Below are 72,089 nucleotides of genomic sequence, written 5' to 3' on the forward strand. Positions count from 1 at the left end.
AAACATCTAGGATTATTGTAGTTATTTTCTATGAGTTTGCTAAAATATGCTGACCTGGCAGCTTTTATTGCCTGTCTGTAGCTACACACACTATCCTTCCATGCACCGTGAGCATGAGTGTGATCATTCATTGGACTTGGGACTTGGGCCCCAATTAGTCAAACACTATCACTAATAAGACTATGAGGCAAATTGCTAGAGAGGAGAGCGGCACCTTCCATGGAGGGATGGAGTCCGTCTCTCTTTAGCAGGTCAGGTCTACCCCAAAAACTCTTCCAATTGTCTATAAATCCTATGCTATTCTCCAGACACCACTCAGACATCCAACCATTCACTGACACTAATCTACTATAAACCTCGTCACCACGACAAGTATGGAGGTGGCCAGAGCATATTACAGTGTCTGACATAGTTTTTGCAAGTTCACACACCTCTTTAACATCATTAGTGCTGACATGAATAACAATTTTAGAAAATCTACATTTAACATTAGCCAGCACTTGCAAATTTGATCTGATGGCAGACGCCCGAGCCCCCAAAATATTATTAAGGCTCTTTCAATATGATTCTCAGTGGGTGCATCACTGAGTGAGGAGAATCGATTGGAAACCCTAACAGGAACGGGAGAGTGATGTCGCTTTGCTGAGGGAGTATGCAGCTGAGACACACTGCTACAGGGGCTCTTCAGCTGGAACACCAAGTGTTTTGTTGTTCGCTGTACTACCCACATCCGAAACAGTATCTACCAGCTTCTCTTTCTCACTGACCTCCACTAGCATTCGGATGTGTGTCTCTAACTCATTAACCTTCTCCATCAGCCTGACTAATTCCTTACATTTATCACATTTGAATCCCTCACTGCTGACGGAAGAAGCTATAGTAAACGTGGTATGCAATGCAGGAAGAAATAATATGAGTGGATGCCATGACTTACCGCAATTGTTTGTTGTTGTTTTTGTTATGGTTGTTCTTGAGTGCAAGGTTTTGAGATCGATGTGGTTCCTAATCAGTAGAAGTTTGAGACTGATGCAATAATCCATGTAAATCACAGTGGAGAAAACTAATGCACGCAGTCGAGACGTGAGATATAGTCAAGCGGGAAAAGAAAAAAGAGAGAAAACGGATGTGCGTATAAAAGTGGAAAAACCCGAAGCACGCGGCAAAATGGCAAAGGATAAAATGATGAACATATAAGAATAAGAAGACAAGCACAGGAGAAGACAAGCCGCAGTTGCAGTGCCTGGATGGCACATTTGCGCTGCCAGCAATGTTTTTATCCCAGTAAAGTCATACAAATACCTTACTTACATGCTACTACATGTTACTGCCCTGACCATGAGCACATGTAGTGAACACATATGTTGATGAACTAATGTAGACAGCATAAGTGGGGAGCTTATGTTTTGACCAGAAGATGCAGAAATGAACTGTATGCAGAAACTTGGAATTAGCGTAGAAAGTGTAGTACTGTAGAAAGGCCCCTTATTTAGAAACCTTCATGGTCCTATACTAATAAAATAATAAATCGTTTCAGTGATCTATGGTAATACGAATATCTCCACTTTAATGACAACAGATAACTCTCATAAAATTAAACATTACATAGCTAGATGATATGGAAATAATACCTTGATTTGATTATATAATTTCTTGTATTAGAGCACAATCTGCAGTGTGCTGTTAATGAAATACAGAAATGTAATGAGCAATATCTATTGCTAGGTGTCAGAGGACACATAGCAATGGTGAAGCTTTTCCTTTGAGGAAACGTGGATGTGGATATATGAGAAAAGAAAACACAGCATGATTTGATGTGCGATAGGATCGAAAACGCAAGAAGCATCATCTTGATGGATGATCGGACCTTATGCATAGAAGTACTTGTGCGTAAGGATGTGCATGAATATTGAAACCTGCTTCCCCAATAGGAGAATGCTCAGGCATGCAAACGCTGTGGTAATGTTTGAAAAATATGCACCCACCAGAGTGGCGCAGGTGCCAGAGTGGTGCGGCTGCCGCGCAGCGAAACGGCCAGTCACCTAACATGGTCCGTGAGAACCGAATGTTACAGTAAAATGAATATTGCTGCTTGAAGCGATATTGATGCATTATAAAACTTAACATGAACAGAGGATTGAGAACTTTGGAAACAGAAAACCTGAAACCCCATCTACCACCAGATATTTGCATTGATGATTGTTTCCCAAAAGAATAATAGACTGAGAACTTAGCGTATTTTCCTAATGGTGACCAGCTGGTGTAGAGCATGAACATCAAGGTGAGTGATCGTCCAACCTGAAGCGACTGTATCTTGGAGAAGCGAGGCATAGCCTGTAAAATGATGTGTGTTTCATTCACATGCGCGTGAGTGAAAACATGGAAGTATGCGAACAATGAGAGGCACCTGGCAGGCTTATAAACTGGAGGCTGTATTGTGATGCCTGATGAATGAATCCTGAGATCTTCCTGCTAGAACTATGCTTATGCTTACATATCCATTTGAATGTGTTCGAACAGCAGCGAATTGCTGCCTACTCACTTATCAAGCAACTGTTGCACTAAAACAAGGTTTAAACTTGACCTTGCATGTGCAGCTTTGAAATAACCATCAGATCTAAATATTTTAAAGAGTGCATACATTAACGTGCGCTTCTCAGAACTTCTTCAGAGTGTCTGATACATACATGCAGTGACATAATTGAGAAGTACACATATCTGAAGCTCAGTTAATACAGGTACTCCTCTTAAAATAACACAAAATTCTGCTTTGAACATAATTTTTGCATTTAGATTAAATGGCAGAATTGATAGGTAGAAACAATGCTGTAATGATGAGTCAACAGAGTTGAGATCCAAGTGCAGCTTTTAATAAAAATAAACATAGTTATTCAGACAGGCGGGGGTTAATCACCAGCAGCAGTAATATCAAAGGCAGTCCAGAGGGGTATTCAATAAACAGGAAAGAAATCGGGGCAGGCGGCAGAAAATCGCAGGTTATATCCAGATAAAACAAGGCAGTAATAGTAGGCAGGCAGCAATGGATCAAAGACAGGGTAAACAGTCCAGGATAATACACAGGTAATTCAACAAACTAAGAAAAAGCTCAGAAATGTCAGCCTGGGCAAAACAAGACTTTGCAATGATAGAGAGTGAGAGTTAGACTTAAATAGCTGAGTAAATGAGAAACAGCTGTGCAGGTAATCAGTGACAGGTACGGGGATTATGGGAAATGGAGTCCAGAGAGTTTAAGTCAAACCCCAGGTGATGGAGCCCTCTGGTGGTGAGCAGGAGGAACAACAAAGGCAGGATTCATGACAGAGCCACCCCCCAGCGAGCGGCTCCTGAAGCGAGGAGGCAGGCGACGCTGGGGTCAAAGGAAACCAGGGCAGATTAGGAAGATGACCAGGGAACCAAGGGAGCCAGAGCAGACCAGGCGGATGGCCATGAGACCAGGGATATCAGAGCAGGTCAGGTGGACGGCCAGGAGACCAAGGGAGCCAGAGCAGACCAGGGGGACGGCCATGAGACCAGGGATACCAGAGGAGGTCAGGTGGACGACCAGGAGAGCAAGGGAGCCAGAGCAGACCAGGTGGATGGCCATGAGACCAGGGATACCAGAGCAGGTCAGGTGGACGGCCAGGAGACCAAGGGAGCCAGAGCAGACCAGGCAGATGGCCATGAGACCAGGGATACCAGAGCAGGTCAGGCGGACGGCCAGGAGTCCCAGGAGACCAGAGCAGATCAGGCAGATGGTCAGGAGACCCAGAAGACCAGAACAGATCAGGTGGATGACCAGGAAACCCAGAAGACCAGAGCGGATCAGGCGGACGGCCATGAGACCAAGGGGACCAGAACAGATCCAGCAGACTGCCAGGAGATCCAAAAGACCAGAGCAGATCAGGCAGATGGCCAGAAAACCCAGAGGACCAGAGCAGATCAGGTGGTTGGCCAGGAGACCCAGAAGGCTACCTCAGGGTAGGGACTGGATCAGGTGGCCTGGTTGATGGCCCCTGAGCTGAAACAGGGTCAGGAGAGCTGGGTGGTGACCACAGACTAGAGACTGGAGCCATTGAAGGCAGAGCCATGGGAGACTCGAGGGATGAAGCCATGGAAGGCGGAGCCATGACAGGATCGAGGGGTGGAGCCGTGAAAGGCAGAGCCATGGTAGGCTTGAGCGGGGGGAAGCCATAAAAGGCGGAGCTGTGACAGGCTCGAGTGGCAAAGCTGTAGAAGGTGGAGCCGTGTCAGGCTCGAAGGGTTAAGCCATAGAAGGCAGATCCGTCGGAAGTTCGAGGAGTGAAGCCATAGAAGGCGGAGCTGTGACAGGCTCGAGGGGTGAAGCCGTAGAAGGCGGAGCCATGACAGGCTCGAGGGGCAAAGCCATAGAAGGTGGAGCCGTGGGAAGTTCGAGGAGCAGTGCCATGTAAGGCAGAGCCGTTGCAAGCTTGGGGGGCAAAGTTGTAGAAGGCAGAGCCATGGCAGGCTCGAGGCTGAGTCCAAGATGACTGGGAAATGACCTCAATGGTTGTGAACATGAACAGAGTCTCGGGAGCGACATCTGTGGTCGTGGGCATGGACTCAGACTCGGGAATGACCTCTGTGGTCGTGGGCATAAGCAGAGACTTGGTGACGACCTCTATGGTTGTGAACATGGGCATAGTCTCGGGAATGACCTCTGTGGTCGTGGGCATAGACAGAGTATCGGGAACGACCTCTGTAGTCATGAACACTGGTAGAGACTTGGAAATGACCTCTGTGTTCGTGGACATGAGCAGAGACTTGGAAATGACCTCTGTGGTCGTGAACACTGGCAGAGACTTGGAAACGGAAGCCTTTCCTCTCCTCCGGATGGCCGATGTAGGCAACGCAGGCTCTGGGGCGGACAAGGCTGGCAACACTGGCTCTGGGGCAGATGAGGCTGGCACGCTGGCTCTGGGACGGACGAGGCTGGCAATGCTGTCTCTGGGGCGGACAAGGCTTCCACCTCGTTGACTGAGGCAGGCGTAGTCATTGGCTCATTGGCCGTGGCAGGCAAGGGCACTGACAATTTGTGGGAAAGAGTCTTTGTGGCCCTACACACCAATATCAGTGGCAGATAATTCAACTTGGAGACAAGGGCCATGAAGGTTTTCGAGCAATGAGTGGCGGAAGTCTGGACTGTGGCATGGCGTGGAGCAGACTCAGACATGGCTGTGACATGGCATGGAGTAGGCTAAGGTTTGGCTGTGACATGGTATGGAGCAGGCTGAGGTGTTGCTGTGACATGGCATGGAACAGGCTGAGGTGTTGCTGTGACATGGCATGGAGCAGGCTGAGGTGTGGCTGTGACATAGCATGGAGCAGACTGAGACGTGGCTGTGACATGGTATGGAGCAGGCTGAGGCATTGCTGTGACATGGCATGGAGCAGGCTGAGGCATTGCTGTGACATGGCATGGAGCAGACTGAGACGTGGCTGTGACATGGCATGGAGCAGACTGAGACGTGGCTGTGACATGGCATGGAGCAGGCTGAGGTTTGACTGTGACATGGTATGGAGCAGGCTGAGGCATTGCTGTGACATGGCATGGAGCAGGCTGAGGTTTGGCTGTGACATGGCATGGAGCAGGCTGATGCGTGGCTGTGACATGGCATGGAGCAGGGTGAGGCATTGCTGTGACATGGCATGGAGCAGGCTGAGGTGTGGCTGTGACATGGTATGGAGCAGGCTGAGGCACGGCTGTGACATGGTATGGAGCAGGTTGAGGCATTGCTGTGACATGGTATGGAGCAGGTTGAGGCATTGCTGTGACATGGCATGGAGCAGGCTGAGGCAGTGCTGTGACATGGCATGGAGCAGGCTGAGGTTTGACTGTGACATGGTATGGAGCAGGCTGAGGCGTTGCTGTGACATGGCATGGAGCAGGCTGAGGCGTTGCTGTGACATGGCATGGAGCAGGTTGAGGTTTGGCTGTGACATGGCATGGAGCAGGCTGAGGCATGGCTGTGACATGGCATGGAGCAGGCTGAGGTGTGGCTGTGACATGGCATGGAGCAGGCTGAGGTGTGGCTGTGACATGGCATGGAGCAGGCTGAGGCATGGCTGTGATATGGCATGGTGCAGGCTGACGTTTTACTGTGACATGGTATGGAGCAGGCTGAAGCGTGGCTGTGACATGGCATGGAGCAGGCTAAGGTTTGACTGTGACATGGTATGGAGCAGGCTGAAGCGTGGCTGTGATATGGCATGGAGCAGACTCAGGCTTGGCTGTGACATGGCATGGAGCAGACACAGACATGACTGGGACAAGGCGTGGAGCAGACTCAGATCTGACTGTGACATGGCGTGGAGCAGACTCAGACATGGCTGTGACATGGTGTGGAGCAAACTCAGATGTGGCTGTGACATGGCGTGGGAAGGCTTCAGACATAGAAGACTTAGAATCCAGGATCAGGATTGAGAGAGGAGGCTCCCCCAAAGCGAGTGTTTTGAGTACTAGCCTCACATATACCTCCCACCTGTAGTCTCCGGAGTCTGGCAGTTCCCTCCACTGGCGTGCTGTGAGTCCGATCCGGTATATGGATTTCAAAGCAGCATCATCAAAACCAGTGTGGGCGGCAATGGTGGAAAAGAAATGGGAGTACTCCATTATTGATAAGTCTGCCTGGCTTAATTGAACGAAGAATGCTGCTATATCCATGGTGTGGTGTATTGTTCTAGCTGAGGCCAGGTGTGCCACTGGGTTTGATGGAGCTGAGAACTCGGTGGTTAGTTGAAAAAAGCTGCTGGATCGGTTTTTGGCGAAGTCTTCAGTAATGATGAGTCAACAGAGTTGAGATCCAAGTGCAGCTTTTAATAACAATAAACATAGTAATTCAGACAGGCAGGGGTTAATCACCAGCAGCAGTAATATCAAAGGCAGTCAAGAGGGGTATTCAATAAACAGGCAAGAGATCAGGGCAGGCAACAGACAATCGGTTATATCCAGGTAAAACAAGGCAGTAATAGTAGGCAGGCAGCAACGGATCAAAGACAGGGTAAACAGTCCAGGATAATACACAGGTAATTCAACAAACAGAAAATGCTCAGAAATGTCAGCCTGGGCAAAACAAGACTTTGCAATGATAGAGAGTGAGACTTAAATAAGTGAGTAAATGAGAAACAGCTGAGCAGGTAATCAGTGACAGGTATGGGGATTGTGGGAAATGGAGTCCAGAGAGTTAAAGTCAAACCCCAGCGATGGAGACCTCTGGTGTCGAGCGGGAGGAACAACAAAGGCGGGATTCATGACAAATGCATTTTCTGTGCTTTCTTCTTTTTCTAATTTTTTGTGCTTTATTATAATTATGTGAAACACTGACAAAGTAATTGATGTATGTCGTCATGAATTCAGACACCTACCCCTAAAATCTGAACACAAGTGGTAAAATAGATGCACTGAAATGCATATTATAATGAGGTGTAAACTGGGTGACAGCATTTCAACATTGTACCTCCACAAAATTATTTTTAAAGCTCACTATGGTCCAAGACAATCTGTGGCTTGACTAAACAATGGAAGGTTATCTCTCAATCAGATACAGATTATATTGTGGAGAGCCCACTTTTTTTTTGCAAATTTGCAAACACTTTTAGGCATCATACTAGGTATAACTTACAAAATAAGCAGGGATTCTAATGAGACATAAAATGGCTACTGCATTATGCAATAAACTGCATTATGGTGGCAACATGAAATATCTGCTGAATACAAAACTTCCTGCTCAATAATGCACTGCTGTTAAATAAAATGTCTGAAAAACTTCAGATATTTTGATATTCAGATATTTTCCAGCTAAGTGTCACTTAGGCCTAATTAAAATGAGACATTAAAAAGACTTTGAACAAGGTGAAGCTTCTTTTTAAGTGTACACAGTTATCTTGATTGTCTCAGGTAGTATGAAAGAACTTTATGGGTACCTAGAGCTCAAAGTATCTCACCTTGTTTAAAAATATATGGAATATCACGACTGGCTTGATAAACAAAGAACATAGGCCTCATAGAAAAATGTCTGTGGTTAGTTGTTCGCTGGAGGTCTGGTCAAAGACAGAGTGACATCCTTGGATCCCAATCAAGGATGGAGAATTAAATGATGAGTACACCTAGTGGGTGTCATATGCGAATTGCAGGAAAATGCTTGGGTGCAGAAGAGCATTTTGTTACAGGAGAATGTTCACGGCAGAGCCAAGACTATAGCCAGAAAACAAAGACTTTTTGGAATCCGCATGTGAATCATCCCTTTTGTTCTAAATCATGAGTTTTAATGGGTGATCCACCAGTCTCCTCACCAGCCATTTTTTTGTTGTAACTTGCTTAAATGAACAAAACCAAAGGGGGTTTCACTTCTGGGAGGAGGTCAATCTCCATTCAAGGCTACCTTTCTAATCTTCCTTTTGTGTGGTAACAGTTATAGGTTATACAGACATGTATTGGCAAAAGTTAGCTCAGACCTGCGAGCACCAGTTTCAAGGATCTCTCGTTGTTTATAGCTTAAGTGCGTAGAACCCAAGGTTTTCAGCAGAGTGTTTATTGCTTTGTCCATTGTATTGTTGAACTTTGACACTGCCTGAACACTTAGAATCCAACAATACAATATATTTCTGTTTGCTTCTCACCAAACTTTATCGTTTGACATCAGAACAAGGCATGCGTTGCATGAAAAAAATGTACTTATGAATTATACTTTTGCTTCCCTTTGAAATTTTAAGAGGTGCTCACCATAAACTGCTATTGTTATTATTATTATTATTATTATTTTAATATCTCCCTTTGAGAAAAAGTTAATTATATGGGTTTATACAGTATACACTTGTCCACGAAAATGTCAAGTCATTATTTGTATAGCGCTTTTCACAACACACATCGTTTCAAAGCAGCTTTACAGAAAATCATGCATTAACAAAAAATGTAAATAAAAAAATGAAACTGAAATATCTGTAATGTCTTACAGTGATCATTGTGTAGTTTGATTAAATATGATTGTAAAATGTATATAGAAATTAAATAATTAAATAATAATTGTATTTAGAACCCCTGTGAGCAAGCTGAAGGCAACTGTGGCAAGGAACACAAAACTCCATAAGATGTTGGTTAATGGAGAAAAATAGCCTTGGGAGAAACCAGGCTCACAGTGGGGGCCAGTTTCCCTCTGGCTAGACAACATGAATATCATGCCAGTATTAGTTATAATGTGTCTCTGCCAAACGCATATAAATCTGATCTTCAATTGCAGCACTAAATGCAAATAAAACAGAGTTCACTTCAGTGATTATGCTAATGGTGGGCAGCAAATTCAAAAGATGTGATTTAGTATTTGATTCCAAATGACTTTGCCCAGTGCGTGTGTGTGTCTGTCTGAGCAAACTATGTAGTTTTCCCCTCTGAGCTTGTCGTAGTTAAGAAATGTCAATGTGCATCAGCAATGCTAATTGTCTGTGTTTAGTTTCAGTTTCATCTGCATCAAATTTATAAAGAAAAAGTATATTTTTCTAAAGAGTAAAAGTTTATGCAATTTATAAATTGGAACAAATCTTTTAGAAATGCCTGAGCTCTGAACATTGTTTAACTGCTGTAAAAAAGTTCCAGCTGTGGTCTGTGAAATGTGATAGATTTAAAATTCACTGCGATAAACCACCATCCACCCTTGCTCTCTCTCTCTCTCTCTCTCTCTCTCTCTCTCTCTCTCTCTCTCTCTCTCTCTCTCTCTCTCCTCTCAGTGTGTCTGTGATAATATCTCCAGCTCTCATCAGGGACTGTTGGCTTTAGCAGCCTACAATGAGCCACTAGGGGCCATTCAGCTTAATGTGTGATACGCATGAAGATAGTCAAAACACTTTTAACAGCACAGCACATACAGGAAAGAACAAGAGTGTTGATGGAAGTTGATGCTGGATTTTCGGCAAAGCAGGGAACCCTTGAGACCATTCATTAAATAGACACGTGTATCAACATCTGCCTGGGGTGATCCAGTCACATTTACCACCGCTAAATTCAGGTGTAAAAAAGTCCACAACATCTTGTAAACTAAAGCTACTTTCAGAGATGGTTAAGGACACATATGGCAACTTCACATTTGTAGTGTAAATGCTAATGCATCCTGATGTGTCCCACAAAACTCACTATAATTGTGGAAAAACAAGGGTTATAAAGCTGACGTGCATAATTTCTGCACCACTAGCATTCCCAAACAGAAATTGCAAAAATAATTACAGTTTTAAAATAGATTCCAGAAACCTCCCCCCGTCTTGCATTGGTTGTACAAACAGATGTTCACGCCCCAAATACACACAATGTTTCTACAAACAGATGACTATTTTAATAGTGTGACAGTTTTACACTTTTAAGTGAAATCAACCTAAGAATGGCTTACGTAGGGTCTGTTTCAAAACTTAGTGAGCTGCCTTGCTGTCTCCTGCCTAAATAGGCAGCTGTCTCCTAAGGCAGCATCCTACCTGATATGATGCCTCATAAGAGAGCGATTTGGAATGCTCTACATAGGTGGCAGCTCCGTGCATCTTTCAACTAGTGCTCCTCACTCACAGCGCACTTACTTCCGATGTTACCTTAAAATTTGGGCAAAACTAGCTAAGGAGGCAGCATAATTAAGATACCTACCTCTTGGAACAGCCTTCGCATTGGGAGCACACCTATGATATTTAAAATTATGCCTCCGGAGGACACTCACTAGGTTTTGGAACAGAACTTACTGTTGACTGAATACAAACCAGGATACAAAAAAGAATATTACCATAAATATTAATAATAATAATAATAATAATAACAATAATAATAAAGTAAGAAACAAAGAAAGAAAGAAAGAAAAAAGTGGTGGAATCAGATGGCATTATGATGGTACTTTGATATATGCCACGGGAATGAAAAAAAGACACCAGTCAGAAGGGTTCGACACAGTTACACATCAACACCATGTTGCTTGTGTTGATCTACACATACCTGCACATGATACAACACACTTCAAATTGGCTCAAATCCAGCAGGGGACTTTAATATAATTAACTAGATTTACTTCATGTCTCCATAACAGTCATGCACTGTGCATGAAATGAGAAAATCAATTTGTGGCTTGAATTGTTATTACGTTGTTTATATTCTCTATAACATCCCCTCAGCACAATCTATGCTGTGAAAAAGATGGAAGTCAGGTAAGAAACTATAGTAAAGGTGTTAATGAATGGTTTACAGTTGATATGAGCACCAGACTGGTTGTGCTGGTGAAATAAAAAAGTGTGTTGAAATTGTAGAGGCTCATTCCAGCTGAGTATAAAAATGTATTCTCTGTTGTCAACACTTATGAATGCTCTCAGTAGATTCATGAGCTCTTACTAACTCACAATACAGAGGTTTTCAGCCTGGTCTCATGAAATGTATGTGGGTATTGCTACATTTTTGCAAAATGTAATTTATGTGGTGTATTACACATTTGGCTGCAGTTTGAATGTGAAATGTCCAGCTGGGGTGCCAAAACCCAGTGAAATTAGGTTGTATTCAGATGAGCTTTTGAAGATGTATTTGGAGTAAAACGTACATCCCTTAACAAAACTTTTACCCTAAACCTAATGAATAGTGTTTTAAAATATGAGACAATAAAAAGACAACATAATGTGGAATATTTTTTATCAAGTTAAATATAAATTAATCAAGTATAATCAATGTAAATATAGGCATTTTATTCTACAATTATTTCTGATGGTCAAGCATGAATTTTACTGTGTAGGTTTGTGTGTAGAGGCCTGTGAAAATGAGGCCCTCTTAAAAGGGAATGTGTGCTCACATATGGTACTCATATATAGTAAACTTGAGTCTCGTGTTTTGATACTAGAGAAAATATTGGATAAGCCCTTAAAGAGTTTCCAGATGGCGAGGCCTCCTTCAAATAGTTTCCTGTTCCTTTGTTAAAAATAACAGACTGAAGACACAGAACAAAATGTTTGGAGTGCATTGGTCATGCCCTGGTGGATTATGTGTATATAGGCATGTTTAAACACTGACAGTGCAGACTGACTCAGCTTTGTTTATCTCTGATAATAAAGTCTATCTTCTGGCATCAAAACCTCAAGACTTCGGGTGGTTTTGCACTGAGGTGGCAGAAGCCACAACAAATTGGCACCCCAGATGGGACACTGGAAATGAGCAGAGTGGAACACCATGACGGGCAAGCTGGACGAGCAACTCAAACAGTGGCCATGTAAAGAGGTAAGCATTTTTTGCTTATATAATTAGTTTGTGTTGCTTGCCAGAATCTGCCCGTGGTGGTAAGGACATTCAAAAACTTCAAAAAGAATAAAGGGTTCTGATTCCAGAAGAAATAATTGCATGCAATTATCTGTTTTTACTGTTAAGAGGGCCTTGATGGATATCAGTAAATAAAAGCAAATAAAGTTTAAAGAAGCTGGGTAGGCAAGAAATCCTGCAGGTCACATAAGAGAGGTGGTAGAATAGTTGCGTTTTAGAATTGTATTGTATTCTTTGAGAGCTCTGTGTTTATAAGGCCTTGTGTTTGTGTGAAAGTTTCTGTGTCTGTAAGAGTGTTGGTGTGACTGTGGATGTATTAGAAAATGAGTTCTGTATCTTGTGGACAATTTATTGTCACACTTGAGAGGAGAGTATGAGAGAATGAGCCCTGAATAAAAAATAAAAAAGGGACAAAGAACGTCTGTATAAGCCCATACAACTGGGACAAGTATATATAAGAATACATATCTATGAGAAATAATGAGCCCAAACAAATGGGACAAGTATATATGAGAATATATATGTATGAGAAATAATGAGCCCAAACAAATGAGACAAGTATATATGAGAATATATATGTATGAGCTAACGCTGTTCAAAAAGGAAGGAGAAAATTCTCTGAAAAAATATAAGACAAGCAAGAAAAATACTGAAGGATACAGAAAAAGAGATAAGTAAAAAAGGATGGGTCTTTGATAAACAGCATAAATGTCAGAGCAATTTCAAAGTGGGTTTCCAAACTTCACAAATAGGAGTGTGAACAGACACCAGAATCCTCCTCATATTTGTCACCCCCCCCCTGATCGAAAGCGTAAGTCTCGTCAGACATGCTCTGAGGCCTAGCTCAGCGGCTATTTTCTGTTGAACAACATGTGCGAGAACCTCCCCATTCGAAGCGCTGCTCGCAGCAGAGGGGATCCTGCATGGACCAATGAGCCTGACCGCAGAATGAAGGGGCTGGAATAGGAGAATATTCCCCAACTGAATAATGGCGAACTAACGTGCTGAGTGATTCATCAGTACCATTATTCTCTCAGGATTCTATCAGGAGATGCAAGGTATTTTAACTCGTTTTTTTCTTTCACCTGTTTCATGGATCATGTGGGCATTCTGGACACGCACAGCTATCTCTTCTCAATTTTTCGATGGCGGCATGCATGTCGCTCTTTTCAGACAGTTGTTGAATCTACACACAATGGTTTTGCAGTCCAACCAAGCGTAGTGCGTTATGGAGTGCCTTTGAGTTCACTGGCTCCGTTTGGACTTTCCCTCGATTTCCCCTGTGGCTCGCACTGGGGAATGATTTGGTCAGGACGATGCTTTTATTTGCGAGGGTGATAGACAACAGACTCTGCACCGCCTCCTACAAATCGAGGAAAGCAAACACCCCCCCCCCCCTCCCCCCCACATGTATCGCGTCTCACGGATGAGCGCTTGGGGTTCAGATCGGTGCTGTTTAGAGGACCGCAGTCTTCTGACCAGCTGAAGCCCACAATGGGATTTATTGAGTCTATTGTCGAGTCAAGTTTGTGTTCTTCACACCTCAAATGCTTGAAATTGTGTCTGTCTCCCCCATGAATAACGCTGTGAATTAATGTTGAGCATTGTCAACTAAATTCTTTATCCAGTGTGCAAAAGCACTTTATCTCAAGCAAGGTTATTATCGTAAACTAAAACTAAAATGTAAACTAAATGTAAAAAACTAAAATGTAAACTAAAATAAAAATAAAAATCAACATAATTGGAAAAACTGAAACTAAACTAAAATAAATTTTCATTGCTCTGAAAAAACTAAAATAAAATTAAAATAATCCTAAAAAAATATTTAGTTTTCATTTTTGTTGTGATATGTTTTTAAACCTTTGAACCTGCTATCACCTCAAAATGAAGATGCCATTAGGTGGCGATAGCACTAGAAGATGGCTTTGGCATGGGGGGCGTGGTCATGTGTCTGTCTGCTGGAGAGGGAAAGTGGTAAGGTTCATCACATGGGCTGTAATTACTCTAACACCTGTCTCTCATTATAGTGATGGCGGAGTGAGACCTGATAAGGCTCATCAGAGTGTCAGAGAATAAGAGAGAGTGGCTCAGAGCAGTGGTGCATGAAGGACCAGCAGCAAATGCCAGAGACTGCATGTATTGAAAGCCCTATTTGAGATGGCCACTAAGAGCCATTTCTTTGTTTTTTATGAATCTGAAGTGTGTGAATAAATACTCAACTGTTCGCTGTCTCCTGACTCCTCCATTGCCCATGAACTTGGATCTTTCACAGTAGGGCCGGAAACCCGGCAGTGGAGGAGTCAGGAGACTCAATTAGGGCTTTCAATATATGCAGTCTCTGACATAAATGTGTAGCTGATAAGAAATTATTACACATGCAATATGACATTATATGGACAGAATAGGCTATATGGAATTTGTACATTTTTCAAATATCTAAAATGTGGTTAAAAACAAATATAAAACAATATATAAAAAAATTAAATAACATTTGACATACTAAATGATGTTATATTGAATTCAGCTACATATTTTAATACTATGTATATTTATAGTCCCATTTTGAGAATTTCAAAATCTGGTCACCATATAGAAAACGCACTAGCCTTGTCTGGGACTTCAATTATGACACATTTGAACCTTTATTGGAATGACTGTTCATTGTGTTGCCAATGCATGATGTTAAAACAAAGAGAACAGAAACAATATAATAGCCAGTAATTTATTCTGACTTTCGCTCTGACACACACACACACACACACACACACACACACACGCACACGTGAACACGTACACACACACACTCACACATGCATGCGTGCACACGTACACACACACACACACACACACACACACACACACTGTCTTTTCACTCATTCTGTCTTACACTGTCAATCAGCGATGTGTTTTACATTTAATTTGGAATTGGTATAGAGTTTTGTTTGATGTTCAGTTTTCAGAGTTGTGACAAGACTTACTTTCTCATGTCAGATAATCAGTAATGCAATTCAGTTGGTCTTAATAAAATGAAGATTTTTAATATTATAAGTATTAATTACAAACTGTACATTTGGGTGTCCAGCTATACGATCCATATTGCATAAATGCTTGTTTCCCCATTCCCCATGTATCACTTGATATAAAAATTAAAATAAAAACTAAATGTAATGAAAAACTAAAACTAACAAAGAACAAACAAACAAAATGGAAACTAAACTGAATTGGAGCGAAAGATTTAAAACGAAATAGAAATACAAACTAAATTAAAAATGTAAAACTATTATAACCTTGGTCTCAAGTACTACAGGTTGTTCCCCCATTGTATATGCTTGTACCGGTTTAGTGTCTAACCCGTTTTTCAATATACCAATTTAGCTCAGTTTCCCCTGTAATTTGCACTGGCAAACGAGCATTGCATATTTTCAGCTTGAGTTTTGCCTCTGCCTCCATGACCAAGGGTCTCGGGGCACGCATAATATTACTCAATGTACAATAAACATAGGTCTACACACAAGCCTTACGGGATTGCTGTGTAATGAAGGGTGAGCCCCCTCATTCAGTGAATGAAATTGGACTGTATAAATGTATCCGTTTCTCACGTTTGACCTTCGGTCAGTATCGGGATGAGTTTGCCATAGTACACATCTTGAAAGCCCGACAACCAGAATATAGCTTGGGCTGGGGTGCGGACATTGAGAGATTGCATCCCGAATTCAGCCTCTGTCTCCATGACCTAGGGTCTCGAGACATGCATAACAGAATTTGATGTTCAACAAGCACAAGTGTACACAAAACACAGTACAGCTGGGGGTTTGGTTTGTGACAATAGATTTGAAAGATGCTTATTTCCATATTCAGATTGTGCCGAAGCACAGCCACTTTCTCAGATTCGCTTTGGGGGCAAAGTGGACTAATTTTGCATCCTTCCGTTCGGATAGAGGATGGTTATGTCCACATAGATTAATTCTCAAACTCTGGGGGGCAGTTCATTCCCTGCTGTATACACACTTTGGGGAGACATTTTATATATTCCTAGACATAATAAAGGCAATTCTCCCTACATTCTTCCCTGTTCAACATGCCAGGGAAAATGTTTTATTCCATGAGCATCCCTGCTGTATACACACTTCAGGGTGATATTTATACATTCCTAGATATATTAAAGGCAATTCTCCCTACATTCTTCCCCTTTCAGCATGCCAGGGAAGATGTTTTATTCCATGAGCATCCCAGCTGTTGACACTTCAGGATGTTTTTTTATACATGCCTGGATATAATACAGGCAAAACATAATTTACTTTCATTCAATCTGCCGTAGTAGCAAAGGCACAGGGGTCTCCTTCTGCTGTGCCGCTGATTGTAGAACAGTAGACAAAAGTAAGCCAAGAGCACCATCTAGTGGTTACACATTGCGCTACAGGAGAGAGCCATGCATTAATTCCTCTGTCTGCCCATCTGGCAGCTTGGTGGCAGTTTCAAAATGTTTAAAAATGGGTAATTCGAAAGATAGAGCATGGTTATAACATGGCGGCTTGCATCTCATTCTGGATTTGAGACATTTGAATTTCACTCTAATGAAATGTCAGTTCAGAATGTTGATGAGGAAAAACAAATAATGTTACAAGTACAGACGGGGTTTTGGTTTATGACAATAATTTTGAAAGACGCTTATTTCCATATTCAGATTGCACACTCTAGGGGGCAGTTCCTTCCAAATTCGTCCCTGCAATGTAAAAGTTATATGCAGCACCACAAGAGCATAACGCAGGTGTCAAACGCATCTAAAACTTACTCTAGCACCACGCACTTTCATGAAATGCATGGATGCAGCTCTGATACCTTTGAGGCTTCAAGGCGTCTGCATTTTGAATTATCTCGATGATTGGTTGGTGTTAGCTCACTCAGAGAGTCTGGCTGCTAAACACAGAGATGTTGTTCTCTGAACATTTGAGCAAAAAATTTCGGGCTGCAAGTGATCCTAGACAAGAGCGTCCTGTTGCCAAGGCAACAGACTATGTTTCTAGGTATGGAGCTAGACTCGCAGGTGATACAGGCGCTTGTCTCCAGCTCATGTTCTGTCATTTTGCCAGTATCTAGCGATGTTCAGACTGGGATGTGTTCTCCCTGCAAGAACATTTCACAGACTTTTGGGACTCATGATGGTGGCATCCACTGTAATTCCCCTGGGCTTGCTGTGTGCAAGACTTTTTTCAGTGCTGAATGAACTTCACAAAGGGACTTCAACCATTGGGGCATGCGCTTCGTCCCTTCAGAGTGACGTGTGGGTGCTACCAGGCTCTGTTGCCATGGAAACGGTCCCGCTTTGTGATATCGGGCATTCTGTTGGGACAGGTGTGTCACCGCTAAGTGGTAACAACAGACATCTCCTCCGTGGGTTGGGGCACTGTATATGCCAGCAGCTGGGCTGACACCTACACTGCCTGGAGATGTTCACGGTGCTGCTTGTGCCATGCTGAGACTGGTACATCGCATACTTTTGTGGGCACAGAATATGGTACTGTCTACAAGCCGTACATGTTCCGGTCTAATTGAATTTAGGGGCGGATCTCCTGTCCAGACTGGGTCTAATACCTGGAGAATGGACATCTGATCCGCAGATTGTGAAACAAATCTGAGGAGGTTCGGCAAGTGAGTGGAAGAGGACCTGTTCGCTTCGAGCGAGACGTCGCACTGTCCCCTCTGGTTTTCTCTCTCGCCCCTGGCACTACTGGGCATTGAAGCGCATTTATAGAAGTTGTAGGTGTGGCCCCTCAATGGTGTGCTCTTTTGAATGATGGTTTATCCCCCGATGTGGTTGATACCATTCTAAATGCTAGAGCTCAATAAACAAGAAGGCTCTATACATTTAAGTGGCGTTTTTATTTATTTATTTATTTTTATTTTTTTCGCTTCTTGGTGTACAGTGTGAAGTGAAAATCCAGTTCACTACCCTGTCGGCACAGTGCTGGAATTTTTTGCAGCGGCGTTTCAGGACCGGGATTACCCCAACAAAGCTTAAAATCTATGTTGCCTCTATAGCAGCTGAACATGCATTTATCAATGAAGTCTCTGTTGTTAGACATTCTCTTGTCTCTTGTTTTATGAGCGGGGTATGCAGGTTAGAGCTTTTCGTCCCATCCACATCCCTTTATGGAATTTATCTGTTATATTGGGAGCACTCTCGGGTGCCCTGTTTAAGCCCTTGACAACAGTTATTGTTATGTTTTTAACTCTTAAAATGGCCCTGTTAGTGGCATTGGCATAGTTTAAGAGAGTCTGTGATTTGCTTGCCCTGTCGATCAATCCCTTGTGTATGGATTTTGCACCAGGGTGTTCGAAGGTTGTGTTAATACCTTGTTTGGTCTATTTGCCCAAGTTTATTTCTATGTCATTTTGCTCGCAGACCATTAATTTACAGTCCTTCTCTCCTCCCCCATTTGAGTCGGAGGAGCATAAATGTTTACATATGCTTTGCCCAGTTTGGGCGCTGCAAGTTAATGTTGACCGTACTAACCAATGGCATAAGTCAGAGCAGTTGTTTGTGTGCTTTGGTGGCCACAACAGAGGTGTTTCGGTGTCCAAGAAAAGACTATCTCATTGGTTTATTGATGCAATTTCGAGTGCTTATTAAGCACACAGTTTACCTTCGCTTTCAGGTATTCTAGCCCATTCTACGAGGGGCATGGCATCCTCATGGACTTTGGCTAGAGGTGCATCCTTGGAGGACATTTGTATTGCTGCAAGATGGTCCTCTCCACATACATTTGTTAGATTTTATAATCTAGACAATGGTTTGACTCATGCTTCCCAGGTTCTCTCTGATGGAACAGGAATAAATCCATAATTTATTTTTATTCAGATGCTTTAGCTCGCTTGTGCGCCGCTGTATGCTTGCAGGGTTGGGAGGATTACTTTTTAAATGTATTCCACTACAGATTACAGAATACATGCTGTAAAATGTCATTTGTAACATATTCCATTAGATTACTCAAGGTCAGTAACGTATTCTAAATACTTTGGATTACTTTTTCAGCACTGGTAGATTTTTTCACTTGTTTTGACTATAAAAACTCTGCCAGTACAGTAAGACAAAATACACGTTAAAAATACATTCTCTGAAATTCCCAAATATCTTACGCAGTGTTGTTTCTAAAACAAGATAAATCTAATTGATCTTTTTTTAATCCCCTTTTCTCCCAATTTGGAATGCCCAATTCCCACTACTTAGTAGGTCCTTGTGGTGGCACGGTTGCTCACCTCAATCCGGGTGGGGAGGACAAGTCTCAGTTGCCTCCGCTTCTGAGACCATCAATCAACGCATTTTATCACGTGGCACGTTGTGCATGACAACACGGAGACTCCTTTCCATCTGAAAGGACTAAATATTAAATGAAACATGACAATAAAATGCAAAGTAATCTCTTCAGTAATCAAAATACTTTTTGAATGTAACTCTATTCTAATTACCAATGATTTAAATTGTAACTGTAGTGGAATACTGCTACTTACATTTTGTATTTTAAATACATAATCCCGTTACATGTATTCTGTTACTCCCCAACACTGTATGCTTGCCACACAGGCTTAGATAGTTGCCAGCTACTGTTCGCATGATGTGAATATATATCTTTCCTATAGCGTTCATACACAGCATAGAGTTCCTACGAGATGGAATGTCTCGGTTACATACGTAACCTTGGTTCCCTAGGTGGGATCGAGATGCTGTGTAGCTGGCCATACTCTCTAGTAACTGCATAGGCTTGTGCTTCTTGCAGAAAATCTGACTCAATGCTGTGAAAGCGAGTGCCTTTATGGAGCCCATGACATAGCTCCCAAGGGGCCTAATAAATTGGCATGATTGTATAAGGGCTTCAGACCATATGACACTCAGACGGTGTCCCATAGCTTTTATATGCAGCGTCACATACGTAACCGAGACGTTCTCCCTTCATTCGTTTTCTTAGCTGCCTTTCCAGTGCATTGATGCAAGCTGCACTTAGGCTGTCAAATGTCAGTTTGTTCAAGAATTTTGCTGTGCTCTATACTGCTCAAGAAAGCCATTTCCATCCCAGATGGCTGATTTGATGTATCTATGCGGTATATGTTTTTTGTCAAACAAAAACGTATAAATTAGTCACTTGAGTCTCTATTCCATCCATCACTCATTCTCACGTGCCCGGCGCAGTAGAAGGGCTAGGTAGAACCATTATGCTTGACAAACTCTGAATCCCATGCTGTTTCGCAATGTAAACAAAATTGCGGCACCCATACTGGCAATCGCCTATTGTATATCAATTCAATCATTTTAAACTTATTATAATCACATCATAAGATTTATTATTTTCAGTCCAACCTCCAGTTCATCTGCTGTGAAGTGTAAGGTGATTTTGTTTTTTTCAGTTCACCGTGCTTGTGCTGCACTCCATGTGCATCTTTTTATAATGATCAATTAAGACTATTATTCAGAGGAGTCATGCATCTATTTTGTTTTTTTGAGGGGGTACCAAGGTTAGCCACCACAACCACTGATATGGTCCTAAATATGGCCACACAATGCACTATACTCCTCAGCATGGAGGGAAAAATATTTTTCAGTGTTGTCACTCGATGCTTGATGGAGTTCTTCCTTAGGAAGTCTTTGGAATTCTTACAGACACCTCTGGGAGAATGGTGGAGTCCCAAAGGTGCCGGAATGCATCGAGCACTTGGGAGCTGTTACCCAGCTGATCCACAAGGCATAGGAAAGAAAAGGAAACCTGGCAATCCTCTGGTTGGACCTCAACAACACCTATGGGTCCACCCCACACAAGCTGGTGGAGACTTCACTGGTTCGGCATCATTTTCCAGGCAATATCAGGGACCTCATTCTGGACTATTACAACTTTTTCAGTCAGAGAATCACTTCTAGGACATCAACATCTGCATGGCATCGTTTGGAGAAAGGAATCATCACCGGATGTATCATTTCTGTGATACTATTCTCTTTGGCAATGAAAATGCTGGTCACGTCAGCAGAAGTACAATGTAGAGGCCTCCTAGCTAAGTCTGGCATGAGGCAGCCCCCCATCAGGGCGTTCATGGATGATCTGACCATGACAACTACATCAGTCCCTGGATGCAAATGGATCCTCCATCCTCCAAGGCCTTGAAGTGCTCATCACCTGGGCTTGGATTAACTTTAATCTGGATAAATCCAGGTCTTTGGTGGTGAAGAAGGGTAAGGTAACGGACGGGTTTAGATACTCCCTAGGAGTTATACAGATCCCGTCGGTCTCAGAAAAACCGGTAAAGGTGTTTGACAGCACCCTGAAGGACACTGCATAACTCCAGACGACCAGACAAGAGTTGGAAGCTTGGCTGAAAGCATGACACAAATCAGGACTGCCTGGTAAATTCAAAGCCTGGATATCCCAGCATGGCATTTTAGCATGACTCCTCTGGCCCCTACTAGGTCCCACTTACCACCGTTGAAGGCTTAGAGAGAAGAATAAGCAGCTTCCCATGCAGGTGGCTAGGCCTACATAAAAGCCTATCCAGCATTGCCCTGTATGGGAGGAAGAACAAACTCCAGCTCCCCTTCAGCAGTCTGACAGAGGAGTTCATGGTCTCCCGTGCAAGAGAGGTGTTGCTCTACAGGAACTCTAGCAACACCAAGGGGTCCAGGGCAAGCATTGAGGTGAGGACCAGGAGGAAGCGGAGGGCACAGCAGGCAGTCAACCAGACTGAAGCATGGTTAAGGCACTCAGACCTGGTGGGATCTGTAGCAGTGGGATGAGCCGGGCTGGGTTGCTTTACCAGACCTTGCTACATTAATGCCCGGGGAAAGGTGCAGGAGGAGGTGCAAGCAGGGGTGGAGGAAGTTCGCTTGGGTAGGATGTGTGGATGGCGCATGGACCAGATGGGAGAAAACACTGGACCGGAAGATGTCTTGGTCAAAGCTCTGGAGGGCTGAGCCATCTCAGATTAATTCCTGATCCAATCAGTCCACGATGTCCTGCCCAGCCCATCAAACATCTTCTGCTGGGGCTTGGCAGAAACACCTGCATGCCCACTGTGCCAAAATAACCATCCCTGGAGCACATATTGAGCTGCTGCCCAAAGGCCCTGGGAGAGTGAGAGGGGCGACCAGGTCCTGAGGGCATTAGGGCATGAATCTGGAAGGATCTTAAGAAGTAAGCAACCCCCACCCCACCCCACATCCCTGAATCCCTGGAGCACATATTGAGTTGCCCAAACGCCCTGGGAGAGGGTCCTGAGGGCATTATGACCAGGTCCTGAGGGCATTAGGGCATTAATCTAATCTCGAAGGATCTCAAGAAGTAAGCAATGACTCCCGGTTTGTTTAGCATGTGAATACAGATGAAGGGGCTGATTATGCAGTTAATGTTTCAACATTTTGAGTCTTTTTCTGTAGGACGGCTTTCACGAAGCTGCTATATATTTGACCTGGCAGAAATAATTATAGGAAGTGAAGGCCAGTCCAGTAATGAGTCGTGAGCTTGACAAAGGGCTTTGTGGACGTTAGGCACTGGCAGATTATTGCAGCAAATTGGATTTCATGAATAGCTAATGGACACAGTACATATCAGTATTCATTAGATGATGGGCTGTCACACACTGTTAATGTTTATAATTTATAATTATATAATAATAATAATAATAATAATAATATAATATATATATATATATATATATATATTTTTTTTTTTTTTTTTTTTTTTTTTACATTTGTGAACCTAAACAAAAAAATATTAGACTTCTGTTTTGTTTACCCTTACAAAAATTAACTATGGTTTTACTACAGTAACTATAGTTTAACCATGGTATTTAGTTTAACCATAGTTACCACACAATTAACCATGGTTACTACTAAAATATTACTGTAGTAAAACCATGGTTTCAGGCCAAAAAAAAAAACAACAAAAAAACATAACAAACATGGTTACTACAATATTACTTTGGTAAAACCATGTTTAACTATTTTTTTTAAATTACTTATTAACAACAATTACACACAAACTCATTATAAGAAATATCACCTTTTTATATGTTGTTATTCTAGCATGAATTTACTCCAGAAGCTGTTTCTTCTGATTTGAACAAGTCTTGTGATGGCGCAAGCACTTGTCTGCTTGTGTCTTTCAGCATGGATGTTAAGAATGTTAAGATGAACAGAAGAAGAAATAGTTCCCACCCTGCACATGTATTTGCTAATATAGCCTAATCATTTTTATTTCACTTTGAAGCTTATGATTATTGTTCATGTTTATGGTAGCCAAATAATAATATCCCTAGTTTAAATTTTAGAATCAAAATTTTTTGTGAGGATTGGTATTTTTGATATAACATCAGTATCGAAAGTATCAATACTTTAGGATCAATCCGTCCATCCTTAACACACAGAGGATACAGGGCACCTAATCAGACCGCTTCAGATAAACTCAACTTTAAATCCTTTCCCTTCTGAAGGAGACAATGAAGCACATCAGCAGGCTTTAGGGTGATTTATATAAATGACAAAACATTTAATATGATGCTGAGAGCTGCTAAATGTCCTGCACCTTCATCACAAATTTTAATCAGTCTGAGCCGCTCTTGAAAGTAATCTCATCAAAAACACTTCTTTTTCCTAAATCTTAAGATACACTAAATCTTTTAAGACAGAAGAATCATCTCAAAGTACGAAGTCAAAACCTTGAGTGCAAACGCACAACAAACAAACACAATCAGCTTCAAATCAAACTCTTTTCTGATGCAAAATTTTCATAAAACCTTTCAGTGTGTATGTGAGTTGATGTCAATTTCATGAATTCATGGCATTTATGCGGAGTTATGTAATGACCTCTGACCTATTTGCAGAGTATGAATGTGTTAGCGCTCTGAGGTGCACCGAGGGAATAGAAGTAGGTTGTACACACAATTTCTCACTGATGCCAGTCTGTGTATAGAGGTCTTACACACAGATGAAATTGAGAGCAAAACAAGAGCTGAATGTGTCAAATCTCACCTCAGATAATTTGTTCCAAAAGTTGTCTCTTGCCGCATTCCCAAACATGTACATTATTAACCCTGTGAAGGCCAAATTAATTAGCAAAAAAAAATTTTTTTTTACCTTTCAGATGTTTTTTTTTATTTATTTATTTTTTTTTAAGGTTTTTAAAAGTTTTTACGTTTTAGTAATTTTTTAATGACACGTTGTAATATTACAACAGTGGTCAGGGAGGGCAGCAGAAATCCTGTATTTGTACTTCAAATCAAATCACTTTTATTGTCACACAACCATATACACAAGTGCAATAGTGTTTGAAATTCTTGGGTGCAGTTCTGAGCAACATAGTAGTTGTGACAGTGATGAGATATATACCAATTTACAATAAACATCAGATTTACACAACACAATTTCAAATCTAATGTTGGGCCTCATGTATTCAGATAGAAGACAAAGGCAGGCCTAACACAGTCGTAAAACCTAACTCAGGCCCCCACATACAAGGTCATAAATGTTACTGATAAAAATCATGCCAAAATCAAACAAAGGGAGTCCAAAACAGACTACAAATACCATGAAGCCTTGCTCACTAAAGGATCGAATTCTCAACTCCTATTGGATGAGGCACACAACAGAACGTCCCTCAACCATGACATCATCAGGAGTAGAAATACCTCTGAAATGCTTCCGGGATTTGCTTCCAGCAACTTTGCTCGCCGTGTGTAGACGCAGCTCATCACTGCTCTCAGGTGCAGCCTTGTGGCACAAGGAAGTAACGTCCGACTTGAAACTGTGGCCATACAATCTCCATCTCGCTGGACGAGTTGAGATTACTCTGTGTTCCACCGAACACTCTAACGGATCCGAAGGAGACCGCCGAGCAATCCGCATCTTCACGGCCTCCCGACATCACCTGAGCCTCGAGGAAACGAGTCGGAGTCAAATGACGGATGAACGCACATTCTGCATCCTCATGCGATTCAAGTAAGAGGTTTATGTCTGGGCAGAGATAGAATATTATAGTGTGTTATTCTTGTGTACCAAGGTATTGCTTGTACAGTTTACGGACCGCCATGTCCGCTCATTATTAATACTCAAGGTATTAATTATCACAAATTTAATTTGCTGTATTGTGGTCCAACCACATTGGACTGTTGTGCAATTCCGACATTGCGGTTGAGTCCGGCATACTGAGTTTATCCATTAAAGAATCAAAGAATGCGGGATGGTTAACGGGCCGTCACTTTATTCTCTCTATCTCTGGTACTAACCACACACATGCGCGCGCGATCCCTCACAAACATTCTCGGACACATTTTTGGCTAGTAGATAGCTTTGTGATAAAGCTTAGCTTTGTCCCTAAGCTATCGTACAAGCGGATACACGTGGTAACTGGTAGACGCCATTGACTGGTTTCTCTCCGCCCACATTCGCGGCCATATTCTCTGGCCAGAAGTCTCGCGTGACATACTCTCCACGAGAGTCACGTCCGCCATTTTGTGCGCATCCCTCCTTACACACACACACACACACACACACACAAACACACACACACACACACCCTCATGTGTTATAGGATTATTTTGATTTCCATATCTAATCATATCACTGTTTAGTTTGTAGTTGTAAGTCGGAAGTTTATTGACTGCATTGTTTTAATTATTAATTGATATTACTGCATAAATAAACTTTGTTATATTACAAAGAGAAGTGTTTTGGTTGGTTTTGCATACACCTGTGTCATGCTGACAGGATGTCAATGCTCAGATTCAAGCCTTCATTCATTGTTTTTTTCCTGAAAATCAATATTCTTCGGATGTCGATTTTCCTAAGAAAACAATCTAATATTGAGACTGTTATACTATCTAGTTATTAGTCCCTGATTCCAGGGTGGTGCCCCATCAATGTTAATCCTTATTAATATTCTATTGATTTTTGATAATTGATAATTATCTTTGATGATTGTTAAATTTGAATGATCAATAAGCTAGTGTTAATTTTAATTAATGTTTCATCGATGTTAACAATTAACGATTATCTTTGATAATTGTTGATTTAAAGGATTAGAAAAGCTAACATTGATTTTCATCAATGTTCTATGGATTTTAATAATTAATCATTATCTTTGATAATGATTAATTATTGCTGATAACCAAACCCGCTTCTAAACGTAGTGCACTACATTTACTGGAGCCCCATATGAGGTTTTAATGAGTTCGATTCAATTAATTAATTTAAATATTAATTACTAACTAAAGAAACAATTATTAATTATTTCTGATAGTAACACTGATCTAAACAACCAGTAAAGCCCTACACTAATATACACATAATTACACACAACACAATATACAAATAATAACATACAATGTACAGTATACAATACACACAATATAGAATACACATTATACAATAAAAATAGTATATATATTATATATAAAATATACAGTAGGTTGTATTGTACTGTATTGACATTCAGGCTGTCGGTTGATAGTAAGTTGCCAGTGCGTTGTTAAGAGAGAATATAATTTATGAAAGTCCGGTGTGAGATAATAAGAGTAATAAAATGCAGTGCTGATGTATTTGATCGTGAGAGATCAAGAGTTCAAAAGTTTGCTTGGTTTTTGATTGGTTGGGGGAAGAAGCTGTCATGAAGTCGGCTGGTGCGGGTCCTTTTGCTGCGATATCACCTGCCTGATGGTAGCAGTGAGAACAGCCCATGGCTCGGGTGGCTGGAGTCTCTGATGATCCTCCAAGCTTTTTTCACACACCGCCTGGTATATATGTCCTGGAGGGAGGGAAGCTCACCTCCAATGATGTGTCTGGCAGTTCGCACCACCCTTTGCATGGCTTTGCGGTTGTGGGCGGTGCTATTGCTGTACCAGGCAGTGATGCAGCCAGTCAGGATGCTCTCTACAGTGCTGGGATAGAACCGTGTGAGGATGCAGTGGTTCATTCCAAACTTCCTCAGCCGTCTCAGGAAGAAGAGGCGCTGATGAGCCTTCTTCACAATGGCCTCAGTGTGGACGGACCATATGAGTTCCTCAGTGATGTGGACACCCAGGAACTTGAAGCTGCTGACTCTCTCCACCGGGGCTCCATTGATGGTGATGGGGCTGTGTTCTCTTTCTCTTCTTCTGAAGTCCACCACAAGCTCCTTTGTCTTACTGATGTTGAGGGAGAGGTTGTGCTCCAGACGCCAGTGTGTCAGAGTGTGCACCTCCTCTCTGTAGGCTGTTTCATCATTGTCAGTGATCAGACCTACCACCGTCATATCATCAGCAAACTTAATGATGGCACTGGAGCTGTGTGTTGCCACATAGTCATGTGTGTTCAGAGAATACAGGAGTGGGCTGAGAACACAGCCCTGCGGGGCTCCAGTGTTGAGGGTCAGTGATGAGGAGATGTTGCTGCCCATTCTAACCACCTGGCGTCTGCTTGACAGAAAGTCCAGGATCCAGCTGCACAGCGAGCTGTTTAAGCCCAGAGCCCGGAGTTTCACATAAAGCTTGGAGGGCACTATGGTGTTGAATGCTGAGCTGTAGTCTACAAACAAAATTCTCACATAAGTGTCCTTTTTTCCAGATGGGAGAGAGCAGAGTGTATTGTGGATGCAATGGCATCATCAGTGGAGCGGTTGTTGCGGTAAGCAAACTGCAATGGGTCCAGTGATGGAGGCAGCACAGAGCAGATGTAATCTCTGATTAGTCTCTCAAAGCATTTGCTGATGATGGGGGTCAGAGCAACAGGATGCCAGTCATTTAAGCAAGTGATTTTGGATTGCTTTGGAACAGGCACAATGGTTGACGTTTTAAAGCATGTGGGGAGCACAGACAAGGAGAGAGAAAGGTTGAAAATGTCCGTAAAAACACCAGCCAGTTGGTTCGCGCATGCTCTGATGACGTGGCCCGGAATGCCGTCTGGACCCGCAGCTTTGCAGATATTCACCCATCAGAAGGATCGGGTTACATCCGCTACAGAGACGGAGAGTGAACTAACCTCTGTAGCTTCGGCTGTGAGAGCTCTCTCCGCGAGGGTGGTGTTATTTCCCTCGAAACAAGCATAAAAATTATTTAGCTCATCTGGGAGAGAGGCAGCGGTGTTCATGGCAGAGTTTTTATTCCCTTTAAAGTCTGTGATGATGTTAATTCCCTGCCACATGCTTCTAGAGTTGGTGGTGTTGAACTGTCCTTCAATCTTGTCCCTGTACTGGTGTTTTGCTGTTCTGACAAGACATAACTGACTTGTTTATGCTCCTCTGCGTTCCTGGAATTAAAAGCGTAGGTCCGCGCATCAAGTGCCGTGTGAACATCGCTATTAATCCAAGGTTTCTGGTTTGGGTAGATCTGTATTGTTTTGGTCGGAACGACGTCCTCTATGCACTTTCTGATGAAACACGTTACGCTATCAGCGTAAAGCTCGATGTTGTCAACAGAGGCGGACCGGAATATCTCCCAGTCCGTTGATCAAAACAGTCTTGTAGCATAGAGTCTGATTGGTCTGACCAGCACTGGATCATTCTGAGGGTGGGTGCTTCCTGTTTCAGTTTCTACCTGTAAGTGGGCAGAAGCAGAATGGAAGAGTGGTCCGATTTGCCAAATGGTGGGCGGGGAGGGATTTGTAGCCATCCCGGAAGGGAGAGTAGCAAGGGTCCAAAACCCGGTCCCCTCGTGTGTTAAAACTAATGTGTTGGTGGTATTTTGGTGCGACTGATTTGAGATTGTCTTTGTTAAAGTCCCGGTCACAATGAATGTGGCTTCAGGTTACGCGGTTTCCTGCTTGCTTATAATCCCGTACAGTTCCTTGAGTGCCTGGTCTATGTCGGCTTGTGGGGGGATGTACACAGCAGTGATAATGACCGCTGTGAATTCCCTCGGTAGCTAGAATGGTCGACACAGAAGCATGAGAAATTTCAGATCAGCAGAGCAGAAAGACTTGATAGAATGTATGTTCCTCTGATCACACCAGGATTTGTTGATCATAAAACATACACCACCACCTCTGCTTTTACCTGAGAGGTCTTTCGCTCTGTCTGAATGGTGCACGGAGAACCCCGCGGGTTCAATGGCTGAGTCTGGAATCTCCGCAGACATCCAAGTTTCTGTAAGGCAGATAATGCAGCAGTCCCTCATCTCTCGTTGGAAAGAGATCCATGCTTTCAGCTTCAATCAATCAAATCAAATCAAATCACTTTATTGTCACACAGCCATATACACAAGTGCAATGGTGTGTGAAATTCTTCGCCGGCTCTGTTTCCCCTTTTCCTTTTGCGTTTCCGCGGCCGTGCTGCCCAGACAAAGGGCTCTGCTTGCGTGTTTGTAAACAGCGGGTCGGCATTGAGGAATGTGAAGTCCGGTTTACGGTGTGAAATTGCTGAATCAATGTCCAAAAGTGTTTGTCTGTCGTAGACAATAAGGCAGACAACATCCAAGACAAAAAAACGTAAGAATTGTGAACAAAACAAACAAAACATTACTATGTTGTGTCGGAGCTCGCAACGCAGCAGCCGTACTCGGTGCCATCTTGCAGAGCTTGTTATCCAGAGACTGAATATTTGCCAGTAGAATACTGGGTAGCGAGGGTCGATTTGCACGACATCTTATTCTGATGAGAATGCCGGCTCTGTTTCCCCTTTTCCTTTTGCATTTCCGTGGCCGGGAAGCCCAGACAAAGGGCTCCGGCATGTTTGTAAACAACGGGTCGGCATCAAGGAATTTGAAGTCCGGTTTACGGTGTGTAATTGCAGAACCAATGTCCAAAAGTGTTTGTCTGTCGTAGACAATAATGCAGACAAAATCCAAGTCAAAAAACATAAGAATTGTAAACAAAACAAAAAAAAAATACAATGTTGTGCCGGAGCTCGCAACGCAGCAGCCATACTCGGCACCACTCGGAGTCCAGCATCTGAACAAATATACAGAACAACTAAGTGTTCGTTTGCACAGTTGATTGCTTATGTAGCCCCATAACTGTATACATCATGAATAATAAATCACACGAGTCATATTTTTTATGAATTGTTATTTATTAATTAAAAACAATATATAGGAAAACAGGATTTTTTTTTTTACAAAACTGAACTTAGACTTAGTCCCAAAGTTTAGGTATGGTAGTCCCAAAGACAGTCCTTGTCTTCTGAAAAACAAAGACGAACATTGCACTTGCGGCATAGAGTATTGGTGTAGCCAGTTTTGCAGAGTCTGCAGTGTCTTCACTAGTAAATCTGCCACCGGGTGGGGGTGGGGGGGGGTGGGGGGGGGTTGCAGATAGACTCTTAGCTGGGGTCCCCTTTGGTTCACTCCCATGTCTCTTGTGAGCATTCAAAGGGCTCCTTGATGTCACCTTTTGTGTTACTGGGCTGCCACCAGCTGAAGATGGTCACCTTCTCTTTGGTTTAATTGGAGTTGTGTTCGCCTGAATTGGATTAGAACAGAATCAATTAAGATATCAAAAATACATTAAAATACAAGTCAGATGTGTTATAAACAGTGAAATATTAAACATATTACAAACAGTAAATAGCAGAAATGCATTCTCACCAGGATAAGAGAATCTGCTAGTTCTGCCTGAAACTGTCTCCTGTTCAGCATCTCTTTTGGCAAAATCTTGAGCACTTTGCAGTCTCGCTTGTAGAGGAGCTAGGCGTTGATCACAGCGAGAATAATGGTGTGCCAGAAGATGTACAGGTACCACCATTTCGATTTTATGCGGAACTTATATTTGGCAGCAAATGAATCCAACAAATCCACACCTCCCATGAATTTGTTGTAAGTTCCAACAATGTAAGGCCTCTCAGCTTCAATGTAGGTTTTGGTAGCTTTGTCCCAGCGTTTCATTTTCTGCACAGGTTCTGGACCAGCAAAGGATGACACAAGTGTCACCACCCTGTTGTCAAACCATTTGACAGCACAGATTTTGTGGTTCTCCTCGACTCTGAAGTCAAAGCTTCCTCTCCCACTCTTCTTCAAGCTCTTCTCGTCTGCAAGGTTACAGTTGGGTAGGCGTACCGGTCTGGCTGTTCCCACATAATGAATTCCATGACGAAGGAGCTGAACTACCAATGGGATGCAGGTGAAATAGTTGTCTGCATAGATTTTGTAGTTCTGCCCTTCTGGAAGCGTGGAAGCAAGCTTCATCACAACATCCCCTGACAATCCAAGTTCAGATTTGGCTCGATGTCCATTGACACTGCCTTGGTACACCTCAAAATCACAGACCATGCCAGAAATTCCACTTCTCACCCATAATTTGAACCCCCACGGGTGTGGTTTTCCTCGCAGATACTGCTTTATGCCGCTGAATTTCCCCTGAAAGGGATCATCATCTCATTCACAGAGTTGTGTTCTTCCGGTACAACCTGCAGACACTTCTCTCTGAATGAGTCAAGCCAAGGTCTTAATTTCCACAGTTTGTCTGTCTTTTCTGTCTCTGGCACTGTCAAGCTATTGACAAAATGTAACGATCTCAGCAGTTCTTGTAATCTGTTGCGTGACATCACATCTGAAACTTGGTTGTACCGCAGGGCTGTCTCCCAATACTTACTGACTCCAGACATTTAAACTAGGCCCATCATCAAGTAAATTCCAATCACTTTCTCGATTTCTTTTTTATTGGTGTTAACAGACCTTCCAGTTTTTGAAAGCTGTACTCGTTTGTGTTTTGTGTCAGAGTCTGAAGCATGTATTAAATCATAAATAGGCTACTTGCTATCCAATGAATAGGCTCCCAAACTGCTCCATATAACAAAGCACTGTAAACAAGCAAAGACTGGATAACTTGCCAGCAATAAGTAATCATAAATATTCTCAAAGTTTTTTTTTTTGTTTTTTTTTTTCATAATGCAGATTATTCAGACAGTGCCAGCCTATCAGTGACTGCTGTCAACATCAGTGTCAGTGAGTCTAGGACTGCCCACTAGTTGCACGAGTGTGGACTCGAATGGCATGACAGCGTAGCATGATCACACACAAAATCAGTAGTAACAGTTCGCAATTAAATCTGTCCTACCTTTTCTAGTAACCCGATAAAATCCATGGCAATGAACGTCATCGCAGATGTTTAATCCACAACAATCCACAAGCATTCTGATTTCTGAGCATTATTCGTACTTGCTGGCGTTCACATCAATCCACAAGTCGATCTTTTAGGCTACTTTCATTCAATTCGATGTAAAAGCACTTAGGCTAACTTATGTCTTGTATCCTTTTATGTTAGTGAACACTGCAATAAATAAATTGGTTTCAAAACGGTATCCAACCACATGTATAACTTTTTGTCTGGATGTCAGTTACGGTCAGATTCAGAAAAACAATAAATATAGTCATATACTCTATATTATAGCCTTTGAGATTGGCCAGTCCAGTCCACCAGTCAGAGAGCTGTGCATTGGAGCATGGTAGCTAAATTTAACCCTTGATTAACCAGCTGTGGCACTAACTTGTAGGCCTGTGGCTGTATTTATTATCTCTTATTCCAATCCATGCATTTTAAATTTGTACATGATTTGTTATATCTTTGCATTCCATTATTAATTAAATTATTATGTTTACTCATTAGAAATATGCTTATCTTGTATTTATTCATATAATTAAGTGTCACCTATCTGCAGTCAACCTGTTAGTTTTGCTGCACACCAATTGAAGATATTCTTTACCGCTATGGAGGTATGTGTCATGTCTAATGTATTAAAAATGCCATCAGAATACAACCAAAGCACAGGATGGCAATAAGTACATGGCTACAAGTAATTGTAAATCATCCAAAATAAATGCCATGATCACTAGATTGTATACAGGTGTTACTATAATGATTTTGTAAATGGTGATCAGCAACAAAATACTGATAATGTGGAAGTTACTGCCTTTTGCTTTGGCATGAATTCTCACTTTTTGCAGACAATACAAAGGCAGAGTACAGTAACTTCAAAATAGGGGTCAAAAGTAAAGTTTGAGCTCAAGATTTTTTTTATGTAGATAAATTTCATTACTAAAATATCTAATTGCCAGATTTTCAGTGTCCTACCTATAATACATTTGCCTGGACAACTAAAAAACTTTAAAGTCATTTTTCTCAGTTCCACACTCTAGTGAGTTAAGGTCTTTTGCCTTTGTAGGGCAGAACTGTTCAGGATTTATGAACTTGGGCAGCTGAATAAACAAAAAAAATAATGTTACTAATCCTCTCAATTCAAAGTCTAATACATGCAAATGAGCAGCAGCTGTTTGGGCATGATTGGCTGTCAGTTCAATGAGGACTAGGAGGAGGCCAATTAGAGGCTGATTATGATGTGATTATGAACCTGATGATGCATTAGTATGCCACACAGAGTCATTTACAAACATACAACAGCATTTTACTACAGTTTCCTTCAAAAGAAAGACAGTGTGACAAAAATACAGTACCAAAATACAGTTACTACTTGAAACAAAACACAACCAATTTTGAAAAATGAACAAGAGAAAAACACTGCAATATATAAAAATGCTGCCCAAGTTCCCTATCTGTCACTCACTCAACGTTGTGTCAATATAGTGACACTAGGGGTCACTCTTAGGAGCCCGAGACACCTCTGGTCTTTGATAAAAGGCCGATGAAAATAGGCGAGTGGTATTTGCATGCCACTACCCCAAACATACGGGTATAAAAGGAGCTGTATGCAACCACTCATTCAGATTTTCTCTTTGGAGCCGAACGGTCATGCTCACTAAGCTGAATTCCCACGGCTGTTCATTCACCTCTGCTGGATCTGATGGCGCATTTCAGCGGCTTCTCACCCCTCTGCACTGGTGCAATGCAGAGAATGCCCCTGGGTGCTTCGGCAGAAATAAAAGTATATTTCTCTAAAAGAGTATATTTCTCTAAGAGTATATTTCTCTAAAAGAGCGGCACACACGGAACATCTTTTTAAAGACACGTCTTTTTAAAGATGCATTTCCGATTGTGTGTTATTCCTGGTTGCGCTCGTTATCTCTCGCCTTCTGACGGTCACGAACGCTGTCTTTCGTGTCTGGGCACTGCTCACACGGAGACAGCATTCGTGGATGGTCGTGTTCTCATTGCGAGGACATGTCCATGGCAACGATGCGGTCGCGGCTCGCCTTCGTAAGAAAGCAAGCCACCCCAGAGGCTTCCCGCCTCAGTCCTTTTACCCACGGGTATGAGGCCAGCGCGGCTAGCACCGGGGGCGATTTGGGGACCCCAATGGGACAGCCTCCACTGGGTATGCCCCCGCGGACCTCTCATTCCCCAGCACGCTCATCTGCCCCGATCGGGATTCCGGATGAGTCCGCCGGCTCATCTCACATTAGTGGTCCAGGAGCGCCACCTTTGGCTCAACCTGGTCGAGATGGGTGAGGCTGACAGGACACGATTCCTTGCTGCCCCCATCTCCCAGGCTGGCCTATTCGGCGACACCGTCAAGGACTTTGCTTAGCAGTTCTCGACGGTGGAGTAGTAGATGGAGGCTATCCGGCATATCCTGCTCCGGCGCGGCTCAAGAACCCGCACCCCATCTACTCGTCGCCAAGGGCGCCCCCCTGTGCACCACAGGAAGCAGACGCCACCCATCTCGCGGCCGCCCAGAACCCGTGAATGGCTTCAAAGCGCCCTTGAGATGGGCGACCCAGGGACGACGAAACCCGCTGCTCTGGAGCTGGTAAGCAGACCTCTCCATCTTTTTGTTACCTTTGCATTTAATTGCGCTGCATGCCCCAGTGGCTGCAGTACTCAAGATTTCAGCAAGAGTGGTTTCCTTGTTCCCTGGGTCATGTACCCGGTGTGCACGGCCGTCATCACGACCACCATCCACCACTCTATTTGGCAGGTTTGGCATTCCAGCAGTGGTCTTCCGCCCAAGAGCGCCCAGCTGTGGCACAAATTCTGCCCCCCATGTGACAGTCTCCTCTTCCTTCCCCGTCCCAGGCTGTTTCAGGGGTGGTCACAAGGAGCCAGATAAGACTCAGCATGGCCATGACATGGTGTGGCACCTCGAGCTCCGCCCTGCCACGAGGCCCCACCTGCCGGTACGTCCGACGACGTTGTCCCTTTGGTCCCCCTTGCACGGAACTTGGACGCATGGCTTGTGCTTTCCAATCTGTCACAATGGCTGGTCCGGACCGTTTGACTCGGCTACACAATTCAGTTCGCTGGGCATCCACCCAGGTTCAGCGGTGTCCACCTCACCTTGGTGAAGGACGAAAACGCTGCTACCTTGTGCAGAGATCGCTACCATCCTACGGAAGGGCGCAATAGAACCTGTCCCTTCAGCCGAGATGAAGAAGGGGTTTTACAGCACCTACTTCATCGTACCGAAAAAAGGTGATGGGTTGCGGCCAATCTTGGACCCGTGAGTACTGAACTAGGCTTTACACAGACTCCCGTTCAAGATGAGGACGCAAAAACGCATTCTGGTGAGCGTCCGGCATCAAGATTGGTTTGCGGCAATAGACCTGAAGGACGCGTACTTCCACGTCTCGATCCTTCCTCGACACAGACCCTTCCTGCGGTTTGCATTAGAGGGTCAGGCATATCAGTACAAGGTCCTCCCTTTCCGCCTGTCCCTGTCTCCTCGCATATTCACGAAGGTCGCAGAGGCAGCCCTTGCCCTGCTAAGGGAGGTGGGCATCTGCTTTCTCATCTATCTCGATTTCTGGCTAATCTTAGCTCACTCTCTGGACATGTTGTGCACACACAGGGACTTGGTACTCTCACACCTTAGCCAACTAGGGCTTCGGGTCAACCGGGAAAAGAGCAAGCTCCTCCCGGTTCAGAGCATCTCTTTTCTCGGTTTGGAGTTGGACTCAGTCTCTTTGACAGCGCGCTTCACGAACGAGCACGCCCAGTCGGTGTTGGTTTGTTTGAAGGCGTTCAAACAGAAAACAGCGGTTCCACTGAAACTTTTTCAGAGGCTCCTGGGGCATATGGCATCCTCGGCGGTGGCCACCCCGCTCGGGTTGATGCATATGAGACCGCTTCAGCACTGGCTTCAGACTCGAGTCCCAAGATGGGCATGGCGCCACGGGACACATCGTGTGGTCATCACACCGGTCTGTCACCATCTTTTCAGCCCTTGGACCGACCTCTCGTTTCTATGGGCAGGTGTTCCCCTAGAACTGGTCTCCAGGCACGTCGTGGTCATGACGGATGCCTCCAAAATGGGCTGGGGCGCTGTTTGCAATGGGCATGCAGCTGCCGGCTTGTGGACGGGACCGCGACTGCATTGGCACATCAACTGCCTTGAGTTGTTGGCAATTCTGCTCGCCCTGTGGAGCTTTTGGCCATTGATCCAGGGCAAGGACGTGTTAGTTCAGACAGACAACATGGCAATGGTAGCATATGTCAACCGCCAAGGCGGTCTGTGCTCTCGTTGTATGTCACAACTCGCCCGCCGTCTCCTTCTCTGGAATCAGCAGCACTTCAAGTCGCTGCAAGCCACTCACATCCCGGGCAACCTCAACACTACAGCAGACGTGCTGTCATGACAGGTTACCCTCAGGGGAGAGTGGAGACTCCACCCTCAGGTGGTCCAGCTGATTTGGAGTCAATTCGACAGGCACAGGTGCACCTGTTCGCTTCCCAAGAATCCTCCCCACTACCCGCTCTGGTACGCCCTGACTGCGGCCTCCCTCAGCATAAACGTGCTGGCATGCAGCTGGCCCCCTGGCATGCGCAAATATGCATTTCCCCCAGTGAGCCTACTTGCACAGACCCTGTGCAAGGTCAGGGAGGACGAGGAGCAGGTCGTCCTGGTAGCACCCTACTGGCCCGCACAGGCGTGGTTCTCAGACCTCACGCTCCTCATGAATTCTCCTGAGGAAGGACCTTCTTTCTCAGGGACGGGGCACCATCTGGCACCAGCGACCAGACCTCTGGAATCTCCATGTCTGGCCCCTGGATGTGACGCGGAAGACCTAAGCGGTCTATCACATGATCAATCAGGCCTGTACGCCTTTAAATGGCGTCTGTTTGCTAAGTGGTATTCTTCCCAACGGGAAGACCCCCAGAGATGCGCAGTCAGATCAGTGCTTTCCTTCATGCAGGAGAGGTTGGAAGGGAGGCTGTCCCCTTCCACCTTGAAGGTGTACGTTGCCGCCATAGCAGCACACCACGACGCAGTCGATGGTAAGTCTTTAGGGAAGCACAACCTGATCACCAGGTTCCTAAGAGGTGCCAGGAGGCTGAATCCATCCAGACCGCGCATCGTTCCCTCATTGGACCTCTCTGTAGATCTTAAGGGTCTACAGAGAGCCCCCTTTGAGCCTTTGCAGTCAGCCAAGCTTAAGGCACTCTCCTTGAAGACTGTCCTCCTGACTGCACTCACTTCCATCAAGAGGGTAGGAGATCTGCAAGCGTTCTCTGTCAGCGAAACGTGCCTGGAGTTTGGTCCGTGCTACTCTCACGTGATCCTGAGACCCCGACCGGGCTATGTGCCCAAGGATCCCACCACCCCTTTTAGGGACCAGGTGGTGAACCTGCAAGCACTGCCCCAGGAGGAGGCAGACCCAGCCCTGTCATTGCTGTGTCCGGTGTGCGCTTTACGCATCTATTTGGATCGCACGCAGAGCTTTAGAATCTCTGAGCAGCTCTTTGTCTGCTTTGGTGCACAGCGGAAAGGAAGCGCTGTCTCCAAGCAGAGGATCGCCTATTGGCTCATTGACGCAATAACTATAGCATATCATGCCCAGAACATGCCGCCCCTGGTAGGGCTATGAGCCCATTCTACGAGGGGTGTAGTAGCTTCCTGGGCCCTGGCCAGGGGTGCCTCTCTAACAGACATTTGCAGAGCAGCAGGCTGGGCAACACCCAACACCTTTGCAAGGTTCTGCAACCTCCGGGTGGAACCGGTTTCGTCCCAGGTAGTGGCACGCAACACAAGCGGATAAGCCCGGGATAGCCAGCTGGGTGTATCGCTTGCACATAGCACCTTCCACCTCCTTTTGAGCTGAAGACTTGCGCCATTAATTCCCAGTAGTGTTCACAAGTTTGTTCCCTGGTTGACTTCCTCTGAGCCCTTTGGCAGTCGAGTTTTCGGAGAGACTCACTGCCGGCCCAGTACACATGCTAAGAGTCCTGTTCTGGGGTAGGTGCTCTGCATGTGGTGGTTCCCTGTAAGGCTAACCCCATGCGATTATATATCTTCCGCTAGTTTGTTTCCCTGTTGGCAAACTGCGTCTTCCTTCCTCTGCCCCAGTCTCCATGTTTGTAGTAACTCCTCCCCCGTTGGGTAGGATGTCCCTTGAAGACTCTCCACATGGTTGGAAAGACCATGTGATGTATTTTTCCACTGAAATATCCCCCTCTCTCTTTGGGCGAGGTGTGGTCTCCGCAGAGTCTTCCCCTTGGGAGGGACACCCCCCGACTAGACCTGGCGGCCCAGTTGGATAATCCCCCTTCTTTTTTAGGGAGTGGGAAAAAAAGAAGGGGAAAAGAGGGCACAACTGGTTTAGCCTGTCTCTATCTTTTGGGTAGTCGACTTGTCCCCAAAGGGCCATTAGACATTCATAACTATGTTGGGGGAGGTTACGTGTCGACCTGGTGTGCTGGCTATGAGGCTCACAGTAGTCTGCCCACCACACACCGCCAGTTCATGTAACGCAGTTCAGCTAATTGTGGCATTTCGTATAGGGACCACTAGTGTCACTACATTGGCACAACGTCGAGTGAGTGACAGACAGGGAACATCATGGTTACTTTTGTAACCTTCGTTCCCTGATGGAGGGAACGAGACGTTGTGTCCCTCCTGCCACAACGCTGAACTACCCGCTGAAATGGTTGGACCTTATATCGGCTCCTCAGCATAAAACCTGAATGAGTGGTTGCATACCAGCTCCTTTTATGCAAATGCAAATACCACTCGCCAATTTTCATTGGTCTTTTATCAAAGACCAGAGGTGTCTAGGGCTCCCAAGAGTGACCCCTAGTGTCACTACATCGACATAACGTCTCGTTCCCTCCATCAGGGAACGGAGGTTACACAAGTAACCATGACATTCATCATTCCTGAACAGTTGTCAAACAACCTGTTTGTTTCTTTTCTAATATTTTAATTTAAACACTGCAATAAAAATTAACACGCACTTAAAAAAATTACTGTGGAGGTACCATGAGAAGTTATCAGATATTAATACCATAGTATTTTAATATACACTATATTGCCAAAAGTATTCGCTCATCTGCCTTTAGACGCATATGAATTTAAGTGACATCCCATTCTTAATCCATAGGGTTTAATATGACGTCGACCCACCCTTTGCAGCTATAACAGCTTCAACTCTTCTGGGAAGGCTTTCCACAAGGTTTAGGAGTGTGTTTATGGGAATTTTTGACCATTCTTCCAGAAGCGCATTTGTGAGGTCAGACACTGATGTTGGACGAGAAGGCCTGGCTCACAGTCTTCACTCTAATTCATCCCAAAGGTGCTCTATCGGGTTGAGGTCAGGACTCTGTGCAGGTCAGTCAAGTTCTTCCACACCAAACTCGCTCATCCATGTCTTTATGGACTTTGCTTTGTGCACTGGTGCGCAGTCATGTTGGAACAGGAAGGGGCCATCCCCAAACTGTTCCCATAAAGTTGGGAGCATGGAATTGTCCAAAATCTCTTGATATGCTGAAGCATTCAGAGTTCCTTTCACTGGAACTAAGGGGCCAAGCCCAGCTCCTGAAAAACAACCCCACACCATAATCCCCCCTCCACCAAACTTCATGGTTGGCACAATGCAGTCAGACAAGTACCGTTTTCCTGGCAACCGCCAAATCCAGACTCGTCCATCAAATTGCCAGATGGAGAAGCGTGATTCGTCACTCCAGAGAACGCGTCTCCACTGCTCTAGAGTCCAGTGGCGGCGTGCTTTACACCACCGCATCCGACGCTTTGCATTGCACTTGGTGATGTATGGCTTGGATGCAGCTGCTCGGCCATGGAAACCCATTCCATGAAGCTCTCTACGCACTGTTCTTGAGCTAATCTGAAGGCCACATGAACTTTGGAGGTCTGTAGCGATTGACTCTGCAGAAAGTTGGCGACCTATGCGCCTCAGCATCCGCTGACCCCGCTCTGTCATTTTACGTGGCCTACCACTTCGTGGCTGAGTTGCTGTCATTCCCAGTCCCTTCCACTTTGTTATAATACCACTGACAGTTGACTGTGGAATATTTAGTAGCGAGGAAATTTCACGACTGGACTTGTTGCACAGGTGGCATCCTATCACAGTACCACGCTGGAATTCACTGAGCTCCTGAGAGCGGCCCATTCTTTCACAAATGTTTGTAGAAGCAGTCTGCATGCCTAGGTGCTTCATTTCATACACCTGTGGCCATGGAAGTGATTGGAACACCTGAATTCAATTATTTGGATGGGTGAGCGAATACTTTTGGCAATATAGTGTATATCATGGTACTGTTTGTTTATTATATTCATTTACCATAGTATTTAATTGTTGTCTAAAAGTATTTCAAATAATGTATTGATAATGTAACGGTACTACCATGGTACTTTCTTCTGAGTCTGGAGTCCTCAATATCTTCTTATTATTCTGTATTTTGAACAGGGTTGGGGAGTAACAGAATACATGTACATTCAAAAATAATTTTGATTACTGAAGATATTACTTTGTATTGTATTGTCATTTGTTCCTTTAGTTTATTTTTTATCTTGAGTTTATTCAGTTGGGACACATTTGTCCAAATTTCAATAAGGACAATTCTCTGAGTAGTCTATAAAACATTTGATTAATGCAAATTATATTGGAGTAGGTTTGGACTAGAACTTCTTTACACATGCTGCTGCTGCTGCAGCTTGACCGTAAAGCAGATCTGGATAGGTGGAGCTGTGGAGGAGGAGGGTAAATGCTTTGTAAGGCTGCACTGCTGGACTTAAGTCGAAGCTGTTATGGTGAGTACCAGTTTTATACATTTTGACAGAAGGGTGTGTATGGAAATACAGTTATACTCAGTAAAGAGACCAGTATGAACAATGATGACCAGGAGTCAAAGTTGAAGTTCAATCAAGAGAGAGAGACAGTTCACTTAAGACAAGTTTCTCCACATTTCCAAAGGCAAAAAACAGAAAGAGAAAATGAATTGATCCTCGAACTAACTTAGATTACAGAAACAACAATAATTATAGACATATGCAAATGAGTTGACATCATCTCAAGGATGATTTGGACCTCAATGGGACACAGGTCTTATCCAGCTGGAACTTTTGATTATAACAATTACTATTGAATGTATTCAGCTCATCAGTAGGCTGAAGAGACAAGGGTAAATTCACCCCTTCAGGTGATTGCCTGATTGGTTTACATAGAGACGTGTTAGTAATTGAATGGCCTGATCGGCATGCACCATGTAAAGATTCCTTACTGAAATTAATAGGATATTTCAGTTAGGACTACACTCGGAGTAGTTTATAAAATATTAATTTATGTAAATGACAATGGGGTAGGTTTGGACTTGGCGGACAAGATCTGCTTTATTCACGCTGCTGCTTGACTTTAATCAATATGCTGTTGGTGTTGAAAACGTGCTGCATCTGAGATGAGAGAGACCTGCTGCCTCTACTGAAAAAAATCACTTAACCCCCTGTGGCGTGGAGGAGGGCGGGGCCAGGCCGGAATTATGCTCGCATGTGCCCCAATCAGCCTGATGAGGCAAACATAGATAAATGTGACTGGGATGGCCGTTCGAGTGAGAGATAGAGAGGGAGAAGAGAACGGGGAAAACACAGGGGGAGGGAAGAGAGAGTGGGAGGGCTCTTCTGCCCTCTGGTATGCCACCATATGGTCCTCTGCCAATCGAACAGCCTCCTCCAGCGACACCGGGCGGTGGCACTGGACCCGATGGATGAGCTGCTCCAATACCACCTGGTTGATTATTCCCTCGACGTCGCGATCCCCCGCCAGCAGCCATCTCCGGCAGGTGTCTCGGAGCTGTTGGGTGAAGGCAAACGGGCGACTGGTCGTCTCCACTTCATCGACCAGAAGAGCTGGCAATGCTGCTCCGGACTGCAGCCAACCCACTGCAGGATGGTCTTCTTCAGGTCCTCATAAGCCAGAAGGTTTGCCGCTAGCAGTTGTTGTGCTGCAAGCTGGGCTTCCCCGGACAGCAATGGGAGGAGCCTGGCCGCCCACTGATCACGCGGCCAGCTCCATATCTCAGTGGTCCGCACAAATAAGTCAAGGAAGGTTTCCGGGTCGTCATTGGCCCCCATCTTCAGAAGCGTGGGCGGGGGCATGGGGCTGTGGTTGTCTGAGGAGGCGGCCGGGCTCTCTCCTGGCTGAGAAGGCTCCGGATTGCATGCCGGTCCTCTGCTTGAACCCGAAGAATCTCGAAGAACCGGTGATCTTGATCTTGCCGGAGCTCAAGCAGGGATTGTTGGTGGGACTGGTGTAAGCCAGCGAGGGATTTGAGGATCTTTGCCAACTGGGAGGACTCCATGGGGCGTACTTCAAGATCCCGGGTTTCGGCACCAGTGTAACACAGTTCAGTGGAAAGGAGGAGGAGAGAACTGGCTTGATAATATAAATAACATTTGAATGAAAAACGTAAACAAAAACACACAAACATAAACACATGCAGGGCAGCTGCCCATAGTTCTGTCTCTCTCTCAAACTGTCCCCGGTCGCCTTTATCCCTCGCTCACCTCATCAGGCTGATTGGGGTCTGGGCGAGCGGCATTCCAACCTGGCCCTGCCCTGCCCTCCTCCGTGCCACAATCCTCCCTGGGTTGCCTCAGGCCAGGGAGCCCCTGGCATGACATACATCCCCCCCGGGGGCGTGCATTGCACCCCGCCTGCCGGAGGGTCATTCCCACCTTCTTCAACCTGGGAGGAGACAGGAGGGGAAAAACCAACAACAACATGAAAAAAAACAGGCGAGGGAATGGCAAACATGGAGCAACAGCGAGAGAGAGAGGAGAGAGAGAAAAAAGAAACTCACTCATCGGTTCTCTGATGCGCTGTGGTGTAGTCCTCGATCACTCCTCCACGCTCTCAGGCAGATGACAGCCGCTCCTCCCCAGGCAAACCGGAGTCAAACCTCAGACCCCCAGTGGACAGAATGCACCTCCATGATTCTGGCGGCCTGTGGGGACACTCCTCCGCCCCTGGTAGCGGCCCTACCGCTCCAGGCGGTCGGGGAGTTGATTCCCTCCTCCTCTCACAGACGGCAGTCTTCCCTCGACCCCTCCACGTTTTCTGGCGGCCGGCAGGGCACTCCTCCACCCTGGCAGCGGCTCCATTGCTCCAGGCGGTCAGGGAGTCCAGTCCCTCCTCGCCTCGTGGACGGCGGCCATTCCCCGCGTCTGGGCAGTCGGGCTACTCCGTCCCCCAGCAGATGGCAGACACACACACATTCACACACACACACATACCTTCCTCTAATGTGTTATAGGCTTATTTTGGTTACCATATCTAATCATGTTACTGTTTAGTTTGTAGTTGTAAGTCGGAAGTTTATTGACTGCAATGTATTGATTATTAATTGATGTTACTTCATCAATAAACTTTGTTATACTTCAAAGAGAAGTGTTTTGGTTTGTTTTGCATACACCTGTGTCAAGTGCTGGCGGGGGATGTCAGTGCTCGGATTCAAGCCTTTATTGTTTCCTTTTGAATGTCGATTCTCTTAAGAGAACAATCTAATATTGAGACTGTTATACTGTCTGGTTATTAGTCCCTGATTCCAGGGTGGTGCCCCGGCGATATTAATCCTTATTAATGTTCTATTGATTTTGATAATTGATAAATATCTTTGATGATTGTTGAATTTGAAGGATCAATAAGCTAGTGTTAATTCTAATCAATGATTCGTTGATTTTAATAATTAATGATTATCTTTAATAATAATTAATGTTCTATTGAATTTGATGGTTATCTTTGATTGTTGATGTGAAGGATTAAAAGAGCTAACATTGATTCAAATCAATGTTCTGTTGATTTTAATAATTGATCATTATCTTTGATAATTATTATTGCTAATAACCAAACCCGCTCCTGAACATAGCACTCTACATTTACTGGTGCCCCGTATGAGGCTTTAATGAGTTAGATTCTATTATTTAATTTAAATATTAATTAATAACTAAAGAAATAATTATTAATGTAGGGCTTTACTGGTGGTTTAGATCAGTGTTACTATCAGAAATAATTAATAATTATTTAATTAATTATTAATTAATATTTCAATTAATTAATTGAATCTAACTCATTAAAACCTCATATGGGGCTCCAATAAATGTTGTGTGCTATGTTTAGGAGCGGGTTTGGTTATTAGCAATAATTAATAATTATCAAAGATAAAGATAAAGATGATGGACATGCTACCATGACACTTGTTCAGGGAATTCGGCTCTTAGGCCGAAGAGGTAGTTAATCACCTCTCTAACAAAGGGATTGCGTTTTGACAAACCCAATGAATGTCTTGGTACACATGTTTAGGTTAGGGATAAGGTAGAGCGAGGGGTCCTCATCATGGTAGGCAAGTGTTGGTGGTGTTTTGAGGTGAATATGTGCATTACCTCTCTGTAAACCAACATTAAATACTGACTTACCTCTCTGTAACCAACATTAAATACTGATAGTCTATATATATTCTGCCTATGACGGTAGATTGAGGATAAATCCTATTTTGAGGATCTGAGGATTTACATGGATTGGAATTGCAATGCCAAAACTATATGCTAGGTGTATCTGTGAAGGTTGCACAATGGAGATAGTAGCAGATCTAAGGATTTGTTCGACAAGGTCTAGGGAGACCAGGTATGCTGGAATCCTTCCACCACTCAGACTGTTGACTGAGGAGCTAATTTCCCTGAGTTGGTCCTGCATTAGATCTCTAACGATACACACATAAGTTCTCTTCTCTGACAAAGTCCCTAAAGCATGCAAAATGTTATTGATAAGAACGGAGTGCAAATTTACAGTGACTATAGTACCCTGAAGGGTTTTATCCAGGCCCTATAATTGTTCTTATTGGAGTCGTCGTCTCTGCTGGATTTTTGGACGATGGCGATTGTGCATCTGAAGCTGGCAAACTGTTTTCTGGACCAAGTGGTTTCGGTATGTCAACCTGAGCCCACGTGTCCACGATGGCAGTCAATGAGCGGAGCCAATCGGTTCAGTAGGTCCTGGCCAACTAACAGTGATTCCGTATTATTGGGACATATGTAAACAGGGTCTATTAGCATCATCCCTTGAAAGGTGTCAATCCAGGCCTGTTTTGTGATAGACGACCTATCTTGCATGTAGCTTGTGATGCTTACGTTGCAGGTTTGCCAAGGGAGAGCTTTGCTCTAGCCACCTCTGCGAAGGTGTTGGAACCCATTAGACTTATTTTGGAACCAGTGTCGAGTAGTGCGTGGGAGCTGAATGACCCATATGTCAGGTGTTGCCCTTACGGTACAGATCGCCCAAGAAGGTCAGAAAAGGAGGGTGTGGCATGTTAGGAGTGACTGTTTTGGGGAGCAACTTTGAACTTTGGCGTTAACGGGAGGGGGTACATCGTCTAGTCATACTGACGGGGTTTCAGTGCCGTGTTCCTTTGAGGAGGTTGGCGGACCTGGTGAACAACGGAGCACGTCAAGCTTCGTTACTAACTCAGTCAAGCATCTCCTTATATCCTCCATTTCTTTTTTCAAATCTTGTTCTCTGCGGGGATTTGAAACCTTTTCTACCCACCCACCTTCTTGTTTGGGTTTTCGTTCAAACCACGCCTTTCCTTTCTGCCGGTGAACGTTTTAGCCTGCCATGACCCTGGGGGTGTGTCTGGTTACCACCCCCCCTGGTTCTGTTGCCTACCCTGCTGGCGGGGTGATTTGCACCTCTGGGGTCCTGTTCTAGCATTCACCTTAACGCGAGGCATTTCGTTGCCTTCAAGCGCTAGGTCTGCATATGAGGCTTGGATCCCCAGGGCTCTGGCATCACCTTCATGCCCTCGGGCAGGGCGCACGCGTGTCTCCCATGCCAGTTGCGCATACTTTCTGATTTCCTGCATGGTGGGGTTGCCCGTTCTGCAGTGCATCGTGACGTCATATCACACGCACTCGTGGAGGTTGTGAAGGAAGAGAGACTTGAAAGCTCGTTCCTCCTCCAGACCTGGTGCGTTACTTCCTTGGAAGTACATGGTTCTCAGGCATCTATAATACTCACACAGAGGCTCGTGCCTCTTCTGGATGATGGCAAAAGCAGCTATGGTAGCGGAGGCTTTGTCGATGTACAGCGAATACTCCTCGCGTAGGGCTTTACACAGAGCTGAGTAGCGGTTTCGTGTACCAGTCGGTAGCATTTCCATGAACGCATGGACACTCCTTACCGTGGTTTTCCATATAAGCTTGAATTTTTCACGTGACGAAGCATAAGGCAAGTCAACCAGGCAATGCTCAATTTCTCTGAGATAACTGTCGATGTTTGAATCTCGATTACTTGGGTCAAAGCGTTCTATGTCCCCTGCGAGGGACTCAAGTTGTCGGATTCGCATGCGTTGGTGGCGGTATGACCACGGGTCGTCCGAGTCATCCGAAACACCATAGTCACTCGGATCCCTATAGTGATGAGGACGACTTCCTCTCCTTCGTGGTGGGGAAGGAGTCCAGTCGACGCATGGGGGTGGACCCCAGGTTACGTATGGCTTCCTGGCTAATGGGATCTTCGAGCCGCTTATACCACTCTGGGCTTGAAAATAATTGTCCCCCCTTCATGGTGTGGAATCAGTCGGTTTGAAACGCAAGGTGGCGTGACTGAAAACTGACTGGGGGGGCAACTGTAAGGAGGGGCACCTGCATCCAACCAGTGGGCCACTAGAGGAGTTTGAAAGGTGTCTTGGAGGATGAAGTCAGAGACTGTACCACTAGGGGCAGCTCGGCTCCTAGCGTGTGTCCCTGGGTTTCTTAGGGGCATATTTCTACGTGTAGTGCTAAAGAGGGGGTCCTCTTCTATGTCAGATGTTGTGCTGTGCGTTTCAGCTGCACTTACCTGATCTGACTCTACTCTTAGCTGGGCAGCTTGAAGCTGCCTGCGCAGGGTTTCATTTTCCTCCTGCATCCGGGCATTATCTTCCTGTGCCTGGACTTTCTCAGCTTGGGTGCACCTAACGTCTTAGTGCAGGCTGAGCCACTTTGTAGCTGCTCTGCAGCTGGGCGAGCTGGGCCTGGTGCTCTGCGGTTTGCAGTTGGGTTTTGCGGTGATGAAGGAGGAACATTTGGCCCACTGTGTCTGGGATTGTGCGCTTTGGCTTCCCGACCGGGTTGCTGACATAATCAACTAGTTCCTGCAATGCTTCATCACAATGACTAATATTGTAGCCGTTAAGGTTATCTCTTCATCTATGGAGAGACGGACGACAGCAGCGACCACATCTTGCAGTGCTGGGTTGACTAACCTCTGTGGAGCTTCAGCTTCACTCATGTGGGGCGACTGGTGACTCATTTTACTGGGACAGTAAAAATTATTGCGACACAGTGGCTCTGATAGCTTGTTGTTTTATAGTTTCTATAATGCTGACAACAACACACAGGTGAGAGGCTTCGACCTGTGGCTTACGGTCTACTGTTATGTAATGTGTGAATTTCATGGTGTTCTCTCTTTGGTGGACGTCAATGAAGTGACTTGGCACCTCTCTGTAACATTTAGATGAAAGCGTTAGGAGTTAAATAACAACAACAGCAGGTTTTAAGCAGACTATTGTAAATTTGCCAACCCCTAATTCACTCTTAAGGGCACTTTCACAGCACACTGGCTTATGTTTGGCAAGTTGTGAGAAGTCACTTGTCAAACAGAGCCAAACTTTGAAGTAATGATTCAAGTAATTACTTTGGATTCTTATGCATACACACTGTGACAGAACTGGCATGTAGGATGCCTCACACGGGGCACCAATTATTATGTAGGGCTTTACTGGTTGTTTAGATCAGTGTTACTATCAGAAATAATTAATAATTATTTCTTTAGTTACTAATTAATATTTAATTAATTAATTGAATCTAGCTCATTAAAACCTCATATGGGGCTCCAGTAAATGTAGTGTGCTACGTTTAGGAGCGGGTTTGGTTATTAGGAATAATTAACAATTACCAAAGATAATTATTAATTATTAAAATCAATAGAACATTGATGAGAATCAATGTTAGTTTTTTAATCCTTTAAATCAACAATTATCAAAGATAATCACTAATCATTAACATCGATGAAACATTAATTAAAATTAACACTAGCTTACTGATCATTTAAATTCAACAATCATCAGAGATAATTATCAATTGTCAAAAATCAATAGAATATTAATAAGGATTAACATTGATGGGGTACCACCCTGGAATCAGAGACTAATAACCAGATAGTATAACAGTCTCAATATTAAATTGTTTTCTTAGGAAAATCGACATCCAAAGAATATCTATTTTCTGGAAAAAAACAATGAATGAAGGCTTGAATCCGAGCACTGACATGGAAATCAAAATAATCCTATAACCCATGAGGGTGTGTGTGTGAGAGTGTGTGTGTGTGTGTGTAAGGAGGGACACGCACAAAATGGCGGACGTGACTCTCGTGGAGAGTATGTCACGCGAGACTTCCGGCCAGGGAATATGACTGCGAATGTGGGCGTAGAGAAACCAGTCAATGGTCGCTTAGGGACAAAGCTGAGCTTTATCACAAAGCTATCTACTTGCCAAAAATGTGTGCCAGAATGTTTGTGAGGGGTCGTGTGTGTGTGTGGTTAGTACGAGAGAGAGAGAGAATTAAGTGATGGCCCAAAGCCGATTTCGCGATTGTGGGAGAGAAAGCAGCTGTTAGTTTATCACTCAGAGATGCAGTGGACGGCTCGTAAACAGTTCCACGTTCTTTGATTCTTTAATGGATAAACTCAGTTTGCCGGTCTCACCCGCATTGGCGGAAATACACAACAACCCACTGTGGTTGGACCACAATACAGCAAATCAAATTCCTGATAATTAATACCCTGAGTATTAATAATGAGCGGACATGGCGGTCCGTAAACTGTACACGAAAAACCTTGAGACACAAGAATAACACACTATAATATTCTATCTCTGCCCAGACGTAAACCTCTTACTTGAATCACATGAGGATGCAGGTGGAATGCGTGTTCATCCGTCCTTTAACTCAGACTCGGTTCCTCGAGGCTTGGGTGATGACGGGAGGCCGTTTCCTCGCTCTGTCGGCAGGCAGTACGGCTGCTGATTCTTGGCGGGCTGGCGGAGAAATCAGAAATGTCGACTTGATTGAAGATGGAAGAGAAATCTTTAATCTCTTCACTTCTGCAGGCAAACAGATGAAGATGCAGATTGCTCAGCGGTCTCCTTCAGATCCGTTAGAGTGTTTGGTTGAACACAGAGTAATCTCAACATGTCCAGCGAGATGGAGATTGTATGGCCACAGTTTCAAGTCGGACGTTACTTCCTTGTGCCATGAGACTGCACCTGAGAGCAGCGATGAGCTGCATCTATACACGGCAAGCAAAGTTGCTGGAAGCAAATCCCGGAAGCATTTCAGAGGTATTTCGACTCCTGATGATGTCATGGTTGAGGGATGTTCTGTTGTGTGCCTCATCCAATAGGAGTTGGGAGTTCGATTCTTTAGTGAGCAAGGCTTCATGGGATTTGTAGTCTGTTTTGGACTCCCTTTGTTTGATTTTGGTGTGATTTTTATCAGTATAATTTATGACTTATGTGGGGGCCTGAGTTAGGTGTTACAACTGTGTTATGCCTGCCTTGTCTGTATCTGAATACATGAGGCCCAACATTAATTATTTCTGATAGTAACACTGAGCTAAACAACCAGTAGAACCTACAACTGTGTGGCAATACATAGCTCGAATGCCATCATTAAGTTTGCTGATGATACGAAGGTGGTAGGTCTGATCACTGATAATGATGAAACAGCCTACAGAGAGGAGGTGCACACTCTGACATGCTGGTGTCAGCAGCACAACTCTCCCTCAATGTCAATAAGACCAAGGAGCTTGTGGTGGACTTCAGGAGAAAAGACAGAGAACACAGCCCCATTACCATCAATGGAGCACCGGTGGAGAGAGTCAGCAGCTTCAAGTTCCACATCACTGAGGAACTCACATGGTCCATCCACACTGAGGCCGTTGTGAAGAAGGCCCTCCAGTGCCTCTTCTTCCTGAGATGGCTGAGGAAGTTTGGAATAAACCACGACATCCTCACATGGTTCTACACCAGCACTGTAGAGAGCATCCTGACTGGCTGCATCACCGCCTGGTATGGCAACAGCACCGCCCTCAACCGCAAAGCCATGCAAAGGGTGGTGCGAACTGCCAGACACATCATCGGAGGTGTGCTTCCCTCCCTCCAGGACATCTATAACAGGCGGTGTGTGCAAAAAGCTTGGAGGATCATTAGAGACTCCAGTCACCCGAGCCATGGGCTGCTCTCATTGCTACCATCAGGCAGGCGGTATCGCAGCATCAGGACCCGCACCAGCCAACTTCATGACAGCATCTTCCCCCAAGCAATCAGACTTTTGAACACTTGATCGCTCAAGAGATACATATATCAGCACTACACTTTATTAGCCTCAGACTGGACCCACATTTTATACTTCACTTAATAACACACTGGCAACTGACTATCATCTGACAGCTGAATGTCAACACAACACGTCATATTTATTTCCACTGATTACATGGGGGGGTGGGTACAGTGTATTTTTATTGTATACAGTCTTCTTATTTTGTGTATACTGTATATTGTATATTGTTATTTTTTTTGTATACAGTCTTATTTTGTGTATACTGTATATTGTATATTATTAGGTGTACATTGTATATTGTGTTGTGTAACAGATGTGTAAACTGTGTTATATGTAAATCAGATGTTTATTGTAATTGTCATACTGCTATGTTGCTTGGAACCACACCCAAGACTTTCACCCACTGTTGCACTTGTGTATATGGTTGAGTGACAATAAAGTGATTTTGATTTGATTTGATTGTAAATTGTCAGCTTTATGCTAAGTTAAAATGTTATTTCTTGCCATTTTACATGCACATTACCAGGCACGATCATATCTGTTATCAAGAAAATTCACGTTGGATCATAATTTCTTCTTTTCTAGAAAGACCTTTGATATTAGGGCAAAAATCGTATTCTTGATAATAATGTTTGTATTGTTTTCCTGTAAAAATATCTAAAAATCTTTAAAACAAGATCAGTTTGATTAATCTTGTTTTAGAAACAACACTGCATAAGATATTTAGGTTTTTCAGAGAATGTATTTTTAACGTGTATTTTGTCTTACTGTACTGGCAGAGTTTTTATAGTCAAAACAAGTGAAAAAATCTACCAGTGCTGAAGAAGTAATCAAAAGTATTTAGAATACGTTATAAATTACATTTTACAGCATGCATTCTGTAATCTGTAGTGGAATACATTTCAGAAGTAACCCTCCCAACACTGTGTGTGTGTATATATATATATATATATATATATATATATATATATTATATTATATTATATTATACCCGAATAGTTCATGGTAGCCATATCTAAGGAACTGATACACAAATTAGTAAAATGAGAATGAGAATGAGGGCCAACTGAGCAGCCTTTCTCCACATCCTTGAATTAGCTTAACTTCAACATAGGGCTCCTTATTGTTGAAGAGAGATTTTTGAAGAGTGATGTCACATATGACACTGAAGCTTCAAAGCATGTATCAAGTTCTCAGCATAATTTCCATTCAAGTGATCGACGACAAACAAGTCTCACTTTTCTGTCCAGTCATGTACGAGTTTCACTTGTGTGTCGGAATGTTCTAATCAAGACCTCTACTCTTCGGGTTTATATAACTTTTAGACCATAACTTATGCTTCTTCAAATAATTTATACTTTAATTTTGACAAATCACTAGAGGGCACTGTTTTAGATACTCCCAAAGCTTTAAATCATTTCCGGAGCAATCAGGGGAAAGCTTCAGCACTTAACTAGGCTTCATTTGCCCATCCCTACACAATACACCTTAAGGCAACATGAATTTTGCTAAGGTGAGACACTAGAAAGCCTGGTGTCACACTCTTTCAGAACGACAGAGACATTGCCACAATCCACTATGCGCCTGTCTAAAAATTAGGAGGGATGAATGACAGAGCCAGGATAGCTGAAGCCAAAATAAAAAGCTGAGTGATGTAATTGGTGATGGGGAAGCCGAAGCTGCGTGTGGAGATTTGAGCATTACAATTCTGCTATCCAGCATGTCTAGATATTCATTCATTGCTGCAGGAGTGGATCGTAATTTGAAGATATATCAGAAATAGATGGAACCGCATCAACAAAGATGTGTGCTTTGCCTTGGCTTAGGTAAGGGCAAGCATTGGCAAAGGCAAGTTAACCCTTTAAATTCCGAATATCCATATTCATATTACATTCATATTCATATAACATCACACACCTGAACTGTATATACCATATTGAAGAGAAGAACTAGGGCTTTCAAATGATATAAATATATGTATTATTAAGGCTAATCATCCTTTATCAATAATATTTCACACAGCAATTTTTACAAAAATCTTCTCCGGCCACCATACTTCATCAGACAACTGCATTTTCAACCATTTTATTTACAAGCTAGAGGGAAACAGAGTGCATGAAATATATATAATTTTGTGGGCAATGTAGAATAGCAGACATATTAGAAATATAATCTATTGTTTAAAAGTTATGATCATTCTATTGATTAGTGGGAAAACAGAATAAAACAAACATTTAGAATGTTAAGATACATTTCACATCACCACTCCTCAAATACTCCATTATGAGCACCTAACAAATAATAAATTGAGATTGCATCTGAAATTGAAGGACACAAACACTGAAATATACATTTTATGTGTTCAATAAAACACACACTTTATTTAATTTGAACATTAGAATTACACACAAATTACACAGCAAAACATACAAAATCAAACTTTCCAACTATCTACAGTAAATAAGTTTTTAATAAAGAGTGCAGGAACAGAATATACTGTATATAAATTCAGAAATACTCAACAACTGCAATACCTGTGGAGAGAAGAGAGGGAGAAAAGAGGGGAGGGGGAGGAGAACAACACCAGTAAACACACCCCAACCTAGGCCTCTTCGTGAAACTGGTCACACTCAGCTGAGTGCCAAGACTGAAAACAGTTCCTATCACGAACCAAGCAAAGTCTTTTGCCATTACATTCTGGCGTGCAACAAGCTACTTTAGTTTTATTTTCAGTCCTACTTTTCCAATAGCATAGCCAACATCTCTTAGAGGACTCTTCAAATTTAGGGACATGGGCTGTGTGGAGTGATGACGAAGGAGGGACTACAGGCTTCAGTGTATGCAAAGGGAAACTTGCGTGAATATCGAAACCTCCCAGCTGACGAGCCAGGTTTTCTTTGAAATATATCTGGGTTAAGTTCACCGGTCTACGCTCATCCCCTGGTGCTGCATGAATGAGTTGCCATTCCTTAAACAATATGAAACTATTGATGACGGCAATGTCTTTGAAGTGGAAAAAATTAGTCTTCCACCACTTCTGAGTTTTTTGTAGGACATCGTAAGATTTTATCATTTGGTCTGACCTATCAATACCGCCCATGTTTTTGTTATAATCGCTGGTGACAGTGGGCTGGAGGGCTACTTCTTTTGTCCAGTCACCATAATTTTTTACAAACCTAGTAATTTCGTGTGAGGCATTCGCATTGTGGAATTGGAGAGGCATGTAACTGCACACGTGTCCTTCCACTGAATTACAAGTATATTCCCCTCAATCCTACACCATCTCATATCCCCACAAGCTGTTTTGCATTCCCATCTTTGATGTCTTTAAATTCTGCAGGAAACAGTTTACAATTCACCCTGCATGTCCCACAGGCATTAGTTCCCATTTCTAACAACTTAAACATAAGAGCTGGGGACATGTAAAAGTTGTCAAACCAAACATTGTGGCCCTGGTCTTTGAATGGCTGCAGTAACAATTCAACTACTTTGGTGGCCAAGTCAGTGACATGCCCATCATGACTACCTGTGTAAACATTAAAGTCGAGAGTATACCCCGAGTCTGATGTTGCAATTACCCATAATTTAAAACCCCACAGAGTAGGCTTGCCCTTCATGTATTGTTTAAATCCTGACCGAGCTTTAGACTTTACCAAATGTTCATCTATTGTGAGATTTTGGTTAGGCTGAAAGATCTGCTGGCATTTTTGTTTGAGGTGGTCCATAAGATAACGCAACTTCCTGAGGTGATCCTGATTATCCTCTGTGGTAGCGTCTACAACATGTAGAGCTGCTAAAAGAGCCTTGTAGTGGTCACTCAACATAAATCCCCTTGCCCACGAGCCCTGCAGTGACTTGATTCCCTAATGACAATATTGAGAATTTAAAACCCCAAGTAAATGAGCAACCCAAGAAATGTGTACAATTCATCAGGGGTCACCTCCATCCAAGCTCCTTGGTAACTGGAATATGATGAACAGTTTAGGACGAGCTCCCATCTCTGATGGTTTGTAAAGCTGCATATCTTAGCAACTACAGCCTGAGTAAAAAACAGCATGAAAAAGTCAAATTCTTGCTACATCATATTGGAGGTTGACCGCACAGCCTGATGCATGCTACCTAAGTCAATACCGAATGGACGGCTAGGCTTAAATGGGAGAGGTTTTGGTGCCTGTGAATTGATGTCAGAGTATGAGGGATAAGAAACAGAGTCAGGGAAGCATTTATGCATTTTAGCTCACTTGGGACCTGTGCGAGAATAGCTAGCCATACCCAAAATAATAAGAGTAACAGTGTTAGTGTTACTTTGAGTATCAGTCATATGAGAAATAGAAACAAACAATACATACACATTCATACATACCCAGTTGATGGTCTTGGCTGGGGATCAGGTTCCATCTCATCCTCCATCTCCTCGTGGTCCGGGTCTTCCTGCAGTAGTTCCTGGTCCAGCAGATCTTCCTCCTGTGTGCTCATGCCCTCATTAGCCATGTCCACCTCTGCTATGAACCTAAGTTCATCAGCAGTCTCCTCCTCTTGAGGGTGCTGAGCAGGGAGCCATAGTCTCTATCCATCTCTACAACAGAAAAAAAGTACAACAATTGGTAGCCAGCAGTGTGTTCTTCACAAATCCATGCACTGAATAGTCACCAAAGGCTTGCAGACTAAGCATAATGTCCAACTGCAGACAGCCCTCTCACACTTTCCTTGTGAACAGGAAGCTACACACAATCTAAAATCATGTCTGTGTGATGGATGGGTAAGGCTATCTGCTAAATTATAGAATATATATCTACCATTTTTTATTACATGGTAAAATCAGCAAGCTAGATAACGTATCTAACAAGCAGGCTAGTTCCAGGCAGGTCTGAACAGCGTCTGCTCTCTGCCTCACATTAATTCAGGTGGATTTTTCACAAGTGACAAAATTGGCCAAAAAATTATTGATATTTAGCTAAAAATGTACATAGTATTGCAAGCTAATGTTTATTTATCAAGTTTCACAGAAACTGCCAAAAAAAAAGGTTGATATAAAAAGAAGAGGCTCACTGATGACGGTCACGTCAGTTTTTCCAGAAAAAAACTAGCTAGTGCTACTCCTACAAATAAATGCTTCATAACAAAAAAAGTTTTGACTATCTTCCACAAGTGACAAAATTGGCCAAAAAAGTTATTGATATTTAAATAAAAATGTACATACTATTGCTAGCTAATATTTATTTAGCAATAAATATTTTTAAGCACAGAAATTTGCTTAAAAATAGAGGCTAGCTGCCTGTCCGATGAATGCCACGGTCATGTCATTTTTTCCAGAAATAACTAGCACTACTCCAACAAATAAATGCTTCGTAACTAAAACGTTTTGACTTTCAATTGACAATACTGACAACACATTTTAAATAACTTGTCTTACATCGAAAGATCGCCTCAGTTTTCAATTTGAAGCAGTAAGTCCAACAATTGAGATAATTTGTGGTATCCTCTCTGGCTCCGCTCAGGCAAATGGAGGATGACGCTGATGACGATACATTTATAATTCACGGCCAGTAACCCCTTAACCAATCATATGTGCTTTTAGCTTATATTGTCATGAGCATCTGGCAGTTTTCTGAAATAAAATTGGTGATTGGACGGCGAAGATATTGAGACAGGAACCATGGAAATAATTTTTCCCAAATTTGAATGCTCCGGCTGGTAAGGGTTAACCTGGAGTTCTTGAGAGGAAAGAAAAATTCAAACAACTCTTTGTGGGACAAATGGCTTGGTGGAGATATTTTCTTGGCAAACAATTCCACTATGAAAACAAGTTTTTGGTCCAGGCAATCTCTCCAGCATGTTTAACCCAAAATATTTACGATTTCTCTCTGTGTCCACGAGTAGGAATAACTGAATCTCATAGCAGATATCTTTTTCATCCCACAAATGTAGCCTCTTCTTGCTAGGAAAATCGAGTTAGGCATTGCTCCTCAAAGAAGAAAGGCAAAAGGAGATGAAAATGGTGATGAGAGCAGAAGTCAGCATGTGAATTCTGTACTGCAAGACTGCACTGAATGCATTGCAAGACTACGCTGCTGGACTTGAGTCGAAACTGTTGTGGTGAGTACTAGTTTTATATGTTTTGACAGGAGGGTGTAATTGCCTGATTGGTTTGCGTAAAAGCGTGTCAGGAACTGAACCTGTCAGACTGTGTCATGCAGAGTTTCCTAAATGAATTAAAAGGACATAAATAATGTGATATGATGAGCATTTAAACAGTGGTGAAAAACTTTCTTATTATGTGTTAAATTCATATGAGCAGACAGAGGGCAAATTCACACTGTTATGAGTGAATAGGTGGAAATGATGTCATTGAGGAACTTTCACTTGGGAGCTTAATAGAGGAATTTCAACATTTCTACAGCTTAATTAAAAAAATGCTTTAGAAACGCTTTGAAAGATGAAACATGAATCCAATAAACATCATGGTTACTTTCATAACCTCCGTTCCCTGATGGAGGGAATGAGACGCTGTGTCGATGTAGTGACACTAGGGATCCCCAAACACCTCTGCTTTTTTGAAAAAAGGCCAATGAGAATTGGCGAGTGGAATTTGCATGGCACTCCCCCAGACATATGGGTATAAAAGGAGCTGGTATGCAACCACTCATTCAGGTTTTGTGCTGAGGAGCCGAGACCAGGTCCCAGCCATTTCAGTGGGTAGTTCAGCATTGTGGCAAGAGGATCACAACATCTTGTTCCCTCCATCAGGGAATGGAGGTTACGAAAGTAACCATGACATTCCCTATCTGTCACTCACTCGACCTTGTGTCGATGTAGTGACAATAGTGGTCCCTATACAAAATGCCACAATTATCTGAACTGTGTTACGTGAGCTGGCGGTGCGTGATGGGCAGACTGCTGTGTGCCTTGTAGCCAGCGCACCAGGCCGTCATGTAACCTCCCCAATGCTCTTATGAGCGTCGAACGGTCCTTCAGGAACAAGTCAACTGCCCAACCACAGGGACAGGCAAGCCCAGCCTAGGCCTGTTTTCCTCTCTTTTCTCCCCAAAAAGAGTGGAATTTGTTAATTGACTGGGAGCCATAAGTGTCGGGGGGGGGGGGTCCCTCCCAAGGGGAAGACACTGCGGAGAGCACACCCCGCCCAAAAAGGGGGGGGGGATTTTGAGTGGAATACGTCACATGGTCTTTCAAAGCATGGCAACTGGGGCCTCTGCCCAAGGAAGACACAATTTACTGACAGGGAAATTATTTTGCGGAAGATATCACATGGGGTTGCCTTCGTGGAACCAGCACATATGGAGCACCTACCTCAGTACAGGGCCTCATTAGTGCATGTACTGGGCTGGCAACGAGTTTCTCCGCAAACTCAACTGCCAGAGGCTAAGGAGGAAAGTCATCCAGGGATCACAGTCTGTGAACACGACTGGGAGTCAAGAGCGCATGTCTTCACCTCAAGGGAGGAGAAAGGCACTATGCGCAAGCGGTACTCCAGGCACGATTCTCTGACAGAGAATGCCTGCAGGTCCCCTACCCTCTTGATGGAAGTGAGCGCAGTCAGGAGGGCAGTCTTCAAAGAGAGTGCCTTAAGCTCAGCTGACACCAAGGGCTCAAAGGGAGCTCCCCGTAGACCCCAAAGGACTACAGAGAGGTCCCACATGGGGACGAGTCATGGTCTGGAGGGATTCAACCTCCTAGTGCCTCTCAGGAACCTGATGATCAAGTCATGCTTCCCCAAGTACTTACCATCTACTGCATTGTGATGAGCCGAAATAGCGGCTACATACACCTTCAAGGTGGAGGGGGACAGCCGCCCCTCCAGCCTCTCCTGCAGGAAGGAAAGCACCGATCTGACTGCACATCTCTGGGGGTCTTCACGTTGGGAAGAACACCACTTAGGGAACAAATGCCACTTCAAGGCATACAGGCGCCTCGTAGAGGGAGCCCTAGCCTGAGTGATCATGACTACCACCATGGGTGGTAGGCCACTTAGGTCTTCCATGTCCCATCCAAGGGCCAGACGTGGAGATTCCAGATGTCTGGTCATGGGTGCCAGATGGTGCCCCGTTCTTGAGAAAGAAGGTCCTTCCTCAGGGGAATTCACCAGGGGGGGGCTGTTGCGAGGAGCATGAGATCCAAGAACCATGTCTGGGTGAGCCAGTAGGGTGCTCCTCGTCCTCCCTGACCTTGCACAGGGTCTGTGCAAGTAAGGTTCCTGGGGGAAATGTGTATTAGCGTAGTCCAGGGGGACAGCTGTGTGCCAGCGCATCTATACCGAGGGGTGCCTCGATCAGGGCGTACCAAAGTGGGCAGTGGGAGGATTCCCGGGAAGCCAACAGGTCTACCTGTGCTCGACCGAATCGACTCCAAATCAGCTGGCCACCTGAGGGTGGAGTCTCCACTCTCCCCTAAGGGTAACCTGATGTGACAGCACGTCCGCTGCAGTGTTGAGGTCGCCCAGGATGTGAGTGGCTCGTAGCGACTTGAGGCGCTGCTGACTCCAGAGAAGGAGACAGTGGGTGAGTTGTGACATGCAATGGGAGCATAGACTGCCTTGATGGTTGATGTATGCTACCGTCACTGTGTTGTCCGTCCAGACCAACATGTGCTTGCCCTGGATCAATGGCTGGAACCACCGCAGGGCAAGCAGTACTGCCAACAACTCTAGGTAGTTGATGTACCAATGCAGCCGTGGGCCAGTCCAGGAGCCGGCGGCTGTGTGCCCATTGCATACGGTGCCCCAGCCCGTCTTGGAGGCATCTGTTGTAACCACGACGCACCTAGAGACCTGCTCTAGGGGAATCCCTGCCCGTAGAAATGCAAGGTCGGTCCAAGGACTGAAGAGGCGGCAACAGATTGGCGTGATGGTCACGCGATGTGTCCCGCGGTGCCATGCCTATCTCGGGACTCATCTCATATGCATCAACCCGAGCGGTGTGGCAGCTGCTGAGGATGCCATATGCCCCAGGAGCCTCTGAAAAAGTTTCATTGGAACCGCTGTCCTCCATCTGAACGCCTTCAGACAGTTCAGCACTGACTGCGTGTTCGTTCGTGAGGCGCGCCGTCATCGAGTCCAACTCCAAACCGAGAAAAGAGATGCTCTTTTCCTAGTTGACCCAAAGCCCCAGTCGGCTGAGGTGCCAGAGCACAAGGTCCCTATGTGCACATAGCAATTCTCGAGAGTGAGCTAGGATTAGCCAGTCATCGAGATAGTTGGGGATGCGGACACCCACTTCCCTTAGCTGGGCAAGGGCTACCTCTGTGACCTTCATGAAGACGTGAGGGGACAAGGACAGGCTGAAGGGGAGGAACTTGTACTGGTACGCCTGGCCTTCGAAGGCAAATTGCAGGAAGGGTCAAGGTGAGACCGAGACGTGGAAGTATGCGTCGTTCAGGTCTACCACCGCAAACCAATCTTGATGCCAGACGCTCGCTAGAATGCGTTTTTGCGTTAGCATCTTTAACGGGAGTCTGTGCAAAGCCCGGTTCGGTACTCGCAGGTCCAGGGTTGGTTGCAACCCACCGCCTTTCTTCGATACAATGAAGTAAGGGCTGTAGAATCCTTTCTTCACCTCGGCTGGAGGGACAGGCTCTATCGCGCCCTTGCGCAGAAGGGTCATGATCTCTGCACGCAAGGTAGCAGCGTTCTCACCCTTCACCGAGGTGAAGCGGACGCCACTGAACCTGGGCAGGTGCCTGGCAAACTGAATCGTGTAGCCGAGTCGGATGGTCCAGGTCAGCCATCGTGATGGGTTGCAAAGCATGAGCCACGCGCCCAAACTCCGGGCGATGGGGACCAAGGGAATGATCACGTCGGATCTTGTCCACTCCCTGGATGGGAGCCCGTGCCAGGTGGTGGCGCTCTGCGGACACAAGTGCACCACGAGCGCCTTATCCACCTGGGGGATCACCGAATACCCCCTGGCCGCTCCACCATCGAGGGTAGTGAGAGCAGGGGGGCTGAAAGACCGTGACCGGGCAGTAAAAGGTGCCTCCCACGATCTTTTCAGCTCCTCATGCACTTCCTGAAAGAAAGGGACCAGGGCGGGGCATGGCCGTGAGTGGCACCCTGAGCCTAGGAACCAATCGTCGAGCCACGAGGGTTCAGGGGAGAGTGGAGGGTTTCACTCTAGCCCAACACTCGCGGCCGCCCGGGAAAGCATGTCCATCATTTCCGCATCGGCCTGAGACTGGGCGACCATTCCCGAAGGAGGAAGCCCAGCCGAAGCCTCTGAGTCAGACTGGACGAGCCCACTCTCCGATGCAGTGCTTGATAACTCATCGTCTTCCCGAGCTCCGAACGAGAAGTCGAACTCGCCCTGAGATGAGCCGGCAGTCTCGTCCGAGAGCCCGACCGGGGCAAGCGAGCGTGCTGGGGAATGGGAGGTCCGTGGGGGGATACCCGGCGGAGGTGGTCCCATTGATGTCCCCAAATCGCCCCCAGTGCTAACCGACGTGGTCTCAAACCCATAGGTAGAAGGATCGGTGCGGGGAGCCGCTGGGGTGGCTTGCTTTCTTACAAAAGCAAGCCGTGACCGCAACGTTGCCATGGTCATGTTCTCACAATGAGGACATGACTCATCCATGAACGATGTCTCCACGTGGGCAGTGCCCAGACACTGAATACAATCGCTTAGCTCCGAAGAGAAAATCTGAATGAGTGGTTGCATACCAGCTCCTTTTATACCCGTATGTCCAGGGGAGTGGCATGCAAATTCCACTCACCAATTCTCATTGGCCTTTTTTAAAAAAATCAGAGGTGTTTGGGGCTCCCAAGAGTGACCCCTAGTGTCATTACATCGACACATCGTCGAGTGAGTGACAGATAGGGAATAAAATACATTTAAAATACATTTACATTTTTTTTTTGGTTTGGGTGTTTTTACAAGAATAAAGGATGTTTATATAAGAAATACTCAACAGGGTTGCATTTTGCATGGTCTAGAAAGCTACATATTTTCTGCCTCATTCTATGAACAGATTCTAATAAATCTGAAAAAAAATATGTTGTATACATTTTGTGGGGTTTGAATTTTAATAATTTTAATAATTATAAAAAAATTATTATTATTATAATTATTTTAGAGCATCAGAAAAAGTCTCTTGTACATTGACATGTAAACATTTAGCTTTATGATAAAATGTTTTTTCTCACTCCTACATGCAAAAATCATATTCTTCAAGGCCAGGTACACATTGCAGCTAAATACGGTTGTCAGGTCACCTTTTAGTGCTTAACCCTGTTCTGTACACATACAATTTGTTAATTTAAAGTACGGGAGTGACAACTGCATTCTATAATCAAATTAACTCCCAAAAAATTCAGGTAGTGATAACTGCATTTTTAAAAGTCCTGCGTAGTGTGTATGGAACCAAACAGAACAATTATTTTTTCATGGTGTGTTTTGGCTTGGCAACTCCAGAATCTGAGTTTGCACTCACTTAAATACATATGATCTACCAAGGAGTGGCTAATACATTCCTCACATGTCACTATTATATATCATTTTGTTCTGTGACTCCAGTCTGTTTTTCTAAGAAGTGGACATAAAACATTTGTGGAGGGGCTACACCATATATTATGTTGGGCCTCATGTATTCAGATAGAAGACAAAGGCAGGCCTAACACAAGTCGTAAAACCTAACTCAGCCCCCACACATTCCATGTCGTAAATTTTACTGATAAAAATCACGCCAAAATCAAACAAAGGGAGTCCAAAACAGACTACAAATCCATGAAGCCTTGCTCACTAAAGGATCGAATTCTCAACTCCTATTGGATGAGGCACACAACAGAACATCCCTCAAACATGACATCATCAGGAGTTCAAATAATTCTGAAATGCTTCCAGAATTCGCTTCCAGCGACTTAGTTCACCGAATACGGACGTAGCTTTTTGCTGCTCTCAGGTGCAACCTCGTGGCACAAGGAAGTAATGTCCGACTTGAAACTGTAGCCATACAATCTCCATCTTGCTGGACGAGTTGAGATTACTCTGTGTTCAACCGAACACTCTAACAGATCCGAAGGAGACCGCTGAGCAATTCGCATCTTCATCCGTTGGCCTACAGAAGTGAAGAGATTAAAGATTTCTCTTCTATCTAATAGAATATTATAGTGTGTTATTTTTGTGTTTCAAGGTTTTTGCTTGTACAGTATACGGACCGCCATGTCCGCTCATTATTAATACTCAGGGTATTAATTATCACAAATTTGTTTTGCTGTATTGTGGTCCAACCAAATTGGATTGTTGTGCATTTTCGCCATCGTGGGTGAGACAGAAACTGAGTTCATCCATTAGAGTCAAATAACGCAGGACTTTTACGAGCCCCGCTTGTAAAACCGCGTCTCTGAGTGATGAACACAGCTGCTTTCTCTCCAGCTATCGCGAAATCAGCTTTCGGGCTGTCACTTAATAATCTCTCTCTCTCTCTCTCTCTCTCTCACTAACCACACTGACACACACACACACACACACACACACTGTCACACACACACCTTATGTGTTATAGGATTATTTTTATTTCCATATCTACTCATGTCACTGTTTAGTTTGTAGTTGTAAGTCGGAAGTTTATTGACTGCATTGTATTAATTATTAATTGATATTACTGCATAAATAAACTTTGTTTATATTACAAAGAGAAGTGTTTTGCATACGCCTGTGTCTTGCTGACGGGATGTCAATGCTCGGATTCAAACCTTCATTCATTGTTTTTTTTTCCGAAAATCGATATTCTTCGGATGTCGATTTTCCTAAGAAAACAATCTAATATTGAGACTGTTTTAATATTTGGTTACTAGTCCCTGATTCCAGGGTGGTGCCCCATCAATGTTAATCCTTATTAATATTCTATTGATTTTTGATAATTAATAATTATCTTTGATGATTGTTGAATTTGAATGATCAATAAGCTAGTGTTAATTTTAATTAATGTTTCATCGATGTTAACACTTGACAATTATCTGTGATAATTGTTGATTTTAAAGGATTAAAAAAAGCTAACATTGATTCACATCAATGTTCTATTGACTTTGATAATTATTAATTATTGCTAATAACCAAACTTGCTCCTAAACGTAGCACACTACATTTACTGGAGTCCCATATGAGGTTTTAATGAGTTAGATCCAATTAATTAATTTAAATATTAATTAATAACTACAGAAATAATTATTAATTATTTCTGATAGTAACACTGATCTAAACAACCGGTAAAGCCCTACATTATCAAAACAGGAAACTCAGTTTATCATATGTAAGCACATTCTATTCCTACACAGGCCTCTACACAGACACACAGAGTAAGACACATGCTTGACCATCAGAAATAATTGTAGAATAAAATGGCTATATTTACATTGATTATACTTGATTAATTTATATTCAACTTGATAACATTTTCCACAGGTATAATTAACAGCGTGTGTGAGATGTGTCCGTCTATTTCTCATGCAAATCACACAAATAGAGGTATGTGTCTTCACTTCACTTCTTCACTGTAGTTTCTCTCATCAGCACTGTGGTTTCGGCATAACCCGTACATCACAGTCCAGAGAGAACTCGTGCACATATTAACAACAGCTGTTTAGATGCACATAAGCAAAACACGGCAATTCTGTTGACGGCAGTTGACTAAACATTGCAGGATGATAATACATCTCCTGAGGATAATCTCTTTCCAAAATAGCGAACACAAAACGAGTTAAACTGGTAAAATCCCTGTTTCTTGTACACAGATACAAGACACTACAGCGTTGCTATGGTTATGACTTATCAATCATCTCAATTGCGGGAGTCAGTCCTGTATTCCGTACACCTGAAAATACAACCCGTTCTCACTCCCAAAGTGTCAAATACTGCTGCTTGTGCAAGAGCCCAGCGTGTCAATCTACAGACAACAAAATCACCCTCTGGCAGTCTAAAAGGGAGGTGTCACTGCCAATCTTCAGATAGTATTGCATGTTTTTAACCTCAATATGTTTTATTATACTTATAAATATATTAGTGTGGTTATATTACATGATCATGTCGATTTATTTTAGATCCCCTAACCCAACCCCATTCCTGGAACTAACCAATTATCAACTAAATAAATCATTAATGAGGTTTCATGTTTAACATCATTTATAATTGGTTAGGTTTAGGGATGGGGTTGGGTAAATTTAGTAACAATAATTTAAATTTACATTTAAGCACCCAATCCCACCAATATGCCTAAACCTAACCAATTCTCAACAATATTAAAGACATGACAAGCAGATAAAAGTACAGTCACAATCATTTATTTAAAATAAAATGATACAAAAGCACTATAACAATCCCAAACCATACGATAGCATTGTGTGAGGAACAGAGTGAAACCGAAAATTTTAATCGCTGAAAATCTTCTCCCTCCGTGAAGGCAGTGCCACCCAATACCGGTCACACATCTCATTCAAAAGATACATCCGAATTTGAGCTCATCATAATCAGTCAGAAGACACGTGAGAGCCAATGGCGTTTGACGTCACGCTGATGACTTCTCTGCAATTTTTGAATTTGTTACTAGAATGAGTTGAGAGCTGAATGTGTTATGGCGGATGCCGTGGGACTATGAAATAAAAACTTACATTTGGGTCTGTTCTTCACACAAAGAGATCAGAACGCATGGAATACACCCGGAACTGAACAGGTCACATCAGCAGAGCAGAATGTGTATATAGAATAACGGATTAAACACTAACCACTGTAAAATAATACATGTTGCTGATTAAATATTATCACTGTGAATAAACGTGGCTGATTTAAAAAAATCATGAAAATCATACCCCAACATATGATTTTACAATGATAAAAATATGATTCCCTTCGCGTCAGTCTTTGACGCCAAACGTTTCTCATCGAAAGCAATGCACTTGCCGGATGGGTTGGAAACTGAAGGTTTCTTGTGCTTTTGGCGTCCACCTGTTAACGTGCTGGGCTCTTGCACAAGCAGCAGTATTTGTCGCTTCGGGAGTAAGAACAGGTTGGAAATTCATATTTAGGGGATTCACTATTGCATTTGATTCCCGTTATAAACCTTAACAACTTTTTTTCATCCCCACTGAGATGCAGGAGTACGCTGACATGACGACTCTGCTTTTCTCTCATGAGTATGTTTGGGCCTTAAGTGTGTGCGTTACGCATATCATGTGTGTCCTCGAGTGAGTGTGTATGTGTGAGAGGGGGAGCTCGAGGGTTTTTCCCAGAGATATTTCAGATTATATAAAACAACTGTATTGTAGTGATGGGTATAATTTTATTTTATTTTCTCCCAAAACACTAAATATCAACAAAAACTACCACAGGACTTTCCTAAACAACTGCTTGTAACTATACACTTCAAAATATTCCTGATCCATGAGATCATTGCATGTAATTGTAACATTGTTGCTGGCACTGGCAATGACGAAGACGATGATGTAAAGAACCCAAGTGCAAATTTATTAACAAAAGTGGAATAAAAAAAACATGAACTTGACTTTAACTTAACTTGATATAAACTTGAAAACACAACCAAGGTTACATTCAACAATACTTGACAATGGAACATGGAAAACATGAGGGTTAAATACATGACATGGGAGAACACATGACAAAGATAACCAATAAACACAAAGAACTCTAAACAAGATAAAAAGACAATCAACCAAAGAAAACAAGACACATGAACATGGAGGGAAACAGGGAACCACATGACATGAAACAGGAACTAGAAATTTCAAAATAAAAGACATGAAAAACACGAATCAACAAAATACACATGACAGTAATGTCTAAAGGTTGATTTTGAGGCAATTTTATCTAATATTTAATCATTTTTAAAATACTGCAAAATTGTGAAGCAACATTTTTTGTGATTGGATCACAAAAAGCACATACAGAGGTAGTGAAAAAGCATATGGCCACATCACATTTAAATGCTGTCCTGATGCATCTCGGGTGAAAGCGAAGCAATACCTCTCACCTGTCAATCACCCATGACCCACCGAACAAAAGTTTAAACCTACGTGTGGATTTAAAAGGAGATAACTGTCCGAACAGAAAACTTGAAAAAGCGATTACATACCCAAGGACAAGAACTTAATAGCTCTTCCTCAGTGTGTCTGTCTGACATGAATATGTAGGGTGACAAGATGACAAGCTGAACTAACAGAGGTAGGCTACTCCGCTAAAACAACGGCTAATTTTGCTCGAAATGTTGCGTTTGTGCTTTGATTAAATCTCAACTGCATCTGAGAGAAACAGCGCACCAGTTTTGTTCACACTTTCTTTGTCTTTATGGCTTTTTTGCAGTTTATTATCATTCAGTAACACACTGACATAGTGATTGATGTATGTCATCATGAAATCAGACATGCTCTCCTCAAAATCCCAACACCGCACGAAAGAATGAATGGACGTACACTGCAACAACAATGGTGTTTATGTGATAATAGAAGTAATGGCCACATTTCGAGCTAAGCATCACAGGATGTAGGAAAAAGGTGGATATTAACTGTCCTCCGTAATGAGACATTGTGAGAGTTTTATGCTAATGTTCAAACGACCTCTGGACATGACAACTATGTAGTCTCAGAGCTGGGATTAACCGTCACATCACAAAACAACATCATTAAGTCATACAGTGTGGTCTTTAAATTAAATGTAAAGCGCTACAGAAAACACAGAAAAGACAACAGTGTTCATCAGCCCCGTATTACTCACCTTGTGCTTGTGAGGAAAGTATGGTTAGACATTCAGCTGTTTTGCAAGGAGGGGGAAGATAATGAAACAGGGAAGGAATGTGTTTTTCACTGCCTGGCAAGACAATTTAATTGCAATATGTTAAACATCATCTAAAATTGCTGCCCTGCTGAACATGTGCACCTATAGCTGCTAGAGGGCACCCCACACATTGCTGAATGTGCAGGGTGCACATTGCTGAATTGCAAGGAGGGGGAGATAATGAAACGGGGAAGGAATGCATTTTTCACTGTCCGGCAAGAAAATTTAATTGTAATATGTAAAACATCATCTAAAATTGCTGCCCTGCTCAACATGTGTGCCTATAGCCGCAAGAGGGCACACAGCACATTGCTGAATGAAGCTTTGAATGGTGACTGTTTTATGAAACGCAGCCTTTTGTGGTTTAGGAATCGCGCAAGTCCAAATCGTGATTTCATTCTTAATTAAATCAGTCATGCAGCCTTTATGGATACCATATGGATTTCTCAAAGGTCAAAAACTGCAGGTTTAGAGCGTTTTGGATGGGTTTCCCCTCATCATGTAAAGTAAGTGCCACTTTACAACTTTCACGTCAGCAACGCTGGTTCCCTATCTGTCACTCACTCGACGTTGGTGTCGATGTAGTGACACTAGGGGTCACTCTTGGGAGCCCGAGACACCTCTGGTCTTTGATAAAAGGCCAATGAAAATTGGCGAGTGGTATTTGCATGCCACTCCCCCGAACATACGGGTATAAAAGGAGCTGGTATGCAACCACTCATTCAGATTTTCTCTTCGGAGCCGAACGGTCATGCTCATTGAGCTGAATACTACTGTTCATTCACCTGCTGGATCTGACGGCGCATTTCAGCGGCTTCTCCCTCCTCTGCACTGGTGCACTGCAGAGAACGCCCCTGGGCGCTTCGGCAGAAAAAACTAGAGAGTATATTTTCTGAAAGAGCATTTTTCCCCTCTAAAAGAGTATATATTTCTCTAAAAGAGCGCACACACGGAACGTCTTTTTAAAGACGCGTCTTTTTAAAGATGCTTTTCTGATTGTGTGTTATTCCTGGTTGTGCTCGTTATCTCTCGCCTTCTAACGGTCACGATCACTGTCTTTCGTGTCTGGGCACTGCTCACGCGGAGACAGCGTTCGTGGATGGTCACATTCTCATTGCGAGAATGTGTCCATGGCAACGTTGCGGTCGCGGCTCGCCTTCGTAAGGAAGCGAGCCACCCCAGAGGCTCCCGCCTCGGTCCTTTTACCCACGGGTTTGAGGCAAGCGCGGCTAGCACTGGGGGCGATTTGGGGACCCCAATGGGACCGCCTCCGCCTGGTATCCCCCCGCGGAACTCCCATTCCCCAGCACGCTCGTCTGCCCCGATCGGGCTTCCGGGTGAGTCCGCCGGCTCGTCTCACGGCGAGTTCGACCTCTTATTCGGAGCCCGCGAAAGTGATGAGCTCTCGAGTGCAGCATCGGAGAGCGGGCTCGTCCAGTCGGAAGCCTCGGCTGGGCTCCTCCCTTCGGGGTCGATCGCCCAGTCACAGGCTGACGCGGAGATGACGACATGCTTTCCCGGACAGCCGCGAGCGTCGGTTAGAGTGGATTTCACCGCTCTTCCCTGAACCCTCGCGGCTCTGTGATTGGTTCCTGGGCTCGCGGCGCCGCTCAAAGCCACGCCCCGCCCCGTTCCTTTCTTCCCGGAAGTGCATGAAGAGCTGACAAGATCGCGGGAGGCACCTTTTACTGCCCGGTCCCGATCTTTTCAGCTTCCCCGCTCTCACTACCCTCGATGGTGGGGCGGCCAAGGGTTATTCGGCAATCCCCCGGTGGATAAAGGCGCTCGCGGTGCACCTATGCCCGCAGAGCGCCACCACCTGGCGTGGGTGCCCAAAGCCCCCGTCCAAGGCCTGTAGGTTTACGTCGTCTCTGACGGTCAAAGCCTACGGCGCTGCTGGACAAGCCGCCTCCGCCCTGCACGCCATGGCTCAAAATGGCTCGGGATTGATGCAGGAACTGCGCTCGACGACCGACCTCACTCTGCGAGTGACGGAGGTCACGGCGCGGTCTCCCGGGCGGACGATGGCCACACTAGTGGTCCAGGAGCGCCACCTTTGGCTCAACCTGGTCGAGATGGGTGAGGCCGACAGGACACGATTCCTTGCTGCCCCCATTTTCCAGGCGGGCCTATTCGGCGACACTGTCGAGGACTTTGCCCAGCAGTTCTCGATGGTAGAGCAGTAGATGGATGCTAGCCGGCTTGTCCTGCCCCGGCGTGGCTCAAGATCCCCCCATCTACTCATCGCCGAGGGCGTCCCCCTGCGGTGACTGCACCGGCTCCGCCGCAGCCCGCCCCTCCGGCCCGGCCCCGGCGTGGAGCCCACCGCAGGAAGCCGACGCCACCCGTCTCACAGCCGGCACCGAAGAACCCACGGAGGTCTTCGAAGCGCCCCTGAGACGGGCGACCCAGGGACAACGAAACCCGCTGCTCTGGAGCTGGTAAGCAGATCTTCTTTTTGTTACCTTTTGCATTTAATTGCGCTGCATGCCCAAGTGGCTGCAGTACTCAAGAGCTCCGCAAGAGTGGTTTCCTTGTTCCCTGGGTCACATATTCAGTGTGTACGGCTGGCATCACGACCACCGTCCACCACTCCATTTGGCAGGTTGGCGCTCCAACGGCGGTCTCCCGCCCTGAGCGCCCAGCTGTGGCATAAATCCGCCCCCGATGTGACAGTCTCCACGGGTCATGAGGACAGGCCTCTTCCTCCCCCGTCCCAGGCTGTTCCGGGGGTGGTCACAAGGAGCCAGGTAAGTGCTTCGATGTCCTCGGACTCAGCACGGCCACGATGTGGTGTGGCACCTCAAGCTCCGCCCCGCCGCGAGGCCCCACCCGCCGGTACATCCGATGACGTTGTCCCTTTGGTCCCCCTTGCGCGGAACTCGGGTGCATGGCTTGCGCTTTCCAGTCCGTCGCGAGGGCTGGTCCGGACCGTCCGACTCGGCTGCACGATTCACTTCGCTGGGCATCCGCCCAGGTCCAGCGGTGTCCACTTCACCTTGGTGAAAGATGGAAACGCTGCTACCTTGCGCGGAGATCGCTACCCTCCTACGGAAGGACGCGATGGAACCTGTCCCTCCAGCCGAGATGAAGAGGGGGTTTTACAGCCCCTACTTCATTGTACCGAAAAAAGGCGGTGGGTTGCGGCCAATCTTGGACCTGCGAGTACTGAACCGGGCCTTACACAGACTCCCGTTCAAGATGCTGACGCAAAGACGCATTCTAGCGAGCGTCCGGCATCAAGATTGGTTCGCGGCGGTAGACCCGAAGGATGCGTACTTTCACGTCTCGATCCTTCCTCAACACAGACCCTTCCTGCGGTTTGCGTTAGAGGGTCAGGCGTATCGGTACAAGTCCTCCCTTTCGGCCTGTCCCTGTCTCCTCGCGTCTTTACGAAGATCGCAGAGGCTGCCCTTGCCCCGTTAAGGGAGGTGGGCATTCGCATTCTCAACTATCTCGACGACTGGCTAATCCTAGCTCACTCTCGAGACGGGTTATGCGCACACAGGGACCTGGTGCTCTCACACCTCAGCCGACTAGGGCTTCGGGTCAGCTGGGAAAAGAGCAAGCTCCTCCCGGTTCAGAGCATCTCTTTTCTCGGTTTGGAGTTGGACTCAGTCTCCTTGACGGCGCACCTTATGAACGAGCGCGCCCAGTCGGTGCTGGCCTGTTTGAAGGCGTTCAAACAGAAAACAGCGGTTCCACTGAAACATTTTCAGAGGCTCCTGGGGCATATGGCGTCCTCGGCGGTGGCCACCCCGCTCGGGTTGATGCATATGAGGCCGCTTCAGCACTGGCTCCAGACTCGAGTCCCGAGACGGGCATGGCGCCACGGGACACACCGCGTGGCCATTACGTCGGTCTGTCACCGTCTTTTCAGCCCTTGGACCGACCTCTCGTTTCCACGAGCAGGTGTTCCGCTAGAACTGGTCTCCAGGCGCGTCGTGGTCACGACAGACGCCTCCAAAATGGGCTGGGGCGCTGTTGGCAACGGGCACGCAGCTGCCGGCCTCTAGACGGGTCCGCAGCTGCGTTGGCACATCAACTGCCTCGAGTTACTGGCAATTCTGCTCGCCCTGCAGAGGTTCCGGCCGTTGATCCAGGGCAAGCACGTGCTAGTTCGGACAGACAGCATGGCAGCGGTAGCATATGTCAACCGCCAAGGCGGTCTGCGCTCCCGCTGTATGTCATAACTCGCCCGCCGTCTCCTCCAACGGAGTTAGCAGCACCAAGTCGCTGCAAGCCACTCACATCCCGGGCAACCTCAACACTTCGGCGGACGCGCCGTAACAACAGGTTACCCTCAAGGGAGAGTGGAGACTCCACCTTCAGGTGGTCCAGCTGATTTGGAGTCGATTCAGTCAGGCACAGGTGCACCTGTTCGCCTCCCAAGAATCCTCCCACTGCCCGCTCTGGTACGCCCTCACCGAGGCCTTCCTTGGCATAGACGCGCTGGCACAGCTGGTCCCCTGGCATTCGCAAATATGCGTTTTCCCCAGTGAGCCTGCTCGCACAGACCCTGTGCAAGGTCAGGGAGG

At 44.6% G+C, this 72,089-nt stretch overlaps 1 pseudogene; it reads left to right on the forward strand.

Annotated features, from left to right (window-relative positions):
* Window positions 1-20,813: 20,813 nt before the first annotated feature.
* On the forward strand, window positions 20,814-22,387 carry LOC127436619 (uncharacterized; annotated as a pseudogene).
* Window positions 22,388-72,089: the final 49,702 nt, after the last annotated feature.

Source organism: Myxocyprinus asiaticus, chromosome 47 (genome assembly GCF_019703515.2).
Source record: "Myxocyprinus asiaticus isolate MX2 ecotype Aquarium Trade chromosome 47, UBuf_Myxa_2, whole genome shotgun sequence".
Classification (NCBI taxonomy): domain Eukaryota; kingdom Metazoa; phylum Chordata; class Actinopteri; order Cypriniformes; family Catostomidae; genus Myxocyprinus; species Myxocyprinus asiaticus.